This window comes from Hibiscus syriacus, unplaced genomic scaffold, assembly GCF_006381635.1.
Source record: "Hibiscus syriacus cultivar Baekdansim isolate YM2019G1 unplaced genomic scaffold, ASM638163v2 tig00110733_pilon, whole genome shotgun sequence".
Lineage (NCBI taxonomy): Eukaryota > Viridiplantae > Streptophyta > Magnoliopsida > Malvales > Malvaceae > Hibiscus > Hibiscus syriacus.
In genome coordinates, this window is record NW_024062845.1 from 2,024,337 (window position 1) to 2,089,673 (window position 65,337).

The 65,337-nt window shown below is 33.7% G+C and overlaps 1 protein-coding gene and 1 pseudogene across 1 annotated transcript; both read right to left on the bottom strand.

Annotated features, from left to right (window-relative positions):
* Positions 1–21,581: 21,581 nt before the first annotated feature.
* LOC120139299 (putative pentatricopeptide repeat-containing protein At3g47840) lies at positions 21,582–23,814 on the bottom strand. The gene has a single exon (XM_039154574.1). The coding sequence runs from the start codon at positions 23,795–23,797 to the stop codon at positions 21,689–21,691; it is 2,109 nt and encodes a 702-aa protein (XP_039010505.1). The 5' UTR covers positions 23,798–23,814; the 3' UTR covers positions 21,582–21,688.
* Positions 23,815–25,371: 1,557 nt separating this feature from the next.
* LOC120139257 lies at positions 25,372–30,554 on the bottom strand (annotated as a pseudogene).
* Between the last annotated feature and the right edge of the window lie 34,783 nt (positions 30,555–65,337).

Consider the following 65,337-nt stretch of genomic DNA (forward strand, 5'->3'; position numbering starts at 1 on the left):
CTTACGTTGGAGGGCTCTAAACCCTCAAAAAAAGCTTGCCTTACCAATTCCTAGCTTACCATTTGGACCCTGCAAGGGGTTTTATTGGCTATGCTGTAAACATGATTATGAGCTTCCTTTATCCTTTCACATTCAGCCAGACTATAGAGATTTGAATCAATTAAATTGGATTAAATACTTTAATTCAATTACCATTTCAAGAACAATTACATGAATACATTGATACTTACTGGTCGCTTTCGATTTTCTTCAATATTGATACGCTAGGGCTCCATTTGAAGGTCATCAAACTTTAAAACCTAACCCCTCTTTTTAAAGACTTTTTAAAAATTAAGGTTTCGATAATATACCCATCGACCACAAGAAGGGAAAAATTACCCAATCTGGAAATCAATACCATAATATCGATAAATTTACATGAATAACTGATCGTAACTGTTATGAATGATGGTATTCATCAGAGAGGAAGAGAAGAGAATTGCCTTTAGGGTTTGTTAATTTGGGGTTTGCTATGTTACATATAAATAATGAAGGAAGAAAAACCGCGTTATTTAAAAGTATTGACACAAAATAAAAAAGTGTCGCTACATGTTGTAGACCTATTCTCATATAAAACCGATATATCTATACCGTTTATATTAAAAAATTACCTATTACATTATAATTATGGGTTTCGATGTTTTTGGGATCGACATTTTTTGAAAATGTATCGACACTTTGTGTGTTCACCCTTTTTGGCATCCATTTGGACATAAAGTATCAACACAATATTAAAATGTGTCGATACATGTTGTAGACCTATTCTCTCATAAAACTGGTATATTTATACCAGTTATATTACAAAATTACCTATTACATTATAATTATGGGTTTTGATGTTTTTGGGATCGACACTTTTAATAAATGTATCGACACTTTTAATAAATCTATATAAACACATAAATTGTTAATCAATCAATGTATAAAAAACTGATTAACTGGAAAAACATATTGCATAAATGCAACTTACCGGATTATAAATCATTTTTCCGCTGAATCATCAACCAAAAGTGTATTTAGCTCGTTAAAATCAGGACACACGTTCCAAACATCATTGAGATCTTTACAATAGGTAACATTATCGTATGTTTTGCATTTTGCTTGATCCTACTCACAAACAGTCGAACATAAATATGTAGGAATCATAGACAAAGAAAAGTCAGCAAACTGTAATGACATTCATCTTACCCAAACGAATAGAAAATGCTCAGAAAATAAAGGTAGTTTCTCAAGTACACGGTCGACGTTATGCCTGAGATTGTAATCAAGTTTGAATGTTAACATTCAATTGTTTATTAATAATTTTGGCTACAGTAATTCAATTGCTCAAGAGTTCTAACCTCATCTTGGAAGACCAAATGGCAACAACAAAATTGTCTACACAAAATTGCATAAATTCAAATAATCATGTTCTGATGACAACATCTACAACATGAAGAAAATGAGATTAAAGTTCTACGCTTATATGTTAAAATAATGGATACAAAAGAACATAATTAAAACCTGCAGGCAGTCTTGGGATGTAGGCAAGGACACCATTGAGATCAAAAATTAAAGGTTTTCTTGAAGGCGGCGTTGCAGACACGATATACTTGTTTGGATCATCATCATCATCATCATCATCATCATCATCATCTCGTCGTCGTCGTCGTCATCTTCATCGTCATCTTCATCTTTATTGACCGCTTGGTTGTCCAGATCTAAATTATTTCATCGTCATCGTCATCTTGAATTGGGCTATTTCTAGCAACCCATTGTATTGTAGTATCTAAATTATTTTCATCTGAATCCCCTTTATTCTCGACACCTAGACCCTCCGCAATAGTTTCCGGATATATATATATATATTTCCTTCCCCATGACATGAGTATTAATTCCTATTATATTAGTCTTATTAGGCTCATGCTATAAGGAAGTATTGTTGTAGAAGACTCTAACTAGGTTGGGGTAATATTTTGGTTCTACACCATGGAATTCAAGCCAACCCCAAGATGTAAATGTGAATTTAAAATTAAATGCATATTTATCATCAAACAAGAAACCCAGGTCAATGATACGTTCGGGACGAATCTTCCTTACTTTAAAACTTGTTTGCCATCTTTGTTTCTCGATATCGGATCTAAAGTTCAGAGTTTCGAAGGGCCTGATTTCCTCAAAAGAAACGTTTGTTTGAGAAGGAGGTTATGATTAAGAAGAACTGGTTGAGAAGAGCTTTGAGAAAGACCGCGCTTCTGAGGCTGACGTTTTGGAGCCATTTTGGGTGTGGATGCTATTAAAATGGAACACAAACACATTAAGGAAAAAACTCCAATATAGAAATCAATCAAACCCATAAAATATTGATAAATTTACCTGAATATCTGATCGTCACTGTTATGATAACACTAGTATTCATCGGAGAGGAAGAGTTCTCTTTTGCCTTTAGGTTTAGGGTTTGTCGATTTGGAGTTTATATCGATTATAATATATAAATAATGAAGGGGGAAAACACGCGATATTTAAATTAGTATCGACACAAAATTAAAAAGTGTCGATACATGTTGTAAACCTATTCTCTCATAAAACCGTTATATTTATACCGATTACATTGAAAATTTACCTATAACATTATACTTATGGCTTTCGATGTTTCTGGGATCGATACTTTTTATAAATGTATCGACACTTTATGGTTGCACCCTTTTTGGCATTCATTCTTGACCAAAAGTATCGACACAAAATAAAAAAAGTGTCGATACATGTTGTAGACCTATTCTCTCGTAAAACCGGTAAATTTATACCAGTTACATTGAAAAATTACCTATTACATTATACATATGGGTTTCGATGTTTCTGGGATCGATACTTTTTATAAATATATCGACACTTTATGGTTGCACCCTTTCTGGCAATCATTCTAGACCAAAAGTATCGACACAAAATTAAAAAGTGTCGATACATGTTGTAGACCTATTTCTCATAAAACCGGTATATTTATACCGGTTACATTGAAAATTTACCTATTACATTATACTTATGGGTTTCGATGTTTCTGGGATTGATACTTTTTATAAATGTATCGACACTTTATGGTTGCACCCTTTTTGCATTCATTCTGGACCAAAAGTATCGACACAAAATTAACAAGTGTCGATATATGTTGTAGACCTATTCTCTCATAAAACCGGTAAATTTATACCGGTTACATTGAAAAATTACCTATTACATTATATTTATGGGTTTCGATGTTTCTGGGATCGATACTTTTTATAAATGGATCGTCACTTTATGGTTGCACCCTTTTTGGGATTCATTCTGGACCAAAAGTAACGACACAAAATTAAAAAGTGTCGATACATGTTGTAGACCTATTCTCTCATAAAACCGGTAAATTTATACCGGTTACATTGAAAAACTATCTATTACATTATACTTATGGGTTTCGATGTTTCTGGGATCGATACTTTTTATAAATGTATCGACACTTTATGGTTGCACCCTTTTTGGCATTCATTCTGGACCAAAAGTATCGAGACAAAATTAAAAAGTGTTGATACATGTTGTAGATCTATTCTCTTATAAAACCGATATATTTATACCGGTTACATTGAAAAGTTACCTATTACAATATACTTATGGGTTTCGATGTTACTGGGATCGATAATTTTTATATATGGATCGACACATATGCTTACTTATTTTTTGGAAACTTTACGTTTGGGAATGATACTAGATAAAATGTTGGAAACAAATCAGTGTTTATTAATTTTTTAGTAAAAAGTCTAGTTTTACCAACTACATTGTAAATTTACCTTTTACAACAATCTTCATATATCGTACGTATCAACATGACTCTTAATGTGTATAAGAAACATGTACAACAATCTATTGCTAACTTTTCTCATCTCATACTTAATTACATTCACATACAAAATTATAAATCGTATACAAAATTATAAATCTTATACAACATTAACCATACATTTACATCATTGCATCATTTTGTTATTCTTGTGTCTCATGCCAGCTTTTGTTATCTTCTGTCTTCGTTGATTTTGATTGTGGCTTACGAGATCGTTTAATATTCACGATCGATCCCACTCTCCAATAACCTATATTCAAATTGTCAGAACGTTAAGTATTGTAAACCACAACATTCAATCTACGACTTTTAACAATTTTACCACAAACAAATTTTTAATTCCACTTACAAAATCACCAGTTGCCTATGTAGAACTAATCGATTCCATCCACATCATCACATACATGCCGCAATCATATCTGTTACAAAATTTGAAAACCACACATGTCAATTATGAATCCTGCATAAATTAAGCTTTCTATTTATGATAACATCTCATACCCATTCAATTGCTTATTCTTCTTATGCTCCACAAATTTGAAATTTTTCAAGGGGAACTTTCCTAGAGATCCACAGTATTCTACTCAAATGTGTTTCTTATTATAAACATCTAATATTTTAATCTGCATTAAAAGAATATGAAGTTATGATCTAAAACAATTATGCATTATAATTTACATAATGTCCTTTCATACATACATACATACATACATACATACATACATACATACATACATACATACATACATACATACATACATACATACATACATACATACATACATACATACATACATACATACCAATCTCTTAGCATCCTTCACTCTCTGTTTAGCTGCTTCAGATGTAAACATACTATCATATATTGTTGCAACACGATCTACCATATCCAACACCAACAGATACCAATGTGAATTATGGTAGTTTATTGTGATCATGATCTGCAACAAATTTCACACCCAATTCCGTTTGGAATATCCGCTTTTTCAACCTACAATTTTGCATACAAATTTTTGTCAAAACAACATGATAACGATCAAATTAAGTTTTCTTTTATTCAACTTACCTTCTGCTTCTTCTTCTGGGGTGCAGGACATTCTGAATCCAAATCTGCATATATAACACTCTTCGGTGTATAGATCACATCAACATCCTTCCTCCTCATTTCCTCAATCTTTTATTCTTCCTCATCCCTCTTTTCTTTTTCATATTTTTTCAGTTCATCGTATTTTTCTCTACATAGCTCTTCATCTCTTTTATTTCACCCTTCAATTTCCCCCTTCATCCAAGTATTGATCAACCACCCCCTTCACCCCCATAAGTTCACTCCTCAATTTCACAACCTCCTTCACCACTCCATCAATTTTTTCACCCGTCACCATCTTAATATCACCCTTTAACACCTCAACTTCTTTCACCACTTCACCCCTCAACACATCTACTTCTTTCACCACTCCATCTATTTTTCCTTCCACTTCCCCCTTATGCCTCTCAAGTGTATCTTCGACTCTCTCAAGTTTCTCTTTGACTCTTTATTGTCTTTGCATGATATCAAATTGGATTGTTTTGATATCAGCCAATTCAGACATCAAAATGTCGAAGTTACTCTGTTTTCCCTCACCGTCATCCCCCTCACCGTCATCCCCCAATACAACCATCTCTTCTTTCTTCTCCACTGCCTCCTCTACCTCCTTGCCAATAACCTTCAAAATTAAATTACAATATTAAGACATTGATTATATTCTTAATATTATTTAATTACATTTATTACCCTTTCTTGCTTCCTCGGTCTATCCAACTTCAACTTCGCCATCACTCTAACCACCTCTTCCTTCCCTCATGCACGGATGTGTGCCACTCCGGTTCTTTCATAAGCCGACACTGCCTCACAGCCCGACCAAAAATCGAACAGTGCAACCTGCATTTATAATTAAATTTATAATTTTATATAATAACTATACTATCATTTTATATAAAAAAAAAGTTCTTCAACTCATTTACCTCTAAGATTGCTTATGCACCCTTTGAGGTATCTCTGACTGCCCTTTTTAAAGGTGATTATTGATTCAATCAATCTCGAATGGACATATTCAGCCCAATTGAATTCACCCTTCAAGCCTTTATCACAAATGAGCTTCATATAGTCCTTATTCGTTGACGTATCACCCGTTGGACAAAGAAAGATATCGACAAGGTACAATAGAACTCTGGCCTTCAGTTCATCCCCCCGTAAGATCCACTTTTGATTTTCTCTTCAAGTTCAGCATATGTCACCTTCTACTTCAAACCATATTTGGAGGCAAGTGTTTTCCAGTTCTTACTCTTACAGACTTCTACAACACTTTTGCCTTCATTTTCTACCCCCAATACGGCTGCAGCACATGGGATCCGAGAGGAAATGAAAAATCACCATACTTAGCAATACTTGTTTAACATCAAATTGCGCCATCAAGGATCAACACAATTCCCTCCGAATAGGTCGATCCCTTACTCTTACCAACGATCCAAACCATATTTCTCCCAACACATTCAACTGACCCTTCTCCTTAGGTGTTTAATTAATGAATTCACCCTTTTAATGTTGCACATTGTCGACACTTCCTACATTTTTTAACAATATATAATGTTATAGTTCTTATATATTTTGTATCAACGTATTTACAAGTGTAATGAATACCTTATTTTCATATGCTTTCCTCCGTTTGTATTCTTTACTATCATTCCTTGACTGTGTGATGTAAGGTTCCTTTTCAGCATCAATCATCGAATTCCATTTCGACCTCACATCTTTTGTCACCTAATATTAAGAATAAACATTTCTTAATCAATACATTGACACTAAATAATACTCAATGTCAATTTAATTTTACATACCGAACCGCTCTTTGTGCCATCTTCCTTCATCCATTTGCATTCGGCCATACTGTCAACATTTAAAATTTGTAATCAATTTAAAGTTCTTAAATACTTTAATCAAATTACCATTTCAACCATAATAACAAAAAGACATTGTACTTACTAGAAGTACATATATCCACCCTTTGGTTACTTTCGAGTCTCGGCCTCAATTTCAAAGTCATCTGCGCCACCAACAATTTTTCCACCCATTGACTCCATTTTTCCTTCATAAATCAATTTATGCAAATCAAATCAAATACTTGTTACATACACTTTATTCAATATACAAATATAGATAACTACTCTTGTGGTAAAACAGTTTTCTTTAAAAGAATTTGAATGATCACTACAAAATGTATTGGCACATTTATACAACTTATAATATCATTTTCTACCTATAATATTTAATAAAAGTATCGACATTTATATTTTACCTTGAATATCACTTTCTACCTATAATCGGTCCCAAATGCTTTTTTACTATAAAACCCCAAACAACAGATAAAAACCCTATTTTCGATTACTGTAATAATAAAAAAACTAGGGTTTCGACAACATACTTTTCGACTCGACTATAGCAACAAACAAACAAACAAACTTCGCTTTAAAAACGCCTTCTGAAATGTAGCAACAATTACGCTTCGATTTCAAAAACTCGTCTGTTTTATCTATTTTCAGAGGATATTTAGCTATGGCCTTTATTTTTTCATTGGATATGTTATTTATATTTAATCGATACAACTACCAAAGTGTCGATACTTTTATGTCAGGTGTCGATACTTTCGATAGGATAATTACCTATTTCTTTGAAAGTATCGATAATTTATTACATGTACTTATGAAAGTATCGACACTTTCAATATATCCGGTAGCGCTTTACCGGTTTTATCATTTCGATACCAGTTTTATCATATTTTTACATGTTATATCATTGTGGATCGATAAATTTTTATAAAGTATCGACACTTTATAGGCGTTAAAACTACTTCTCTTTTAAATTCACAAAGTGTCGATACTTATATTAAAGTATCGACACTTTAAATATATCCGGTAGCGCTTTATCGGTTTTATCATTTCGATACCGATTTTGTCATATTTTTATCTGTTATATCGTTGTGGATCGATACATTTTTATAAAATATCGACACTTTATAGGTGCTAAAACTACTTCTCTTTTAAATTCACAAAGTGTCGATCCTTATATTAAAGTATCGACACGTTCAATATATCCGGTAGGGCTTTACCGATATTGTCTTTTCGTGACCGGTTTTATCATATTTTTACCTGTTATATTGATATAAATCGATACATTTTTAATTTGGATCGACACAAAACGATAAATTAAGTTTGCCTGTTGCCAAATTTTTTAATATTTCTTCATGACTTAGACCTACTACATTATTATTACTCAACATTTCCGATAACGCTAAACTAAATTTATTAAATATCTTTTAATATATCTGATAACGTCGTATATTAATCTACAGATAGTTCCAACAAACCATGATGGTACAAAAAGAAGTCAAGCCAAACATTATTCTTTCTGCCACAACAAGACAAGAAGGAATAATAAAGCTATGATGACTCTGAATTCCAGCATCAAATAGTGTTTTCATATCAATGCAAAAGGAAAAACTTTAGATCAAATGATAGAGTAGCCTTTTGTCATTTCAAACTTTTATGTATTGTTTTTTTAAATATTGTATATCATTAGTCATTTTCATTAGCCGGAAACAATTATAAAAAGATGGTGGAGCTCGGCAAAAATGCCAGAATAATGCATGTGGTTAATATTTTTTCCCCAACTAATGCCCTTTGCCTATTATTTCCCCAAATGGGGTGAAATATACAGTGCTTAATGTGGTTCTTTGGATATCTCGACGTTTTTAGGGTTAATTTTTCTATGATTGCTTTCTCGGCGTCTTTCGGGTTATGAAACTATGGGAATGCTCGGCGTCTTCAAGCAATTGGCCTGTGGGATATCTCGGCGTCTTCTGCATGCTACAAGGAATGCCAAGGTAGATCTCTCGGCGTCTTCACCTGTCGTCTGGCGGAATCTCTGCATTACTCTCTGAATCGTGCATGCATTCTGGGGGCTGAACGTCTTCATCTCTGCATGCATGCAGAGTTGATTTAACAGTTGAATATAATAATAGGAGTGCTCGGCGTCTTTAGTTAATAGGGTTACAGGGGCGTTCGATTTCCCGGCGTCTTAAGCTATATATGGAGAATATTTGGTTGCAGGTGGTCGTGATATCTCGGCGTCTTCTTCTTCCGAGATTCGTTCTACATGCGCCTGTCTTCTTTGTGTCCGAAGCGTGAGATTCGTCTGAAGCGTGAGACTAATAATTTACTCGAAGTCTTCAATTACTTGTTATAAAATAGGGGTGGGTATTGTATTTCATTGCATGCAGTTGGTTTTAACTTACAGAAGCAAGTGAGGGATTTTTTTTTGCATTAGATTCAATTGAAGCTGCTGCTTGAAGTGATATTGGAGATTTTTGTTGGTTCGGTAATTTTTCGAGCTTTGGTTTAACGTCGTTCAAAAACACGTAAGTTCTTTCTCGTTTCCCATGCGAACTCTGTTTTTTTTTGTGTTGAAAGAATGCTCATATATGTTAGGAGAATGATACATTTAAATTTTGTTCATGAGACCATAGTAATGTAATTTAGAGTACTAATGATAATTTAAAATTAGAAAATGTAAGTTTGATGATTAGGTATACAGAAAATTTAAGTTTGAGTATTATTGTTAATTTAAATTTTCGTGTAATTTTTAGTTGTATTTTTATATAATAATTATTAGAATTTTATTTTGATTTAGTGGGAAAAAAATTCCCATTATGTAATCCTGATATTTTTACCGTAATAATAATGTATTTAAGTATTATTTTTATAAAACAATTGTTAACATAATTTATATTTTATTTATAGTTTTGTAAATAATTAATTTTCATTACATTATTAATGTAATTTATTCTGAATATCTATATTTTTACGTGTAGAGAAATGAGCAACAAATTTTTCACGATTGTCCATTACAATGGACATATGATGGAAAATGAGGTCGGAGTTATTTTTCAGTCTGAAACACCTATAAATATGATGTTTAAAAGGGACATCACATTTGCAGAGATCAAGGAGAGGATAGAAAGAAAATACGTGTTAAAGTTGATGGTTTGAGGTACAGATTTATGGTATGTCCCAATCCGGTCAGGTATGCTGCAGTACCACTTGAAGAAGACGATGATATTATAACTATGGTTGAATTACATGACTCAACAAATATTCCAATTATTGAGTTATTTGTTGAGTTGTGTAATATATCTAATGTGCCTGGGTCATCAATAAATGCGGTTGAAACTTCATCTCAAATGGGTTTCGAGAGTCATTTCGATAACCCAACATATAGGTCGATGAACAGCTTTGTGGCGATGTTGGAAAGCGCAAATGAAGTTGGTGGAACATCTGGAGCCGCAGAGTATGATGCTGAAAACCGCTGGGAAGAAATACTTGAAGATTCCAGTGAAGATGAAGAAACTGAGGAACCTCTTTTGGCTGAGGATGATGCCATGTTCCATGGTGATGAAGCTGATATCAATATTGATGAATATTCGACATCGTATCAACCTACCCCTCACATGCAGGAGATTGATTATGAAGCAATGAGGGCACCTGAATTCCCGGAGATGCCACATTTAACTTCAGGCTATATGATTGAATTGTCCGATAACTCTGGTGAATTAGCAGTTGGGAAGCAATACAGAGGAAAAAAAGAAGCTACACTAGCGATTAAAGAGTATTGCATAAGAGGCCATGTAGATTGCAAGACTGCAGAGTCCAACCAGAAAACTTTGTACGCAAAGTGTGTTAAATATGGGCCCGAGTGTAAATGGTTGATCAGAGTGTCCAAAATACAGAGGCAAGATGCTTGGGTCATCACAAGGTACAATGGTCCACACACATGTTTGCAAAACTCTATCGAACAAGACCACCGACTACTGGACTCCGATGTAATTTGTCAATATGTGAAGGTTTTGGTTGAACAAAATCCAAGGATCCCTTGCTCGGTGTTAGCTGCATCTATTCGAGACCAGTTCGGATACAATGTAAAATACAAACCCGTGTGGCATGCGAAGGAGAAGGCAAGGAGGTTGATATATGGCGATTGGGATACATCATACAATGAGTTACCTGATTTGTTACGAGCTATGAAACAATTCATACCTGGAACCATCGTGAAGTCTCAGACCATGCCTGCATACGACCGAGAAGATCAACTAGTTCAAGAGAAGAGAATATTCCATAGACTCTTATGGGCATTCAAGTCTTGCATAGAAGGTTTTCCATTTTGCAAACGTATGGTCCAAATAGATGGTACGTGGTTATACGGTCAATACAGACATATATTATTGATAGCAGTTGCGCAGGATGGTCAACGAAATATATTCCCAATTGCATTCGCCATCGTTGAAGGAGAGACAACAGAGGCTTGGGACTTCTTTCTCAATAATCTACGTAAGTATGTCGTCCGAGAAGAAGGAGTTTCCTTGATATCCGATCGAGGAACTGGCCTTTGGCAGCAATTGAACGACCAGGAAGTCGTTGGACACCTCCGCACTCATATCCCGCATATTGTATCCGTCATATTGGTAAGAATGTATTGAGAAGTTTCATAACGGCCGTATTCGTAGGGAGATAGTCAGCATGGGTAAGTTATTTTCAGCATTTGTACTCATTTATGTGTTTGTTTATAAATTGACTTTAACACAATATCTATTTTGAAACAGGATATGAACTACGCCAACCAAATTTGACAAGAGATTGGAGGATTTGAAGGCCATAGATGAGCGTGTTTGGAAATGGGCGTCGAAAATCGAGCGGGAAAAGTGGTCGCAAGCATACGATTGTGGTCGGAGATACAAACACATGACTACAAACCTTGCTGAGGCCATTAATTCAGTACTAAAAGGTACACGACATCTCCCAATAGCGAGTGTGGTGAAAGAGACATACTTTAGGTTGGCTAAAGTTTGGTCTGATAAAGGGAAAGAGATCGAGTGTCTGATAAATCGAGGTAAAATCTGGGCTCCGGCGGTGGTAGAAGCAATGGAAGCAAATGAGCGTATGGCAACCTCAATGTTTGTTCATGACTTCGATCGAATTGGACATACTTTTGTTGTCATCGCATGCATACGTCGCAACGAAGGAGCAGATCGAGAATCATTTACTGTTAATTTACGACAAAGATGGTGTGATTGTGGCCGCTTTCAGGCGTGGAGATATCCGTGTGCTCATGCAGTCGCTGCATGTATGCATACTGGAATCAATTCATACACTTATGTTGATGAGTGCTTTCACCTACAGAGGATATTAAATATATACAACCATGAGTTCAGACCGATCCCAAATGAATCTTATTGGGACAATCGCGATCATGATGAATGGTTGCCAAATCCATACTTCGTAGAAGTCCAACGGGTCGACCGGAATCTACTCGTATTCATACCAGTATGGATATACATATTAGAGAGAAAGGCCAACCGAAGAGGTGTGGATTATGTAGAGGTGAAGGGCATTCAAAAAGAAATTGTCCAAACCTTCCACAGTATAGACCTCAGCAGTAATCTTATTATTTTATAAATTTTTATATTATATGCGATTCAATTACTCGAGTACATATTTAATAATAATTATTTAAATTTAATTATTTAACTTTAATGATTTAATATAATTATTAACTTTAATGATTTAATAATAATACTTTAATGATTTAACTTAATGATTTAATAATAATTACTTTAATGATTTAACTTTAATGATTTAATAATAATTACTTTAATGATTTAATGATTTAACTTTAATGATTTAATAATAATGATTTAATGATTCAACTTTAATGATTTAATAATAATTACTTTAATGATTTAACTTTAATGATTTAATAATAATTACTTTAATGATTTAACTTTAATGATTTAATAATAATTACTTTAATGATTTAATGATTTAACTTTAATGATTTAATAATATAATGATTTAATAATAATTACTTTAATGATTTAACTTTAATGATTTAATAATAATACTTTAATGATTTAACTTTAATGATTTAATAATAATTACTTTAATGATTTAATGATTTAACTTTAATGATTTAATAATAATGATTTAATGATTTAACTTTAATGATTTAATAATAATTACTTTAATGATTTAACTTTAATGATTTAATAATAATTACTTTAATGATTTAACTTTAATGATTTAATAATAATTACTTTAATGATTTAATGATTTAACTTTAATGATTTAATAATAATTATTTAACTTTAATGATTTAATAATAATTACTTTAATGATTTAACTTTAATGATTTAATAATAATTACTTTAATGATTTAATGATTTAACTTTAATGATTTAATAATAACGATTTAATGATTTAACTTTAATGATTTAATAATAATTACTTTAATGATTTAACTTTAATGATTTAATAATAATTACTTTAATGATTTAATTTAATGATTTAATAATAATTACTTTAATGATTTAATGATTTAACTTTAATGATTTAATAATAATGATTAATGATTTAATAATAATTACTTTAATGATTTAACTTTAATGATTTAATAATAATTACTTTAATGATTTAACTTTAATGATTTAATAATAATTACTTTAATGATTTAATGATTTAACTTTAATGATTTAATAATAATGATTTAATGATTTAACTTTAATGATTTAATAATAATTACTTTAATGATTTAACTTTAATGATTTAATAATAATTACTTTAATGATTTGATGATTTAACTTTAATGATTTAATAATAATTACTTTAATGATTTAACTTTAATGATTTAATAATAATTACTTGACTTTAATGATTTATATTTACTGATATAATAATAAATATATTCGATTCAATTACTTTAATTTGATACAAATAATTAAAATAAGGATTACAACTCTTGTCGGTGTCGGGGTGTTGTTGAGTAATGTCGAGGCCCACGTCGGTTTCGTTGTTGTCGTTGCACTTGTTCAGGAGTTTGTTCAGCATAACCAACCTGCTCATTCATCGAGGGCATAGGTTCTGGTGTTGTAAATACATGCCCACCACCACTATGCTCTCCCATCTGAGGACAAACACTCGTACTTGTGATCATAGATGTCATCTGATCAAAATCATTTGTTGCCCCAAACATAGGAGGGAACATGAGTGATTGATGAGGAACATGCTGAGGAGTGTAGGGCGTACACCAGAATCACCAACCATTTGACTACTTGATCTGTGTGATCAAAAGATTCTGGTGGGATATTATCCATTGTCTCTTGTTCTGCTCCACGGTGAGAAGAACTCCCACTCCCACTCCCCCAGTCCTTCTTGGTTTCTCGGGTTTACCGAATTTTTGGTATACTCTATAAATTGTCGCCTTTCTCTGATCGTTGTCAAGAACGGCTTTCCATGTTCCCAAAAATAATTCAGGTAATCCGAACTCTTGAAGTCAAAGTCATCCGGTTGTATGGGAGTGAGCGTTGGCAAGTATGAACCCCTGTTGTTCCAATGATTGATATGGTTGCATGCCTCACCAACCAATCCTCACCGACCCTACCCCCCATTTAATCGATGGAGAGCATCATGATTCTCTGGAATGACTGGAATATGTTGGTGGAAGCCGAACTGCCTCAACACTCTATCGGCAAATTGGAACTCCACAAACATGAAATGGATCAATGGTGTAACAGCACACCAATATTCACAACCCTCCCAGACATGTTGCGGTACGCACGACATAATTTCTTGATCATGGTACGGCCTCCAAATAAACTATAAAATAAAATTATATATTATTTAATTAAATAATTATAAAATCAACAAATTAATAAATAACAATATATAATATAAACATAATAAAAAATAATTCACTTATTAATTTTATATATACCTCAACTTTGCATTTGATGTCAATCTTAAACCTAAACTCTTTCACGTTGTTGTGCGCCAACCCCGTTCTTTCTATTTTATGCCTCCATCTGTATACCAATCAAATAAAATTTTGTAATTATTTTTCATTTACAAAATATTTTTTATTTAATTAAAGATAAAATATTTTAAAATCAATAAAATTACCTTCCGGCAAGAGGAAAGTCAACTGCAGTTCGGCTAATCGGTGTTAACCATGATTCTGTACCCCCCACGAACACGTTCAATCCGCATTTCAGTCGTGTACGCATCATTAACAATTAATGATGCCTTGCACATCTCGCGATACAAAATGCCAATATTGCTGATCCCCAACTATATTGACGGGTCATAAAGAAGTTCTCCAAAAACGGAAGATATTGTATATGGACAAGATTACTGGATTTATCTGGCATCAAGATTCCGCCGATCAAATGTAATATATGCTCGAGTTGCATATATAATGTCTCGCTCACTACATTGTGGATCGAGCTTAAACTCATTTGCCAACCAGGATAATCTCAGCCGTGACCCTTTTGCTACATCTTTGTCTGGTACCTTCCCAAGGTAACGCTCACATATTGCAAACATGTCATGATCTGTATTTCCAACCACTGCCATTTCCATTTGTAGGAACCCCTAGTTGTAAAGCCACATCCTCCAAAGTGATCGTACATTCACCACATGGAAGATGAAAAGTATGAGTTTCTGGTCTCCACCTTTCAATTAATGCACTTATCAAACCGGGATCAACCGAAATTCTCTTACAAAGCAACATCATAAAAACCCACTGTTTTCAAATTATCAACAATACGTTGATCTGGCATCTCACAGTTGATAAGTCGAGGACGAAGGACTCGTTGTTCTCATCCTGCAATTTAGTAGTCATTGTAATTAGAATTAATACACCGTTCTCAAATAAAAAAAAATAAGTCGATCATATTACCAGTTCTCCCAAATTACTCGAATGTGTCGACCATCTAGCCTCAAAAGAACATTTTCTTCGGCCATGTTTCAACAAATCTAGACAAAAAAAAATTAAATATTACACTCAATTATTACATTGTTTTATTCAAATAATCAATTGCATGTTCTACTTTAATAAAAATAAACATCAAATATAAATGATCCCTAATTACTATTTGCTTCTCAACATTTTCAAACTTTGCAATTAATCACTAAATTTATAAATTCTTTCAAATTTAACCAATTAAGCATATAATACTAAATTCAAGCATAGTATACCAACTTTTTATAATTTACTCTAATTTCTTAAATTCCTCAAATTTTTCAAAACGATCCCTAATTACTATTTGGTTCTCAACATTTTCAAAGTTAGCAATTTAATCCATAAATTTTAATTCTTCTAATTTAAACCAATTAAGCATACTAATACTAAATTCCAGCATAGTATAGCAACTTTTAATAATTACTCTTATTCCTTAATTCCTTAAATTTTACAAAATGGTCCCTAAAACTTTACAATGTTCCAAAATGGTCCCAACCTTATTTCAAATTATGTAACAACATATAATTATTATTTCAGAGTGTAACACACAATAACATTAATAAACTTATGAAACTAAAATTATGAGATCAATATGAAACCCTAAACCTTTAAAACAAGAATCAAATGAGATATAGGCTTGAGTTTAAATTACCTCAGGCTATGCTTTGTGATCTTACTGCTGATCAATCTCCCTCTCAAACTCTCACTGCTTCTGTAATTGTGAATTGCCTCAGCCCCAAACTCTCACATTGCCTCAGCCTCAGCCCGAGCATCTCTTATAAACACATTCGTAACTCATCCATATTTATTTGTTAAGAAGACGCCGAGCTATCCAGCTTTCCATGCAAAGACGCCGAGAAATCCTTACCTAAATGTAAAGAAGACGCCGAGAAATCCAACAGTTGCATGCCCCCCACATGCAGACGTGCAGGACCCCCACATGCAGACGTGCAGCCTTGCAGGACCCACGACCCGTGATTTCTCCTTGCAGAACCCGTGCTCTCTCCTTGCAGAACCCGTGATTCTCACGTCCAGTCCCATGCACAGCACTGAAGACGCCGAGAGTTCCTATGAAGAATCCAACTGAAGACGCCGAGAGATCATGCACAGCTCCCACGCTTCCACATCTGCTGAAGACGCCGGGATATCCAAGTTGAAGACGACGACAGCCTAAAGACGCCGAGCTTTCCATATTTCCTATAGCAATCACCCCATTTGGGGAAATAATAATTAAAGTGCATTATTTGGGGAATTAAACATCCCCGTATGCATTATTCCAGCAAAATAGCCGGTGGAGCTCTGTATAAAAACGCTCTAATTTTATGTTGACGGGCACGACATTATTTCCTTATTCAAAAGAATAAAATTCTCTAAATCAAAATTTCAGCTTTCTCATTTTTTATTATTTTTATATTAAAATTATAATTTTATATTAAAATTTTAATTTTAATCAAAATTATAAATTTTATCATTTTCAAAACATTCAATTTCAACACCCGATCCTCAAATCCATACAGGACTATCTGGTATATATACTCAAGTTAAGAAACATATGGGTGTTATTGGATGATTCACATGTGAGTGAATATTTGATTAATGATTGATTTAGGATGATAAACAACATAGGAATGATCAGTGAAGATAGATTTTTGAGAAAGTGATGAAATATATTAAAATATCATAGTTAGGATTTATTTACACCTAGTATAAAATTAAGAGTTTTATAATATTTTAAGACTGTTAAATGAAGAGAAATAAAAGGTTGAAATTGAATGCTCAAAAGTGATGTAACCTGATTTTGTTGACGTGAACTGTTATTTGTTGAAATGAAGGCCTCATATTATTAACATGATATTTTAATATATTTCATCACTTTCCCAAAAATCTTATTATCTTCACTAATCGTTCCTCTGTTGTTTATCATCCTAAATCAATCATTAGTCAAATATTCACTCACATGTGAATCATTACTCGAACATCTTAGCCACCAAGAACACCCATATGTTTCTTAACTTGAGTATACAATGCACTTTCCATAAATAGTGTCGAAGTTCAGAAGCAAAAGTGATAGTACTAGTGAAATGAAAACAAAATATAATCAATAAGAGAAGGAATTACCTCACTTTTATGATATAATAATAATAATAATGAAAATAGAACGAATATGACGGGTGATCAAAACGTAACGTTATGCATGAGTTTTAAATAAAAAATAGTTTAGTGAGCAATTTTAACAGTGTGCTCATGCAAAAGTAGCTTGACAGTAAACTTTAAGCAATAGCTAATGGCCTACTTTCGAGTCTCTGGTGCGGTTGTGGATCAACCTCAATGGGCACCTCCCTTACTCTTCAATGCTATTGAAATTGATAGTGTGAGGGTCCCCTCATCCAAAAACATCTGCTCTCTACACTTCGGCAATGCCCCTGTCTCAATTGGACCCATCCGCAACACTGACGGCTTCTTCACCAGCTTCGGACCAAATGGCCAAAACTAAATTGCAAACGTAGCTTGACAGTCAACTTTAGGCAACAGCTAAAGGCATACTTTTAAGGAGGCGTTTGGATGAAAGATTTTAGGATTTTTGGTAGGAATATTTTTTTACTGATTAAGGAAACTCATATTTGGTTGGGTATTTTTTTCCAAGTGAGGGTAATATTTGTTTTTCAACAGTAAATATTCCTCGGAATGTTATTCCCCACATCGGTTAAGTATTCTTTTATTTTGTTTCTGCGATATCTTCTTCTCTCAAGTGTTGTTGTTTTTGCCTTCGCGCTCTCTCTCTTTGTTCTTGAACTCCCCGACGCAGATTGGAGGAATATCTGATTCTCAAAAAATTTACCCTTTGCTCTTCTTACTCACTTCATCTATTTTCAGGTTGTTCCTTTTCCTTCAACCTTTGTTTATCTTTATTCCTTTTTGATTTGGGTGTTTGTGTTTTTTTGGTTTCATGTTGAATCCATGTTTTTTTTGGATTCCTGGGTGAAAGCCAGATATCCTAACCACTGGACGACAATGGAGTTGTAATTTGTTTGAAATAATGCATTACTTAAAGTAGCAATGAAAGCAGCCTCAATTTCAAATGCACATCTGTAAGTTGGTCTCAGTCTCAGCTTCCTCTTCCGTTGTTCCACATGGAAAATTTTCAACCTATGGTAAAACCCCCTGAATTACGTACACCATTTTTATATTTCTGCAATGATTTCTTTCTTATTAAATACTACTATTTTGAGGACTGCAGTAGTTTATTGGGGATTAAAAATGGGCAAATTTTTATCACTACCATTTGATTAATGGTGATACTTGGATGAACTTCCATCTTCGAGAAGTCATCCGTACTGCAGTTCATGCTATAAGTTATACTTCTGCAGTTCATTCATATTGTATGAATGGTTCCCTTTCTCTCCAAGAGTTGGCTAAATAGTGTTCGTTTATTGCTTTGATGATACCTTCGGGATTGGTTTCTTGTCAAGTGTGGGATAAAAGATGCTAGTCAAAGTTGATCTGCATCGGACAAACTCTTACCGCTCTTTGTTGCAGAAGGTAGGGAACGAGATTGTATACGTTAATTTCAATAGTTCAAACATTTGATAGAAACAGCTTGGCAGACTCGAAGAATTCTGTTACGCTTACGAACCGATCAAGCGGAAAGATTTGTTACTTCTTTGGGCATTGTTTTCTTGATGGGAAGCTTTGGAGCAGGGAGTGAATATACTATGTTCATTTATCTGTAATGATGCATGCTCTACTGCCTGTAAAATATTAGCCAAGACAATGAAAATAGATCAGTATGAAGTATGAACCTGCTGTCTGAAGAAGAATCTGCAAAGTTAAAGGGTAATTCTTTTTACAGTTATGATATTTATGCTTGTATAATGTAAAATGCCAATATATATATATATATATATATATATATATATATTAGTTGTAGTATTTTTTTAGAAAAAGTTATGAGAATTCATTTGACAAAATGTAAATTTCCATTGCCGGGAATTGAGGGCTAAGGGTTGGAATGTTAATGCTGGAATTAGGATGGACATGGAGATGGAGAGTTGGGTTTTAGAGTGTAACAGATTGTTGTATACAATCAACTAGCATCGAGTCCGGTGAAGAAGAGTTCGACATTGCTTGGTCACCAGACAGAAGTTCTTTGGAACATCTTCGATTCACTGCTGTTTCGGGAATCATCTATTCGTAGAAGTTATCTGCCTCTTGAATTTGACTGTTGATTCCTTATGCTGCAATGCTGTGTTATATATGTCAGTACCTCATTCATATTGTATGAACGGTTCCCTTGTCCCCAAGAGCTGGCTAAATAGTGTTCATTTATTGCTTTGTAATGTCAAGTATGGATAAAAAGATGCTGTTCATGCTACCTTTAATGTCATTTCCCAGTGACAAACTTTTCAACTTGTTTTTCAGACTGTTTGTGTCTCTCTGCATCTCTTCTCAATAATGGACTAATGACACAGGATTTCCATTATGTTTCGACTATTCGTTTTTGCCGGAAAACGTCAGTTTTTATATTATCTGAACAAACTCAAACTTCTCGTTATTGAAACAGGTAAGGCAATGGATTGTCGATGCTATTTTCAATAGTCGAGATATTCGACGGAAACAATTTTGCTAAGCTTTTAACCGCTTTTTCTGAACCGATCTAGCTGAAAGATCCATCGCGCTGTACTGTTGTCCAGACGATGTTGGAATGGGAGGTTGCTAATGAAGAACATATTATGTGTTTTCACTTATTCAGGCATTGTTTTCTGGATGTAAAACTTTAGGACAAAGTGAGTTTCCTTTGTTATGTTCATGCAACACATGTATACGTGTTTAAAATTTGATCAACGTATTTTAACTATGCTCTACATTAAATCAAAGTTAATATTTAATATTCAAGCTAACAGAATGACCTAATTGAAATGGTGTTGATAGTTTTAAGACACAATTAAAATATTTTAAAATCTGGAGATGAATTTAAAATATAAGACATAGTTTCAGGACTTCATGGTTTATAGAAAACGATATAAGAACCAAAGATGTATGGTTATTTCATCTGTTAACTTTGTCTTCATTCATGATGGAAATAAGTAACCTCCTTGAACGCATTAGCCTCCAAAAATCGAAGCTTTTTGTCATCAACACACTACCCGAGTGTGAAAATCTTCAAAAAAATATCATACACAATAATATTTTTAATATATTTTTACCATAAATTATATAATATTAATTAAAATTAAAATAATACATAATATATTTAAATACTCAAGTAATATATTATCAACAGATAGAATTTTTATATAAATTATTTTTATTTTTAAATATTTAGAATTTTACTTGTTAACAATATAGAACAAGGACAATTTAGTAAAATATACATTCCAGTAATCTTTTATTCCTTCAACCAAACACGGTAATCTTACATTCCTACCAAACCAACCAAACACAGTAATGTAACATTCCCAATAATCTTATTCTCTGTTAATTTTTTATTTCCACTAGTAATCTTACATTCTGTGAACCAAACGCACCCTAAGTTCACAACTCCTGATGCCTTGAACCTTTTAGCTTCTTTAGTGACTTGGACTGAAATCTGTCCTACATGAAGATGAAAAATGACATCTTTTTTTTTTCTAACAACAAAATTATTCAGGAATCCTGGAATTTTTACACATTGTTCCATGAAATCCATAAGCATCATTAACCAAATCCTTGAATTTGTACTAGAATATTCCACATCCATAATATGCTGGATGTCCTATCTATTGATGGAAGAATCCTCACGTAAGCCTTGCAAAAATCTAGTACTAATGGTTGTAAGATGTCGTTAACAATCGATTCGAACCTTGCTTCTGTTAAATTCAACTTTCAATTAGGAGAAAGAGGACCAAACCTGCATGAAAAAAAAATGAAATTGAATCTTCATTTCAGGCTTAATCCTCTTGCTCTAGAAGAGAACCTAACTCCTGGACAGAAAAATCCACCCTCGATGCTAGAAGATCCAACATGCCATATATTTCTTCACCCTCTGGGTAAGATCGTTCACCGGCAACAAATGCAGAAACCCGATCTTTAATCTTAATCCAGGACCATCCTGGTTCCTTGATGACCCCCCTTGACCTCATCATCTTCCTAACATCTGCTGCTTCTCTCCATTTTCCTTTGGCAGAATATATATTAGCAAGGGTGATATGAGTCCCTGCACAATCTGGATCCATTTCAAGAAGCTTTTCTGCAGTGCGTCGTCCACGTTCAACATCACCATGGACCCTACAGGCTCTAAGAAGGGTTGACCAAACCACATCATCTCTATGAAACGGCATGCTTTCAATCATTTGCTCTGCTTCTGTCAGTCGCCCAGCTCGGCAGAGTAGATCAATCATACAGCCATAGTGTTCCTTGGAAGGACTTATTTGGTACTCACTACTCATTAAATTGAAGTAATAGAAACCGAGATCAGCTAGTCCAGCGTGACTACAAGAAGTAAGAAGGCCAATGAAGGTCACCGAGTCTGGTTTCAGACCAACCTTAGAAAGCATCTCGAACAAATCAATAGTTTCACGAAAGTATCCATGTTCAGCATATCCATTAATCATGGCTGTCCATGACACGATATTATAATTCTCACCTTCGTTAAAGACTTTTTCAGCATCTTTAATACACCCACATTTTGAGTACATATTAACTAAGGCACTCTGTATCATTTCTTCTTGTTCTAACCCAATGGAAAGAACATGAGCATGAAGCTGCCTCCCTTGCTCTAGAATAGCCATATTTCCACAGACACTCAGCACACTAGAAAAAGCAAACTGGGTTGGCTTTGGCCCTTCCTTTCTCATCCACGACAAATACTCGAAAGCTTCTTCCCCATAACCTCCTTGAGAATACACTGAAATTATAGTGCTCCAAGAAATGATATCCCTTCTTGTCATTTCATGAAACACCATTGCAGCAGAAGATATCTGCCCACATTTCGAATACATGGTCATGAGCGAATTAGCCACCGATAAAGCATCTGCAAGACCGATACGGAAAACAAGGGAATGCAATTGCTCACCCCAACTAATTCTCACAAGACCAGAACAACCGGAGATGACAGCAGCGAAAGTAAACTCATTTGGACTCACGCCTGCTTCTCCCATCCTTATAAATGCCTCAAGGGCATTCTTATCTTCTCCCATCTGAATATAAGTTGTTATAATAGATGTCCATGAAACCACATCCCGTGTATTCATTTTTTCAAACAAACACAAACCATAATCTAATTTTCCACATTTGTTATACATAGTAGAAAGAGAATTAGCCACATATAAAGTACCATTAAAACCTCTCTTTGTAGTATGAGCATGAATCTCCCTGCCAAAATTCAAAGCACCTAAAGAAGCACAAGCCTTCAAAACAATAGCTAAAGTATAAGAATCGTACTCCACTCCATATTTTTTCATTTCAGACAAGTAAGCCAAACCCTTCTTATAATATCCACCGTGAACAAGCCCTGTAATAATTGCGGTCCATGAAACCACGTTTTTTATAGGCATCTCATCAAACACTTTGATTCCTAGCTCAATTTTTCCAAACTTTGAGTACATATCTAAAAGGGCACTGCCGACGAAAACTGAGTTAAAAAAACCAGATTTAACTAAATAGCCATGCAGTGATTCTCCATAATTAAAATTAAATTCCAGCGCGCAAGCTTTAAGTGCAATACTAAGACAGAAGGGGTCCATGGAAAGCCCAGGTGAGACCCACATTTTGGAGAACAAGAGCAATGCTTCAGTTGAGTTCGTGGCAGTGACGTAACCAGAAATCATGGTAGTCCATGAAATTTCGTCTCTGTGAGGCATTCGATCGAACATTTGACGAGCTTCTTGGAGATGACCCGTTTTGACCAAGCATTTTAGATCAGAATTGAGTTGGAGCATGCTTATAGGAGCGGGAAAATGGTTTTTGAGTGAAATAACAATGTCTTTGTTCCCGACAAAAGCGATGTTTGAAACCGTGCATAGCTTTCTTAGATTGTGAACCCTAATGGTTAATATCATGTTTCAGTTGGAAGAAGTGGCAAAGCATTCATGACCAAACACAGTTTGAACTGATGTCTGATGCACATTTGGACCAAACACGGAACTCGGCCCATTTGTTAGGGCGGATCCTACCATTTAGATATTTCAATGGGCCGAACCTCATCGGACTTGGATCGAGCCATATGTCATTATCAATGATTAAATATATTTAATTAAATTGGATTTAGAATTAAATTAATAAATTGTATAAATATTGAAGATAAATGTATAATTATATTAAAATTTTAACATGTTTTGGTATTTATCTGTATATCTTTTGGTAATTATACGAATTGTATTTGTTGATACAACCAAATATGTTCATATTTACCTTTTCTTTGAAAGTTTTTGTTGGTTTTAAACATTTTGCTTGTATGATCCTGATATGATCTTAAGTAACTAGTTTTTGTGTTAATTGTCAGGGTAAAGTATACAAATGGACTCCTGACTATAGGCGTTGCTTTCTGAAGTTCCCTAACTACTAAATGTATAAAATGGTCCATTGACTATAAGACATTGCTTTGTTGAGTCTCATGGCTATTAAATATTACAAAATGATCACTGACTATTCATATATTTCAAATTAGTCTTTTTTCATTAAAAAATAGTGGTCGCATGATTACATGTTGACTGAGATATGATAAAATCTTATCCTAGAATCGTTTGAGCTATATTTTGTGGATCGATTCTCTTCTTACTTTATGTCATCGAGTCACTGCTTGAAATATTATATCGTCAATCTATTGCTTGAAATCAATGGTGGTACCAATACACATCATCAAAATATATTTTATATATTCCAGTCAACAGGTTAATGTCCAATTCAGAAGGTCGTCAATTTGTTAATGAAAAATGATGAATTTAGAACATATGAATAGCTAGATGATCATTTTGTAACTTTTAATAGTTGGGGTACTCAACAGAACAAAGTCATAATTAGGTGATATTTTGTAATTTTTAATAGTCAATGAACTCAACAAAGCAGTGCCTATAATCGGGGCATTTGTACACTTTACCCTAATTGTTATAGAAAAGTGTCTTTATTACATATTTAGATTTAAATTATTATTATAGCCTTTCATTATAATTTTGAATATTTCCTCCTTTTAATAAAATTAATAATTTCTATGGAAGATACTATTTTTTAAGCAATGAGCACTTAACCAGGACTTAGTTATGCCTTAAGAGATTGATGAATGTGATGAACAACTTCTTTTGATTGAAATGAAACGCAACGAACATAGATGGCTCTATTTTTCAATAAACCTTTCAATAAACCATTCTATCATATAGTATGACGTTGTATATGATGAAACAAAGCTTGAGGCTCTTGTGTTTTCTTTCCCTTCCAAGCTAACACTGAGCCTCCTTAAACAACTTGCTTTAAAACGTGAAACAAAAATTACAATACCCAAAGCATAGCTCTACTCTCCTGGAGGAACAAAACATTCATCACTCAGAGAGCAAACCATTTTCCAAAATCACAAACTTGAAGAAGACAATTACAGTTTTCAACATTCAAAATGTAGCATATAATCGTATTCGCTTCTTTTTCAGCTGCCAATGCGCTTGCCCCTGTTTCTACGATGCCATCGACCCTTTCTCATGGGTTTTGCCCTCTTCCACCGCTGCACATTCCTCACCCTAGTGACTATCTTACGGATCTGGTCCAGTTTGCGAGATTGTTGAGCAATCACATTAGCTGTGGAGGAGCTCTCACTCAAAACTACCTCGTATCCATCCCCTAAAGAGTCCATTTCAGCTAGAAGTTGCAAAACACGTGTATATTTTGTAGTACACGGTGTTGAACACTTGGTCCCTCTGATAAGTGCTGAAACGGGGTCTTTCCGCGATTTCCCGAATTTCGCCAAGACTATCTGCTTTCGGAGGACGACCTTCGCGTCCCGGATGTGAGCGTCAAGCCAGTTGTTCAAGAAAGAGCTGGTATTGTTCATATGAGGTGGATAACCTGCTCGTCCATGCAACAAAGATCAAGGCTTTGTTAATTGACTATTTGGTTTAAGTTTCACAAATATTAGTACCATTGGTCAGGATATGAGTGGACTGTGGCGAAATCCCAGGGATCCGATTATTTGCAATGAAATCTGTTCCAATATCCAAGCTGGGATTGAGCCTCTTCTTCTGAGGAGTTGATTGTCATAAAATCCTTCTAGACCAGCTTCCAGCAAGTGATTTCTGTCAATGGACTTCACATGAGAAGCCATTTCCATTATCCAAGCCTATCAAACAAAGCATCAAACACCAATTGCAAATGAGGAACATTTAGGATGATATCAGATCTAGCTATGGAAGATTGTTGAAACCTGAATGGTCCTTCCGGATGGATCAGATGTGCATCTAGGCTCATTCATAAGCTCCCAGGCCATTATTGTAGGGTCATCTTTGTAGTGAATTCCAGTAAAGCTATTGTATCTGTTGAGAGCAGTCTGCAAAGGAAAATATATATTCATAATTCATAAAAAAGAGGAAAATATAAATCATTTTGAGAGCTTACCTTGACATGATTCTTATAGTAGCCCTTAACAACAGGATTTCTGAAGAAATCATATCATCAGATGTAAGGTACTGGCCTTGGCTTCTTGCCCAGTTCACGTATTGTTTCTTCCCTCCAAAGCTTTCATAGTTATTAGTTAAACTGAGGATGAGCTTGATTCTGTACTTTCTTGCCTCAGCTATCACAAAATCCAATCCCTTAGAAACCATTCCAAAATGATCAGCTTTTAGAAAAACTAGATTATATTGAAGGAATTCTGCACAAAAGCCTATCAAATGCCTGCACAAAAGCAGATGACGGTGTTAAAGCAGTTTGTCTTCTTACAAGTACAGAACTAAAAAGGGAAATAAATCCACAGTAGCGGTCAGTGTCCCTGTCTAAGGTTAATCTCGTTGGTGGTTGAAAAGGAAAGCATTGGATACTTAATCTTATATATATATTTTTTTTTGATAATTTAGTTTTTATTACCCAAAGAGCAAACGATTGCTTCAAAAAACAATCAGTGTTCGGTGTACAAAGATCGTCCTAAATCAAAAAATGGCAAACAAACAAAATCAAATTATACCCCATTGATTACAAAGAGTAATATTAACAGTGTCTAATCTATTAATAGGCCTTCCCCTTAGATGAAATCCAACAATTTCCTTGATAACACTGAACATATCTTCAACAGTTGATGCTTGACCTTGAAAAGGCCTCTTGTTCCATTCTTTCCAGATGGTGTAGATTAAAGCATTCGAAGAAATTTTCATTAAAGAAGTGAAGGGTTTTACCCTTCCAAGTTGCAGCAGCCTAATCATAGAGAGCTTCCCATGAAGTGTGCCTAAACCAAATACTATTGATGGAAAAGAGAGCAGACCATAATACAGTAGCAATCGACACTCAAAAAATAAATGATTTCTAGTTTTCATGCCAACACCATAGAATATGCAGTGACAGTCATTAACAATCCACATTCACTGGAGCCTTTCTTTTGTAGAGAGTCTGTCAAGGAATGTCATCCAAGAAATAGGGATGGCAAAAAAACCCGAACCCGACGGTAAAAATCGAAAACTGAATTAAACGGGGACGGGGGAAAACCGTTTATGCTAAACGGGGACGGGGATGGAGAAAAACCGTTTATGTTAAACGGGGACGGGGACGGGTTTAGTAATCCCCGCCCCGATTACCCGACTCGATAAATATTAAAAATAATAATTATATATATATATATATATAAATAACTAATATTAATAAATTAAATTTTAATTAATATATATATATATATAATATTTATATATTTAATTTAAATATATATACCTGACCCGATACCCGGCCCGATACCCGTTTAAATAACTATTTATGCTAAACGGGGATACTCGTTTCCCTGCGGTTTTCCCCGATTACCCGATGGGGATCCCTGTTTAAATCCTCGCGGTTTTTAAGCGGGGACGGGTATGGTTTTTTAAATGGGGACGAGGACGGGGGACAATACCCGGCCCGAACCCGGCCCATTGCCATCCCTACCAAGAAATGAGGTTGTGTTTTGGGGTGAGAAGAGGAAACCACAGAAAAGAGTGCCAATGAACTTTAGGGGTCTTTATCCTAATCTCATTCCATAAATCACTAACTTTATTGGAGTCAGAATGCAAAATAAAGGAAGCTTCATTCCTTAATTTCAGAATTTGTTTTATGGTCCAGCTCATATTATTTTTGACAACAACAGACCAGAAATCATTTGCATTAAGATATACATTCCTAGCCAAGCCACCCACAAAGAACCGTCACTAGCCAAAATATTCTTAATTAGGATCATCATGCAAGCTTTGTTCCACGTTTTCAAATCTTTCAGTCCAAGACCTCTCTCAGATTTTGGATGACAGATTTTCTTCCAACTCACTCTGGCGCCAGCAGCAGGTTTATCAGTCCCTTTCCAAAAGAATCTAGAACATAATTGATCAATCTTTTTAATGACTGAGAAGGGAAGGAAAATTTGCCTGCACTAATAATTAGTAATGCTAAATAAAACTGCTCGAACCAGCTCTAGTCTGCCAACATAACTTAAAGCCCTACCAGACCACTGATGCAGTCGAGCTTTAATGATGTCAATAAGGGCAAAGCAATCTTTTTCTGTAATTTTCTTTTTAACCAAGGGAATGCCCAGATATCTTATTGGTAGACTGCCAAGTTTGAAATTAGTGATCAATTTCAATTTTTCAAGAATGGAATAAGCAACACCAGTTGAAAATAGTTCACATTTGGAAGCATTTAATTTGAGACCATACATTTCATAAAAAACATCAAGAATAGAAGTGGCCCCTATGACAGATTTCCACAGTGCCTTTGCAAAAGATAAGAAGATCATCAGCGAAAGAGAGGTGAGTAAGACCAATGCGTTTGCATTTGGGATGGTAACTTATCAAACCTTTTGAAGCAGCCAGGTTCAAGAGTTTTGATAGAACATTCATTGAAAGGACAAATGAAAGGGGAAGGTGGATCCCCTTGCCTAACTCCCCTTGCTCCTTTAAAATATCCAATCAGACTCCCATTTAAAGAGATAGAAAAACTTGTGGTTGAATAGCAAGTTTCAATCCAAGAAATAAAGATAGGAGGAAGATCAATAGCCTTTAGTACAGTAGATGTGAAATCCCAATTAAGGGAGTCAAAGGCTTTGTGAAGATTTTTTCAGAGAACAACAAGGAGATAAATTCTTTCTATTATAGCCTCTCACTATTTCCTGTGCCAGAAGGGTGTTATCAACAATGGATCTTCCCTTAACAAATGCAGTTTGATTAAGGGTTATAAGATCAGGGATTAAGCTAGAGAGTCTATTTACCAAGATTTTGGAAATACTTTGTAGATCACAGAGCAACAAGAAATTGGTCTGAAGTCTTTGACCTTACTAGGATTAGGAATCTTAGGGATCAAAGCTATTGTAGTAGCATTGAAAGCAAGAAGTAAGAAAGAATACTGAAAGAATTGTTTGATGGCAGTAGTGATATCATCCTCAATGATAGCCCAAGACTTTTTAAAGGAAAGAGGAGAATAACCATTAGGGCCAGGGGCTCTGTCATTCCCTTGACTAAAGAAACCTTCTTTGATTTCATCCTTAGTGATATCCTTGCTAAGATTAGCAGCTAGATTAGCAGGCAATGAAGATTGAAGAATTTTAAGTAAGTTTGGATCAGGAATTTTGACCAATGGGTCAGAAGTGCCCCGCAGATTAGTGAAGAATTTGATCACCGCAGAGGACATATCATCAAAATTTTCTAATATGTTCCCTTGGTCATCAATCAACAGTCTAATGGTTTCTCTTTTATTTTTTAGGGCAACAGTTGAGTGGAAGAATTTAGTACATTTGTCTCCTTCTTTGAGCCACTGAACCTTAACTTTTTGCTTTAAGAACATAGTTTCAGCATCCTCGAGAAATTTTAGCTCTTTTTGAAGAGGGATTTCCAAATCGTAATCAGATTCACCATTAAGAGTTTTGAGCTGTTGTTTAATCAGCTTTTTTAAGCTTAACCATAGTAGAGAGATCACTGTAGAAGGAGTTATTAAGGGCTCTAAGGTGAGATTTAAGGCTCTTAAGTTTAGAGAAAAGAATATGTATAGGGTTTCCTTTAGTAGGGATAATCCAAGATTGTTCAACAATTTTCAAAAAATTTGGGTGCAGAGCCCAGCAATTTAAAAACTTGGGTTTGGGTCTATTAGCTTGCATCTTTATGAATCCAAAGAAGAGCCATGCAGTGATCAGATATGCCAGGCAAGAAACTCAACATGGGAAGAATGAAAGGAATTGATCCAAATTTGATTAATAAGGACCCTATCGAGCTTTCTGGCTAAGAAAAATTTTGTTGTTTATTGCTCCAAGAAAAGTTGGGCCAAAATAGGGATGGTCAAAAAGATCAATATCAGAAAGGACTTCCTAAACATATCTCATATCAGAGGAAGAAGAAGGACATAGCAGATCAAAATCAGAAGATTCATTAGAGTTCAAGATAATGTTGAAATCACCCCCTATGATCCAAGGAAAATGGCCTAAGTTTCTATCCAAGTCTCATAACTACTGCCAAAGAAGTCTTCTTTCTCTACCATCATTTCTGCCATACACAACAGTAATAATGAAAGGAAAACCAGAATGAAGGCCTTTAATGGTTAAACACTGACTAGAAACATGGCAGAAGGTAAAGTCAATACCCTTTCTCCATAAGATCCAGATATGCCCATTAATAGCAAAGTCATAGTTGGTAAAGGCATTCCAATTAACAAATTTCTTTGGAGAATATTCAAAGATTTTTCATCTTTTACTCTTATTTAAAGCAGACAGAGAACATCTACTTTATCATATTAGCTCTTCTAATTACACTAACTTGTTTATGAGGACAATTGAGTCCTCTAATGTCCCAAAAAGCACAAATCATTGAGAGAAAAAGACAGGGGTTCCTCTACTACCATCAACCTCAATATTTTTTGCTTTAACTAGCTTGTCTTTCTTTTTCTGCTTCAACTCATTAACAATATTTGCTACTTCTAAGGAAGCTGACCTAATTTTTCTTTGTTAGCATTCAGGAGCATTAGAAGATTCATCCACAACACTTAAAACATCAAATATATTATGAGATTCAATAGTGATGGTTTAGATTTGATTGGTCTACCCCTACCACGCTTAGAGTTTGGAGGCTGAGAAGAATGTAAGTTTTCAGAAGGAGCATCAATTATTTTAGTATGATCAAGACCTTTTCCTTCATTAGGAACACAAATAACAACAACTGAATTATTTAAGTTGTCAACATGACCCTTACTATTGTTTCAATTATCTCATTCACAATGATAACAGGGGCTTTAGAGGAATCATCAACTTAGGTAGGAAGATTATGTTCAGACTCTTGCAAGAGTTCAATGCCCCCAACAGTAGGTTCAGTCAATTGAGAAGAACTAGGAACTTTCTTCTTTTTCCAAACTAGCTGTTTAACAAGTACTTGATTTTTCAGAGAATTGCAGTTCTTGTCACTATGACCAAAGACACTACCTTTTCTATAGCTAGAGGGAAGCCAAGGAACCTCAACCACTACTGAGATTGATTTACCATCCTTAAGGTTCACATCAACAAATTTAGGGATAACTTGATTTACCCCTATCTCAATACAAACTTTAGCATATTCTAGATGTGATTTAGCAGCAGTAATCGAGTCCATAGAAAGTGGAGTTCCTATGGCACTACCTATATAACTCAGTCCAGTTCTAGAAAAGTTCAAGTGGAACGTTGAATAAATGAACCCAAACTGGAATTCGAGATAAATCAAATTGCAATCTTTCCATGTTGGGCTGCCATTTTCTATGGATTAAGGGTTTATAGGATATGCTAGGGTCTATTTTCCAGTACCCAATCCCTATTTGATTCAGAATCAAAGGAAAAAATAAAGTGTAAGCACCAATATTTTATCCCAAAAAAATCATAAAATAAAGTCTAACTAACTTTTGATTTTCCAATCGCATCAGAGGTTGCATTGGCCTACCAAGTGTACTATTTTGTTGTCATCAAAGTGGTCCACTAAATGTGTTAGGACTTAGCACACACATGGTCTTTGGCCTCTTGTTTCTCCTTTGAGCCCCTGAGTGAGTAGTTTTCACTATTGAGTCAAACTTCCATATTTCAACCACTTCGACATTATTATACCCCACTTTTCATTTCGTGGTCTCAAAATTCAAAGCTTTATTATATTTAAAGCTTTGGTACCTCCAAAATTACAACTTTGGTTGGCGCCGTTGATCATTTTGAAAGCTGTGAGCATTTATTTCTTAATCGACCCTACTCACCTAACCAACTTGTTGTCCAATTGTTGCCACCACAGCTCCCACTTGCCATTGCCGCCCACTGCAACCACAGGATAAGATGCACATAGGAAATCACCAAGCACACCACAAGTTGCTATTTTTATATGTAAATATTTAAAAATTCGGGTATAAAACCCGAATGAATGTAAGAATGAGGGGGACCATTGGAGCAAGCAGGAAATTCACAACAGGGGGTTTTCAACGAAGCAAAGCAGGAATGATTTTAGGGGGTCGAAAATCCTGAAAAGAATAGACTGTACTCATCTTCAACGAAAAAGATTCAGAGGTTATCTATTTTTTTATATATGTTCGAATGCATATTCTTTTTCTAATCTTTTACTTCTAATCTAGTAAGTAATTACATTTTATTTCGAATATAAGCACATTATAGACAGTTTTTTTCTCGAAAAGATACTATATTTTTCTAAAATATCTCGAAAGAAAATCGAAGTAACTTTCTCATTAACCAACTAACCAACAAATGACAAGAAATAAGGAGGGTTTCGAAGTTACCTAGGGTTCAATTTCCATCATCGGGTCATTCGATCTTTACGTGATTGCTACCGTCGGTTTCGTAGGAAGTTAGAGTTAGAGAAAGGAGGTGGGATTTAGCCAACAGCGTAAGGTGGTGGTGTAGAGAGATTCAAACTCTCGGTTGGGAGAAAAGAAAAAGTTTGAGTGAGATTTACCTTATTGATGCATGGTGGAGTGCTGGGGGTGAGTCGAGACCTTTAGGCTCTCGTCGATGGTCATGGAAGAGGAAAAGAGTCGAAGAAGAAGGGAGAGTGAGGTTGAGATAGTGCGGCAGGAGATGTGTTAGGGAAAATTAAATCTTTAATAACTAAGCCAATGAGTGGATTTTATTTTATTATCTTTAATTCTTAATACTTATTATATATGTGTCATCAAATGCAATCTGTATAAAATTTTTAATTCATTAATTATACATTTAATAATCAAATCTAATACCAATATTAGAATTTCTGTACGAATATGTTAAATATTTATTCTTGCATTAGTTGTAAATTTAAACCGTAATATTATTATCTGTAAATATTCAATATCTTTTGATATCATATTTTATTTTGAGGAATTTAGTCTCATGAAACACTTGGAATATAAAATATTAATTTTCCCACCTTTTGAGGTATTATGTTGTAATTTAGTTTAAATCTCCTATTTATGCTTCTCTTTGTCCCTTAAAAGAACCACTGTGTTCTAATGCCAACAAAACCATAAATTACTTGTCACGCATGCATGAAAACTATTGTATAATCTTTAGCATAGTGCAGATGAATTTGGCTCCATTAATTAACCAATAATTGTATAAAAACATTAAATGACAACAAGATTAATATAATAGGGTTAAAATTGAAAAGAGAAGAGTGATGATGGGTGTGTGACATTCAGGATGAGCGGCTGTGAGGTCTGTGACCCTCCTCCGTGTTTTGGGATAAAGGGTTATTGTGTGTGAAGTATTAGTTTGACCCTTTGTATTTTGGTCCTCAAATTGAGATATTCGAAAGTCTGATTTGGTCATTGAGTTTGGGCGTGTTTTATCTTAATCCCTAAATTTAGTTTTTTGATTTGTTTTTTTACATTTGTTTTTTTCGAAATCTATATTTTAATCTTGTATGTGTTTTGTTTAGTTCAAATCATGTATATATGTATATATTATGTTACTTTCTAACCTTACATATCCATGTGTATATTTGTTGGTTATTATAAAATGCTTATTTATTAATTAAATTCAAATATATTTTTTTTAAAAGAAACAGATGAGACAACTTTTCGAAGGATTACTAATATCTAGATTTCTTTTCAATTAAAAAATTTTCTAATAATTAATTCGAAGCAAGTTAATTAATGTTCAATAAATAGATCATATTTAACTTAATATTGATTCAGGATTTCCACCATTCGACAACGTGTAAGCGACACAGTACCAATTTGGGCGTTGTGGGGGTGCTAATCTTCCACGCGTAATCTCGAACCGTTTTAACTAATCTTTGTAAACGCAGACTAGTTTTTTTGTCTTAAAAAATGATTTTTCTTAAAATGTTTTTAAAAGACGTTTAGGTATTCGACCTACCTAACCCAAAGGTTGATGGCGACTCTATAATTTTATCCAAAATCACCATTTTCCAAATTAAAAAGTCGTAACAGTTTTTTAAACAATTAAAAGATTTCCCTGCCGAAAAACGGTTACGACAGCTTGGCGACTCCACTGGGAATTTTTTAGAGGGTCAGGCTGTAAGTTGCTTACACATTGTCGTTTGGTAGAAATTATGAGTTCGAGTCTTTAGTTAACTTATGATCCTTTATTGAAGTTTTAATTGCTTCATTTTTATTGTCTTACTAACATTTTATCTTTGTTTTCAGATTTGTCCAAAGTTTTGTCGAATGGTGTCATTTTTTTTGAGTCAAAGGGTTGAATGTTCCTCCTCACACGTCACGAGCATTTGCATAACATAAGCTCTATACCCGAGCCGAACCTTTCTAAGTGGGGGCGAAAGCGACGCCTTCGTGAGAATTTATTCTCCGTGCAGGCCTAGCAAGTAACCTTCGGGATTCATATAACTTATGTTTTCATGAGAATTTATTCTCCGCATAGACATAAGGGAATGTATCCTCTTGAACTCGATCCGTTTAAGCCTATAATGGGTGAGGATTGAGGGTTTGGCAGCCCAAGGGGGCACTAACATCAAGGACATTCGAGTACCTTTTTCTGTTAGAAACGGAACGCATATAGTGAACCGTAGAACTATCACCTTAGGTATAGAATCGAACTTATGTCTGTCAGTAGGTACCCAAAATAAGTATACACAAAGGAGGAGTGTTTCTGAACCTTTACATATTTTCCTTTTTGAATAACAACATGCAAACTAGACATCATGCAGTTAGGATTAATTTTGAAAAATCATTTTTGGTAGATATCATGTTGGGTACGATTTACTAAAGCATGATTGGTAGTCAGCATGTGAGGGTAGGTTTTATTTACTTATTATTTTGTTTATATTGCGTAATAACCCATTTTGGTTTTATGTTTATTTATTTTGGATTTATTGCATTGCATCTTCATGTCATCCAAATGTGTTAATTCGTAAGTGATTGACTAATAAGAAGGGTGGTCATTGAGGCAAGATATTCTTAACATGTAGTCAAAATCGGGAGATCCAAAGATGTTCAATGATTATGAAATTACGATGAATGAAGAAATTTGAAACTGATTGAAGAACAATTCATGAAGAAAAATTCGATGATTGAAGAAATCTTAAACAGATTGAAGACAGATCTGAAGAAAGATATCTGATGAATGAAGAAATCTAAAGCTGATTGAAGACTTCCTTTAAACAGTAAAGGTCGAGATGTTAACTCAGAAGATAGATACAGTCTAAAGACATGAAAACCACTTCGCATTGGAGGTAAAATGGAGATCCCAAGATTCAATTTAAGAACATCCGATGTTATCAAATGATAAATACATCGACAACTGCGGGGTGCAATGTTTGATTTCATGAAGAGTATGGTTCAAAGAAACGAAGAAATGAAGAATCACAATTGTATTTTGATACATGGTGTAATAAAATCTTGTTGTCTAAATGAAGATTGTTGTAGTGGTCACTTTTGGAATTACCTTTTGCATTTGCATCCATATTTTCGTATTGCTTTAATTTAGCATTTTTACATGCTCGATCATGAAACATGAGAGTAACTCGTGAAAGATACTGTTACGAAGCACGGAAAGTAAACTGAAGTTACCCAAGACGTGTTTTGGAAAGAGAGAGCAATGAATGAAATATTAGCACGAGTAGTAAGATTAAGAGAATTCAAGAACTCATAGGACCCAACACGAATGATTGATAAGCAAGGAAGTTCCAAGTTGAATTCAGGGAACAATGTCCAAGTTGATGGGCATGATGGTTACTGTAATATAGGGAGAATCATCAGAGGACCCTACTACAAGAAAAGATGAAGACTTCGAATGATAATTTGAATGATAGTGGTGCAGCAATGCGATGGCAGAAAATGATCAAGAACCTGTTAGGGGATATGGTAATTCAAGCCAACTCCAAAATCAAGTATGATTCCAGAAAATGCTACAGATCATACTGGGAAAAGCAGAAGTTAAGGGTGAAACTTCTAATATGAAAGTGGAGCGGACTCAAAAGAGGGGCATAGAAGAGGACCAAAATGATCAAGAAAGCTAAGAATGATCATCTCTCATGATTAGAGGTTCTAACCCTTTACAATCTTCCATTCAAGGCAATCAAGTTCTATCTATAAAGCCATCACCAAATAATCTCTCATCAGGGGGATTACATGAGAAGAAAATGCTCACAGTCGGATTGGTTACACCGAAATGTATCCAGTCACAGTGGCCCCCGAATGAGAAGTGGACCTATAAGGTGATTCCTTGGATAAACCAGAATAGAAACCCCAGATTATTCATTCAAGGTTCCTAGCAACTTTGAGGATTCTTTAGAGCAAGCAATTCAAAGGTGTAAAGTAAAAAGAAAGGGGTTGTTGCTTCAACAGAGATTAATATAGTCATTCCTATAAAGAACACAGGGCACAAGAGTATGAGAAAGGAAATCAAAGCAAAAGGGCTTCCATGAATGTAGTACGAGACTGGCCCGTGGGTTTAAGAATGAATGGGGCAGATGAAGCCTTGAAGATATCTCAAACACCTATATCAGATTTCCTGAAGGCAAGTGGGGTTTTTGGCAGTTTAGGAGGTATGACGAATGTTACGCCAATTACATCTGCAATATGTGTTCAGAATCCATCCAAAAATATCATCACCAAGGAAAATCGCTTTGGATCTAAATTTGGGCCTAATTTCCAATCAGGGAAGGAAAAACTGATGAATAACAAGAAATTGAGATTTTACGAAGAAGCTGCTCGGGAGAAAGTAGAAATTTGTGCATCTGAGGGTACATCAAAAGGAGTCATGACAAGTAAAATGGTCGAGAAATGGGGAGCAAATGAGGATAAAGATCCTGGTCCGACCACATACCCAACATTCTAAGAGTAATGGACAGTTATATAAATAAGTGGAAGTTGTTATCTTCTACAGTTGCATTTCATTTTCAGCATCTTATTTGAATATGTTTTTTGTTTCTTTCTCTTCCTTTTGTGTAATAAATAAATTTGTGTTGCTTTTATGGTTATGAGCAAGGAATCAAATTTTAATCTTGAAGTTTTTGAGTATCAAGTAAATTAAATATTCTTTTATTTTCTAAAGAATCATAGATCTTTGGCAAGTGGTAAAATTAGACCTTTCATATCCCATACAATGCCAGAAATACAATTACTTGATCTATTTTGACCCTTACCAAATCCTGACACTATATTTATCTGAGACTCTGAAGTAATGTCTCTACCTGTTTTTGAGATACCAAATCCATATGTTTAACTTCTTGGGTAGAGTTGATTGGTTTATAACATTCCACCATACACGATTTTAAAAGTCACACATTTGTCATTCCAGATACAAAACCATCATACCTGTGAAACCAACAGACCTCAAAAAAACCAAACTTTCAATTATCCGTGAATCTTCTTGCAAGAAGAAACGAGATGGGGCATCATGGACTAACTTGTTGAAGAGAATTTCGAGTAATTGGGGCATTCTCGAAGCAAAAAAAAAAGAATAAAAAGAAGAGGGATAATATATCATGCATTAATTACATTGTTTTCATGTAAATAAAAGTTAATCATGAATATTCATCCCTTGGGGATACTTTTTTTTACATTGACTTCTGTGTATGAAATGATGAACGGCATTCTTTCATTTATCCATTCGTAAAAGGAGAAAAAATATCTTTAGTTGTCCCCATTTGAGCCTGAATGAGTTTTCTTCTGATTCAACCCTAACCAAGGATCACCCTCCACATTGGGGGGCAAGGTGAAGGATATCTGCTCACATGAATAAAAATTGTCAATCCAATTTTATTACAAAGGCAAATCTCCATGAAATAAAGAGAGTTCTGAACCACAAGGCAGGTCAAATATGAGGTGCTTGAAGATCAAATCCAGTCAAGAATAACGAATGCAAGAGTAAAAGGAGGTACTCAAACAATTGAAGTCTTATACTCATCCATTAGAAAAAAAAGGAAAAAAAAAAGGGAAAAAAAAAGAAAAAAAGGAAAAAAAGTAAAAAAAGGAAAAAAGGAAAAAAGAAAATAAAGAAAATAAAAGAAAGAAAAAAGAAATAAATGAAAATGAAATGAATCAGATGGATGATTCATTGAACCTCAAGTTTTAAGGATGGTCAAGTTCAAAGATTCATATTCAACAAGAAAACAAGAAATGCTGGAAATATAACAAAATTGACAGTCTAAAGGGATCCAGAAAAAGAAATGATGAAATACAAGTAGCAAAGCAGATCCAAGTCAAGCAAGGCAAGATTGAAGGCATATAATGAATTGATCCTTGGTTCAATTATCCTTAAACACTTGTTTGGGCATTTTTATCCATTTCTTTCATAACCATGAGCCCTGGCCTACGTTACGTCCCTGTAAAGTCCATTCTAATCATACATTGATTTCTAAGTAAAATAGACTATCTTCTTCAGATTTTATTCCGCTTCTCAAGATTAATGTTTATTTACAAAAATTAGTTTAAAAATCTTTAATGCATGATATTATAAAAGGGGGTTCAAGATATAAATTTTGAATAATGTCTTGAAACCAAATGAGGATTCGAGTTGAAAACCTGAAAAGGCGGCTCGAATATTGAATGGTGCAACAACGACATAAGAGACGATCTTAAATTCTTGATGAAGAACCACACATCCCAAAAATGTTCCTGAGAGTCTGGAACCAAGAAGTATCTCTACGAGATGAGCATAACAATCATTTCTTCAAGATTATTGGACACTCAAAAGGACATATATGCTGGACAAACCTGAGAGACCTTACTTTACCATGATTAACCTACACATTAAATTAGTCAATAATTTTGACATTTGCTATAGGACTATGATTTTTGAATGATTTAAAATAGTAGTTGATTTATTTGATATCATTAAACTCATTGTTTATTATTTTATTCAATTGTGAACCTAGAAGAAGCAATACTTTACAAAATTCTTTCACTTTTTGATAAATAAAGGAGGAAAAACATTTTCAAACAGGACAGTCTTAAATTGAAAAATGTCCTTGAAGCAAGCTGATGTCTATTCTACCTCTATTGGAAGAAAAAAAGAATGAGCGATGCCAAAATGAGGAATCACTTTACATTCTTGAAAGAAAGTGGTCCAAAAGATCAGGAAGGCTGGAGGAGAGAACTTGTAACACTTTCTTTTTAACATTATCAGCAACATGACAAGAAGACAATGATTGTCTCGTTCGAAAAAAAGAGCATAAGAATGCGACCAGTCAAGCAGAAGATGACCACCTTACTCAGAAGAAGCACATATCTCAGTCATTTCTATTAGAAAGATTGATCACTTCTTAAGTTTGTGATAATATGAAGATAATCCCTCGAAGTTACTTGATAACATTGTTGTTTAGTAACACCAGAATGAAAGCATTCAAGATAAACAAATTTGGGCACGAATAGAGCCACAATGATCCACAAATAGGGGCATTATCAAAGTTGTACCTCGTGGGAATCATGAGATTCAAATTCAATGGACATCGAGAATGAATCTTTTGACTTGAAGGATGGGGCTTTTCGAATGCCCATTTTAGACAGAAATGATCCATGTGGGGCATATTGAAGGTCACACTAGCATGAAAAGGTTGGGATATTTTGAAGGTCCATTTTAACCAGAAATAGAATGTTGGGGCATTTTAAAAGTCCATTTCAGACAAAAAATGATTCATGTGGGGGCATTTTGAATACATTTTGAACGTTCATATCAGCAAATGTTGGGGCATGCTGAAGGCCCATATCATCATGTGTCAAGATCATTGATTTGAGCAAATATTTCCAATGAGATAAAGATATGAAGAATGAAAATGATAAATCAGTGACATGGAGCTAATTATACATAATTGCTTTGTTCATCAGGAAGTTGTATTATTCTGGTGATTTGATGCTGGCAGTTAAAGTATCTCACTTGCGGTCTCACTGAGCTTTATTCTTAGGTGAGGTCCTACAAAAGCTCCAAACACTATGCAAAGAGCATCACTGATTGAGAAATCTGAGCTGAAGCTACATGAAATGATGAATTTATTGTCAAATGCTTTACGAACCAGTGATTATGGTGTTGAACCAATGTTGCAATCATATGGTGTTTCTATTTGTGGACTCCAGATGAAGTTTTTCTTTTTCAACCCCAAGGTTAGAAGTGAGATGATAAAGATTTCTTTCCACGAAAGAGGTGATAAATCTTAACAGCAAGAGACTAGTGGTATCAACTAAGGTGAAATATGGGTTGTTGTTAAAAACGAGCCTCAGTTGATGTTTGATTAGATGCAGTGACATGAAATTTGGATAGGTCTTCCTGATGTCGAGTTTCAAGAGCCAAATCAGAATTGACACAACTCTCCCTTTGATCTTTACAGAGTTTGGCATAGGCATACGTATAGTCTCTGAAAATAGGGTAACACAATAATATTTCTGATCGTAGCAAGAAATTGAGAACGAAAATGTTTTCTCTGAAATGAAGACAGAAAACGAAGACGACAAGAAGAGAGAACAAGATTTTCAAAAATGCAAGTTGGAAATTATGAGTTGCTATGAATTTGAGTAGACTTTGGGAATAAGTGATCAAGTAGAAGAAGACCGAGATGACCATTTTGAAGTTAAATGAAGGTTGCAACAACATTTTTTGCATTCATAAGAACATCATTTGCATATAAAAAAGTCATGTATTACACCTACATGAATTTTCATCTTTGCATCAAACATTCATTCAAAATAGTTGCATTCAGCTATATTTTTGTAGATCTTTCAGGAAAAAATGAGAGTAAAAGACAACAAGACATCCTCAGCAAGAGGGAGCAATCATCTTCAGATTCAACATTTTCAGACAATTTTGTCTTGCTTGAGACAGTCTCATTTAATACAGAGGATTCATCTCACTCAAGATTGTTTTTCCTTGAAATAGATTTTATCTCGTTCAAGATTGTTTTCCTTGAAATAGAAGATTTTATCTCGCTCAAGATTGTTTTTCTTGAAACATAAGATTTTATCTCACTCAAGATTGTTTTTCCTTGAAATAGAAGATTTTATCTCATTCAAGATTGTTTTCCTTGAAACAGAAGATTTTATCTCATTCAAGATTGTTTTTCCTTGAAACAGAAGATTTTATCTCATTCAAGATTGTTTTTCCTTGAAACAGAAGATTTTATCTCACTCAAGATTGTTTTTCCTTGAAACAGAAGATTTTATCTCGCTTTAGATAGTTTCCCTCGAAACAAAAGATTTTATCTCGCTTGAGATAGTTTCCCTTGAAACAAATTTTGTCTCTCTTGAGACAGTTTCCCTTGAAACAAATTTTGTCTCCCTTGAGATGGTTTTTCTTAAAACCAAATTTGTCTCACTTAAGACAAGCTTCTCTTAAAACAAGTTTCTTATTAATTTTCATCTAGTGTTAAATTTCTGACAGGAATTCAAAGAGCCAACAAAGATTTCGTTTCACGATTTCAGCAAATAATTAATCCATATTTTTCACCATTGAAAGAAATGGATCTCAACAAAGATTCGAGAACCTTTGGGTCAATCAATACCTTCGGTACTTCAAACACAATTATTACTGACACATGATAATCTTTTGCAGGTCTGAAAATTTTCAAAGAGAAGATAAACAGATCAAAATTTCCAGTACAGAGTTCATAATGAGAAGAATTCATCCGACAGAGGGAGAAGGAGTTCATAATGAGAAGAGCTTGTTCGACCTATCACTTGATTCACGGCATTTCGAATCAGTGACACCTCACTTGAGGGATTAATATTTCCAATTGAGAGTTCACAATGAGAAGAACTCATCCGACAGAGGAGAAGAAGTTCATAATGAGAAGAGCTTGTTCGACCTATCACTCGATTCACGGCATTTCGAATCAGTGACACCTCACTTGAGGGATTGACATTTCCAATTGAGAGTTCATAATGAGAAGAACTCATCTGATAGAGGGAGAAGAAGTTCATAATGATAAGAGCTTGTTTGACCTATCACTCGATTCACGGTATTTCGAAACCAGTGAAGCCTCGCTTGAGGGATCAACATTTCCAATGAAAAGTTCATAATGAGAAGAACTCGTCCTAAAGGAGAATGTTCATAATGAGAAGAACTTGTTCCTTTCAAATTCACCACAGAAGGAGGTGAACCAACATTTCCAGAAGAGTTCATAATGAGAAGAACTCGTCCTAAAAGAGAAAGTTCATAATGAGAAGAACGTGTTCCTTCCAAGTCCCGCAGAATGAGGTGACTCAAGATTTTCAATAGAGGGTTCATAATGAGAATGACTTGTCCAATGAGGGAGAATAAGTTCATAATAAGAAGAACTTGTTCAACCTTAGTTCAAGATTTCCAGTTGAGAGTTCATAATGAGAAGAACTCAACCAACGAGGGAGGATGAGTTCATAATGAGAATAATTGACATTCCCAGTGAGGAGTTCGCAGCATGACAATAAGAGACAAGGATAAAATTGGTGCTTTATATCTTTTCTCTATTCCCGTTTTATAGTAATGAGCAAAGAGGGGCAGCTGTAAGCACCAATATTTTATCCCAAAAAAATCATAAAATAAGTTCATGCACCTAACTAACTTTTGATTTTCCAATCGCATCAGAGGTTGCATTGGCCTACCAAGTGTACTATTTTTGTTGTCATCAAAGTGGTCCACTAAATGATGTTAGGACTTAGCACACACATGGTCTTTGGCCTCTTGTTTCTCCTTTGGGCCCCTTAGTGAGTAGTTTTCACTACTGAGTCAAACTTCCATATTTCAACCACTTCGACATTATTATACCCCACTTTTCATTTCGTGGTCTCAAAATTCAAAGCTTTATTATATTTAAAGCTTTGGTACCTCCAAAATTACAACTTTGGTTGGCACCGGTTGGATCATTTTGAAAGCTGTGAGCAACATTTATTTCTTTAATCGACCCTACTCACCTAACCAACTTGTTGTCCAATTGTTGCCACCACAGCTCCCACTTGCCATTGCCGCCCACTGCTACAACCACATGATAAGATGCACATCAGGAAATCACCAAGCACACCACAAGTTGCTATTTTTATATGTAAATATATTTAAAAATTCGGGTATAAAAACCCGAATGAATGTAAGAATGAGGGGGGAACCATTGGAGCAAGCAGGAAATTCACGAACAGGGGGTTTTCAACGAAGCAAAGCAGGAATGATTTTAGGGGGTTGAAAATCCTGAAAAGAATAGACTGTACACTCATCTTCAACGAATAAAAGATTTCAGAGGTTATTATTTTTTTATATATATTGTTCGAATGCATATTCTTTTTTCTAATCTTTTTACTTCTAATCTAGTAAGTAATTACATTTTTATTTCGAATATAAAGCACATTATAGACTGTTTTTTTCTCGAAAAGATACTATAATAATTTTTCTAAAATATCTCGAAAGAAAATCGAAGTAACTTTCTCATTAACCAACTAACCAACAAAATGACAAGAAAAATAAGGAGGGTTTCGAAGTTACCTCTAGGGTTCAATTTCCATCATCGGGTCACCCCTTCGATCTCTTTACGTGATTGCTACCGTCGGTTTCGTAGGAAGTTAGAGTTAGAGAAAGGAGGTGGGATTTTAGCCAACATCGTAAGGTGGTCGGTGTAGAGAGATTCAAACTCTCGGTTGGAGAAAAAAAGAAAAAGTTTGAGTGAGATTTACCTTATTGATGCATGGTGGAGTGCTGGGGTGTGAGTCGAGACCTTTAGGCTCTCGTCGATGGTCATGGAAGAGGAAAAAGAGTCGAAGAAGAAGGGAGAGTGAGAGGTTGAGATAGTGCGGCTAATAGGAGATCAAGTGGGGTTAGGGAAAATTAAATCTTTAATAACTAAGCCAATGAGTGGATTTTTATTTTATTATCTTTAATTATCTTAATACTTTATTATAATATATGTGTCATCAAATGCAATTTCTGTATAAATATATTTTAATTATTGATTAATTTTATACATTTAATAATCAAATCTAATACCAATCTATTAGAATTTCTGTACGAATATATGTTAATATATTTTATTCTTGCATTAGTTGTAAATTTAAACCGTAAATATTATTTATCTGTAAATATTCAATATCTTTTGATATCATATATTTATTTTGAGGAATTTTAGTCTCATGAAACACTTGGAATAGAAAATATTTAATTTTCCCACCTTTTGAGGTATTATGTTGTAATTTAGTTTAAATCTCCTATTTTATGCTTCTCTTTGTCCCTTAAAAGAACCCACTGCTATTCTAATGCCCCAACAAAACCATAAATTACTTGTCACGCATGCAGCATGAAAACTATATTGTATAATCTTTAGCATAGTGCAGATGAATTTGGCTCCATTAATTAACCAATAATTGTATAAAACAAACATTAAATGACAAACAAGATTAATATAATAGGGTTAAAATTGAAAAGCGAAGAAAGAGTGATGATGGGTGTGTGACATTCACGGGACATGAGCGGCTGTGAGGTCTGTGACCCTCCTCCGTGTTTTGGGATAAAGGGTTATTTGTGTGTGAAGTCTATTAGTTTTGACCCTTTGTATTTTGGTCCTCAAATTGAGATATTCGAAAGTCTGATTTGGTCATTGAGTTTTGGGCGTGTTTCATCTTAATCCCTAAATTTAGTTATTTTGATTTGTTATTTTTGTACATTTGTTTTTTTTTCGAAATCTATATTTTAATCTTGTATGTGTTTTGTTTAGTTCAAATCATGTATATATGTATATATATTATGTTACTTTCTAACCTTACATATCCATGTGTATATTTGTTGGTTATTATAAAATGCTTATTTATTAATTAAATTCAAATATATTTTCTTTTATAAAAGAAATAGATGAGACAACTTTTCCGAAGGATTACTAATATCTAGATTTCTTTTCAAATTAAAAAATTTTCTCCAATTAATTAATTCGAAGCAAGTTAATTAATGTTCAATAAATAGATCATATTTTAACTTAATATTTGATTCAGGATTTCCACCATTACGACAACGTGCCAGCGACACAGTACAAATTTTGGGCGTTGTGGGGGTGCTAATCCTTCCACACGCGTAATCGACTCCGAACCCGTTTTAATCTAATCTTTGATAAACGCAGACTAGTTTTTTTTGTTTTAAAAAATGATTTTTCTTAAAATTATTTTTAAAAGACGCTTTTAGGTATTCGACCTACCTAACCCAAAGGTTGATGGCGACTCTATCCAATTTTATCCAAAATCACCATTTTCCAAAATTAAAAAGTCGTAACAGTTTTTTAAACAATTAAAAGATTGTCCCTGCCGAAAAACGGTTACGACATAAAGGTTATTCCCCGCAAAACTAACCTGGTCATTACTGCCTCCAAGAGCCCTCTTCCATATATTACCAACGATGCGTTGTATTGTAGCAAAGTTAGGGGCAACGCCGCGGAATTGACCAACTATCGAGAGTTTCCACTCGTAAATCCCAGCATCGAGGACCTCAGGAGGAGGATAAACAGAGATAGCCCCATCTTGAACCCTAGGTGGATGATATTCCAAATCGTGTCCCTCGTAGGAACCAAAAAGTTTTCTCCAATCCATTGAAATGCTCAGAAGGAAGAGAACAATCAGAAAAAATATCGAAGACAGAGGAAAGAGGAAAATAAGGCAATTGGAAAACACCGCGAAGGAAGACTTGAACGCCGGTAGCACAACCAAGGATTTCAGGATTCATTAGCCTTGCTAATGTGCACCCAGAGAGAAACCTTATCGTGCTTCATTAGTCGTGAAGGCCTACGTAATCTTATTTCAGCTGTCCCTTAAGGCTTGCTTAATCACATGATCATTAATTAAGTTGCTCATTGTCGGCATGTAAACATCTGAGAAATAAGTGGGGTTGAAAGAAAAAGGGAAAAAAATACTGGATTACAGGATATGAAAAAACTATATTTTTATGCTTTTTCTTCGTCTTCTTTTAACTGTAAACTAATCCAACAAACCAGGACCGTACACCCAATATCTCGAGAATATATAGGGTTGAACAATACTTCATTCAAATTAAAAAAATTAATCTTTTCGATTTGACTCGTACATAAATTAAATTTGTGTCGAGTTATAAAATAATAATTGAATAACTTGAAAAGTAATTTGAATAATTTGAAACTTTTAGTAATTATAAAATTAATTTTCAAGTTTGAATTGAGTTCTTCAATTTTGTATGATGTATGTATATCACAATAGAAAAATATAAAGAAATATAAATATATTGTACGTGATTATAAAAAAACATTTAAGTTGTAATCCAAAAGTATTGTAATATTATAAATATTTACAGTTATATTTAAGCAAAAATTAAATAACACGATTCAACTCGACTCAACTCAATTTTTTAAACTCGACTCGATACAAAAATATTTCAAATAAAAATTTAAATTATAAAATAAAAATCATCAAATTAAATAACTCAAAAAATTTAAATTGGATTCAACTCGATTAAACACTAACAAAGAATGTAAAAAAGACTATCAAGCCGTTTAGAGCTCAAATCCAAGTGAGAGACACCAGTGGTTTCTCTTGGACGGAAAACGTACAAAACTTGATCATGTCTGCATTTAACCACCACGCGGCATTTGATGAGGGCATGTGAATGTCGTTGTCTTTTACATGGCCCACCCACCACCCATATCGTTTTAGGTTAAGGGTCTCTCCATATATCATCATTTAATACTGCATGTGCCAACGCTCCATCAATCACTGCACTTATCTACATTCTTCTAAACATCTCTTTGTTTGTAACTTTTGCCTAAACCAGTCTTAGCTTAGCCTAAATCAAAAGTGTTTGATGTTATTATTAACATATATGGGAAGAAACAAGGCAACAGACATTAGAGAAATTGACTGCATCTTTGTCTAGGTTATGCTATATAAAAATTTGTATTATTAATCACGAAATATTTCATCTTAGTGGTTAAAGAAATTATAGTGATTCTTAAAAGTTACAAGTTCAAGAACCAGTAGCTACTATTTTGTAATTAGGGACGAACACATGATCTTTAGTTAGGAGAAGCGAGCTTGAACTTATAAAATTTTAAGTGGACGAAAACATATTTTCAATAGAAAACACATAGAAAAATATAAAATATATAATAATTTTAGACTTTTAGGGGGTGACCGCCCCATTCCCCCTAAGTCCATCCCTATTTATTATCACATTAGTTTAAGAAAAAATTTGAATCATTAAAGCATATATCATTCATGTAAACCAAAAGTATGCTGATATTTTTATAATTTTGCAGGATCAGTTAAATCATCTCAATTCAATTAAATAAAAAAATTTGCTAATTCATGTGGACACATAAAAATTAATAGATTCTTTAAGCTAAATTTTCCATATGATTTTTGCTCTCAAGGTAAACTAATCGTTCAACCATCGCAAGTTAAGATAAAAAGGTAATTTTTGCCTACATAATTTATCACTTTCGTCCCTATCGTATTTTACATCAATATAGACCTCGAAATGACATCATTCTATACTCTACCCCTAACTTAAAAACCTAATAAAGCAGAAATAATAGTGACTAAGTTAAAACAAAATAAAATAGTAAGATAAAATAAGATAATGGATGTTCAATTATTTAAAAGGATCGAGACCAAATCCCTGATAAAAATTAGATGAATTGTCCTACAAGTTTAAATAAAGGAACATTTACTTTTCCTTTTATTCTTGATTTAATTTAAGCATATTGATTTTTTAAGTTGTCTAGTAGAGTAGTTATTTATTTTTAAAAGATCGGAATAGAACATCTAGTTACCTTAAGACAGACTTTTCTTAATATTTTAAAAAAAATAAATACTACCTTTAATCCAATTATGAAATCGGTCGAGTTATGCTTTTGAGTCTTTCATATGTATTCGAAATATCTAGATCTAAATGCACAAACAAAATTAAATTTTAGAATCAAATATAATATTACAATCTATCTAGTTATGAATATAGCTAAAGTAGGCATAGATAAACTATTTTAGGGCTAAATATATTAGACAAAGTGAACAAATATTTTGACAAATGTAATTAATCATGCTAGATGATAAAGTTTTGGACTTTAATGGAAAAAATATATACACAATAAAAAGCAAAGACCAAAAATAAGTATCACAAATATAAGTGCTTAATTAAAATAAGATCATAAATAAACATAAGGACCAAAATGCAAGATAACAAAATAAGACATTTAATGTGATAAAAAAATATGAAACATGCATATATATCTATCTATATATATATATATATATATATATATATTCATGGGACTAAAATAAAATAAATAGAAAATCAAGTGCAATAATCAAAGGACTAAAGTTAAAGTTCTGAAAAATAAAGGACGAAAATAAAAAACATAAAATTAAAGTAATGAAATTAGAGGACTGAAATTACATAAATAAAAATAATGGGTAAAAAATTAAATGTGCATAAAATTTAAATAATCAAAAAAAATAAAAGAGCAATAAAAATAAAATGTTAGTGTTAATTTTTAATATTTAACCCGGACCGTAAATAATGTGAGTCGTACCTCGGGGCGGGTCATCGCAAGGTCGTACTATGGTTCGAACATAAAATAAATAAATAACAAGTTAGTGATTAGTGGTTAGATGTTAATAGAGTCCAGACCATAATAATGTCGATCGTACCTCAGATCGGGTCACCACAAAGTCGAATCAAATATCAACAATAAATAAATGTTAGTGGTTAATATACAATAAAATAAAAGTTAAACGTAGCAGAAATATTGGCCAAATTAAAAGTTAATAAAATCAACATGTATATTCGAAATAATAAAAAAAGTGACCATAGTTCAAAAGGGCGTTGAAATATAGGGAATCTAAGTGTGATTAACCCCTACAATTAGTGAGCAAAACATGAATAGCTGCCTCTTTCACTCATTCTTTCTCCCTATTTTCGTGCAGCTGAGAAGGCTAAAAACCAAGCCTCAACGCCGGCCACCAAGCCTTGGTGACCACCTCGCTCCCACACAAACGGCGTCAACCCGACCGGTGAAGACATAAACGGCACCAAAAGCCCTCAACTTTCGCTCACTACTCACAAATCCAAGCCCCGAAAATGAAGCCCCAAACATTGACCTCTTGGCCTCTTAGAACCGACAGCCAGTCAAAATCCTGTTGAGGAAACCAGATCAAAAAGTGAAACGGTTTTTCCCCTTTTGGTTTGGTTTCGAAAACAATAATATGGGTTCACTAATTCTCTCCTTTTTTGACCAAAAAAATGAAAATGACAGCCCAAAACCTCAATGACGCCACCTCCGGTGGTGGTAACTCGGCCGACTGGCAAGAACTCACCCCCTATGGACCAGCTTGCTTGAACAAAAGAAGGAAATAAAGAAAGAAATGAACTACCTTCTTGTTCTACAATTTCTTTGAGGAGAAAAGCTAAAAAACTACTTTTTACAATGAAAGTTGGGGTTTTTATAACCCCAACAATGCTAAAAAATAAAATAACAATATTACATTTTTAAATTAATATTTAATTTTTAATTATAAAGTAATATTATATAAAAAAAATAAAAACAAAAAATGGTGTTTACAGCTGCCTCTCTTTGCTCATTGTTGTGGAATAATAATGGAGCAAAGATTTAAAGAACCATTTTTTTGGACTGAACTATTCAAATACGTGAGCTATAAGTTCTTCTCGTTATGGACTTTTCTCTTGCTTCGGGCGAGTTCTTATGATGAATTTTTTCATTGGAAATGATGATCCATGTTCTTTTGTGATGAAGTCGAACATAATGTTGATGCTTGATGTATCTCATTCTGGGATAGAGTCGAGCAAATGACTGAACAAATTCTTCTCATTATGAACTTCTTCTCCATTTTCGGATGAATTATTCTCATTATGAACCATTCCATTGGAAATGTTGATCCACCTCCTCCTGTGATGGATTTGAGCAAAAGGTCGAACAAGTTCTTCTCATTATGAACTTATTTTCCCTTTTCGGATGAGTTTTTCTCATTATGAACTCTCCACTAGAAATGTTGATCCATCTCCTTCTGTGATGGAATCGTCGAGTCTTCACTGCAAATGATGTCATCTTTGCTTCGTTCTCTTGGCAGAGTCTCCATCTCCAGTTCTTCAAGCTTGATCTCACACCAGGGTTTTTCCTTGATCCTCCACCTATTCGTTCTCTCATCTTACAATCTAATGAATTGCCTCTATGAGTATTTGAAAATCTTCTCACCTGGCTCGCTCCAACCTCACAAATGACGAACTTGAGAAGAATACATATACCATTAATTATCACATCTAGGAGTTTATTATTATTTTTCTTTTTCCTTTTGACTTCTTTCATTTTTTTGCATTTCTCATTTTTAGCATTTTTTGTTTTTCTTTTCTTTTTTCTTTCTTTCTTTTTAATTTTTATTTTCGTTTAACACCACATGAAAATATTTTGCCTGAAGGTCTTACAGATGGCTCAAAGGACTTATCGTCTTGCTCGAAAGGCTTATAGATGATCCCAAGGATTTAGGCATCATGCTCAAAAGACTTACTAATGGCCTAAGTAAGAAACTTTGGAAATCGTTTTCTTACTTTTCAAAAATCAATTTTCATAAAAGATTTAAATGAGAAACTTTGGAAATCATTTTCTTATTTTTTGAAAATCATGTGAAAACATCATGCCCGAAGGTCTTATGTATGGGTCGAACGACTTACTAAGTAAGAAACTTTGGAAATTATTATTTTTATTTAAAAAAATCAATTTTCAAAAAGATTTAAATGAGAAGCTTTGGAAATCGCTTTCTCATTTTTCGAAAATCATGTGAAAACATCCTACCCGAAGGTCTTATGGATGGCCCGGAGGACTTCTCATCTTGCTAAAAGGCTTATAGATGACTCGAAGGATTTAGCATCATGCTCGAAAGACTTACTAATGACCCGAATGACTTACTAAGTAAGAAACTTTGGAAATCATTTTCTTACTTTTCAAAAATCAATTTTCAAAAAAGATTTAAACGAGAAACTTTGGAAATTGCTTTCTCATTTTTTAAAAATCATGCAAAAACATCATGCCCGAAGGTCTTATGGATGGCCTGAAGGACTTAAGTAGAAAAAAATCAATATTCAGAAAAGATTTAAATGAGAAACTTAGAAAACCGCTTTCTCATTTTTCGAAAATAATGTGAAAATGGATGGCCTGAAGAACTTATCATCCTGCTTTTGAAAATCAAACTTGGCTTTTAAAAACTTTTACAATTATCATCAAGAAACCCCTAAAAATTAAGCTTATCTTCTTTAAAAATTCATTTGAAGAATAAGCCCTTTAAAATTAGGCTTAGCTTCTTTCAAAATCCATCTGAATAAATCAAGAAACCCCTAAAAATTAGGCTTAGCTTATTTGAAAACTCATTTATAAATCATCAAGAGACTTCTAAAAATCAGACTTTGTTTCTTTTAAAATTCTTTGGAAAACATCAAGAAACCCCTGAAAATCAGGTTTAACTTATTTGAAAACTCATTTAAAAATCACCAAGAAACTTCTGAAAATTTGTTTCTTTGAATTAAAAACATCAAGAAACCTCTGAAAATCAGGCTTATCTTTTTTGAAAACTAATTTAAAAACCATCAAGAAACTTATGAAAATCAGACTTAGTTTCTTTGAAAACTCATTTAAAAAAACATCAAGAAACTTCTGAAAATCAGCTTAGTTTCTTTCAAAATTTATTTAAAAATCATCAAGAAACTTCCAAACTTCTTTCAAAAATTGGACTTAGCTTCTTTCAAAAATTCATTTGAAAATATCAAGAAACCCCTGAAAATCAGACTTAGTTTCTAAAAAAACATGTTAGCCGGGTAACATGCCTACTTCAAAAATGATGATTGTTTTATGTATTGGTTCCTCAATTCTTGAGGTTCTGCTACTCTTAATGTAATTCCCTCCATTTGAGGCTTGAATTCTAATTTTTCTTTTATTTCTCTTATTTTCTTGGAAAATTTGTAAGAATTATGTACAAATGTATGACAATATGAATGCACTTAAATATATCTAAATGTAATGCATGACTTTCTTGTATGAAAAAATATTGATTATTATTCTTCTCACATCAAAGTAGAGACCTCAGTCTTCTTTCACTTGAGCATCTTTGCATGAAACCTGCCTCAATAACGATGTAGCAACTTGCCAGCTCAGGTTTGCAATCTTTGAGGATCAACTTGATCATCTTGTTGTCTTTGTTTTTTGTCTTCATTTCGGAGGAAATGTTTTCTCTCTCGAATTCTTATTATGACTAGGTATATGGCCTTAACGCCACTTTTATCTCTGACTCGATCGCTCAATCAAATTTTTTTCTCAGACGGTTCTTCCAACTGAAGCATGAATGGTTAATTTCTCAAGGTAAGCTCTTTTTGTTTTCATATTCTTCCCTTGGCACTCCAAACGGCGAGGCTCCTTCACTATGTCTGTTTGATTTGAATCTTATGATCCCCGCGAGGTATAGTTTTGGTAATGCCCAATGTGGGTACTCATGGCTCTCTTTGTGCCAAAATATCTTAATCTCGAATGGTCTCATTCTGGTGTCACTAAAGTAATGTTATCAAATAGCTTGAGGGCTTCTCTTCATGATGCCACATACACTTAAGAAGTGAGTAGTTCTTCTAACAGAAATATCTTGAATTTTTTCTATGAGCTGGGATATTGTTCATTTCGAATAAGGCGATCATTTGATTCTTGACGGGTTGCTGATAACTTCACAAGGAAGTGTTACAAGTTCTATCCCCCAGTCTTTCTGATCTCTCGAACTATTTGCTTTCAAGATTGTGGAATTGTAACATCCTAAACTATGGGTTAATGATTAAATTGTAAAATTTCAGAATTTGGTGATTAAAGTGGAAAAGTTGAAAGGTTCGATGATTTATTTGAAAGTATTTACTGAAAGTTTTTAGTAAATATTAAAGGAGTCAAAGGGCAAACGAGTCATTGAACAAGGAAAATAATTAAAAAAATAATTAATAGGTATTATAATACCCTTGTGAAGCATGATTGAAGAGATAAGTTTCCAGGCAATTCTCTTCTTCATCTTCTTCTCTTCTCCACGTGAAAGCTCAAGCAAAAGGTAAGATTTCTTTGTTGTTGATTATTAGCTGAAATTTAGGTTGGGTTATGATCAATAGATGATAATTAAGCTTAAGGAAAGCTTAATTTGTTCTAAAATAATAAGATGAAAGGTATATGAGAGATTAAAGATTTTGAGTTCTTGAATGAATTCTTGGAATAGAGTTCATAATTAGAAGTGGAAGTCAAATTTGACTTGTCATAAGTGAAATTAAGAAGTATGAAGTGTTAGAATTAAATTTAGAACATGTGGAAATTTTGGTATGATTCTTAATTTTGAGAATCATAATGAGATATGGAAGATAAAGATGGTTTATATGGATATAAGTTGGTTTAAGTAATGGTAGTTGAGTTTAATGGTATGATAGGGGCTTAAAATAGAAGAATTGAGTGAAGAGTTGATGATTTTCGGGTTTAAACAGTAAAATTCTGGGTTTTACAGATTGTGCAGAGGGAACATATACCCCCTGGGGGAGTATCGATTCCCCCTAAATGAAAAATGGAATTTTGGTTTATTAAACTAGCTTAAGTTATTAACATCGAGTTTAAGGTTTAGGCTTCTGATAATTGTTTTAAAAATTATATTTATATAGATATTGAGCCTAATCAAGTTTCGGAACAATCAAAGAATTAGGATCGAATCAAAGCAAGGCTAATTAAGGTGAGTGCATACTAGTTGTAAATGATGTGTATGGAAATAAGACTTGCGATGAGTCTAATTCCAATATTGGATGGAATAAATATTTGAATGTTAAGTATGTGTTTGATATGATTATTATGTATGCATGAATACATGAATAGATTCATAGATGTTATATGCTATTTGGTGTGATAAGCTATGGGAAAATGAACTAATGGAAAATATGAAATTAGTGTATAAGAAATATGATATAGTGATCATGTAAAAAAAAAAGGATAAAAACTATATGTCATTAATGCGTAGAATATATGAAATTATAATACAAGCTATGTGGTATTGACATAAGTAATTATAGGATTGTGTAAGATAAGACACGTGAATTCAATAAAAGTGATTATGTAAAACTATGAGATAAGTATAAGGCATTGATATACGGACTAGATAAAAATATATACATGAATATAGGTACAAGTTTATATGTTATTTTATGTGCTATGTGAAGTATATATGAACATATGTGAATAAGATATCATATACATGTTTACATGAATCCATGAGAAATGATATATGTTACATGATATAAACCTATGTGATACATGTTATATGAAATGATACATATGTTTACACATACATGTGATATGTGACAGAAGAAAGGTATATGTGATCACAAGAGAAATGACATGAGTACATGAACATATGAAACATAAGAATAATGCCCATAGTATATAATACGAGAGCTATAGGTATAGTTGGCATGCCAAGAGTCGAGGGTTATAGTGGTCCTTCGGGATAATACAGTGGTCATTCGGGACAAATTTCATATGCCACTTAGTGGGACTTATATGAGCTGTGGTGACAGCATTAGTGCACAACCTCAATGTACTCACATACCTTCAGTTCTCAACAGTGTACATGGGCCTATAAAAGATATCAAAAGTATTTACATTATTATATTATATCATGCTATTATTGTTTACACTGAATTCTTTGTGTACATGAGCTAATAAAGATATGATAATCACTACAATATATGTTATGTATATGTTTTTGGTGATATGAAATGTTTCACAGGAATTATATGATGTTTTATGGTACACAGAAAAGATAAGTACAAGATCATGATAATGATGTTGTTGTGGATAATGCTGGTATAGATGCATGTATGCATTTTGTAATATGAAATGTTTATGGTGTTATTATATGTTTTATATGCCTCCCTAAGTCAACGACTTAGCATGTGATTATTTCACGCGTAGGTTCCAAGAAGAGGAAGAATGTTAAAAGTTAAGCAAGACATGTCAGTTTCTCCTTTCCAAAGATCAGATCAGAAAAGAAGTTAATAGTATGTATTTTATAATACTCATAATGGTTGGCATGTAAACAAATATTTGAATCCGATATGTTTTAATCGGTTTTGTAAATTCATATGATTGAGGTTTGTAATGTTTTAAATGTGTATATATAAATGATGATTTTATACAGATGTAAACTTAGATTTTTTTAATGAAGTTATACGTATTTTACGGAAGTACTGTAGAGTACTGTAACAGGGTATCGGTTCCCTGTAGCAGGGTATCGGTTCCCTGTAGCAGGGGAATCGGTTCCCCTATGACAATCTGGAAACTTTTAACATTCGGTACTGTAGCAGGGTACTGTTCACGATACTCTTCTTTATTGTTCACGGTACTGTTCATATCGTATTTTACTGTTCTTAAATACGTTTTTACCTCAAAATTTTATAACAAACACAATTCAACAATATATGATCGTATTTTCTTAATATAAGTTCAAATTTCTGTTATTTTGAAAGAATAAAGTTTTTGAAATGTTAATGTGACATCTCGGACTCGTATCCGAGTTGGATACAGGTTGGGGTATTACAAGAATGCTTCATTATTCTGGCATCGTTTATTCTTTTTCTCCAATAGAGGCAAAATGAGTCTCACCAGTTTCAAGGACCTTTTTTAATTGAGATTATCCTGTTTGAAATTTTATTTCTCTTTTATTTTATTTTATAAATCAAAGAACAAAAGAATTTTGTAAAGTATTGCCTCTTAATTCAGGCTTACAATTGAAACAAATAATAAGCATAAGTTCACATAATATAAAAAAATCAATTGTTCTTTAAATTTTCACTGTTATACTCCTTTGACAAGTGTCAGGGCAAGTGGGTTAAGTTCAAGTTGGCTTCCTATTTTCTAAGTTTCCAGCCATCGAGATATCCTCATTTGTTTATATTCCCATGTGAACCTTGTGACATGGCCCTCTTTCTCGGCTTGACATATTAAGTGCATGCAGACAGAATAAAGAAACTAGAACATTCAATTGCTAGACTTTTTGGAACACTTTCATTTCAATTCTCTGAAATCTTTCATTTTTTCAAGTTTTACAAGCTCCTTTAGTAGAGGGAGTGTTGAAAATATCAGTCCAAATATAAAATTCCTGAGTGCTTGTGTGAGGTTGACTGTAATAGGTGTTCTTCGACACCCTTACTCTATTTTACTGAAACCCCTTATTTAGTAAATTTGATTTAATTTTCCATTGTTTGGCTAGCTGAATTCAGCTTTATTTCGAAAGGCTTGGCATTCAGGTATGTATAGGAGCAGACGAAATAGGGCATATTGCATAGGAGGTTGCAAAGAAGATTGGGTTATACTTCTATTGATAACATTCGATGATGATTCTAATCTATTCAGATGGAATAGTCGAGTAGATGAATTTAGTTTGGGTCAGCTGTTTGGGAATTGAACTCTAAAGATGAGATTTCCTTACCTTCAACAACACCCAAACTATAACAGGTTCTCCTCGATGAGCTTAAGAAATTGAATCTACATACGCATGAACATAATTATAATATGTATATAATAAGGCTTGAGCTATTCCTCTAAAGTAATTGGTTAAATGCCTCGTCTTTATGAATAGATTCAGCTAGTCTGATAATATATATATATATATACATATTATAATTACGTTCATGGGTATGTAGATTCAATTTCTTAAGCTCATCGAGGAGAACTTGTTATAGTTTGGGTGTTGTTGAAGGTCAGGAAATCTCATCTTTAGAGTTCAATTCCCAAACAGCTGATCCAAATTAAATTCATCTACTTGACTATTCCATCTGAATAGATTAGAATCATCATCGAACGTTATCAATAGAAGTATAACCCAATCTTCTTTGCAACCTTCTATGCAATATGCCCCATTCCGTATGCTTCTATACATACCTGAATTCCAAGCCTTTCGATTATCTCTTCATGCGAGGAGAAGTCTATCTTGGTCCCTGCAAAAGAAAGGTATGTTATTCTGCTGTATCTTATAGAGTAAGATCAAGGGCTCTTATTTTATAGGTTCAGTCTTGTCACTTTGTCAAAGATTTATAACTCTTATTTAAAGAACCTTTATTCAATTAATATTTAGAGAATTTCAAGATTAAAACTTGTTCATTTCTCATAGTTTGAAAATAGTAGTGTTTTTTTCAATTAAAACCTTAAAACTTCTTAACATTAGAGAAAGAGAGAAAACATATTAAAAACATGTTGCTTTCATGAATACTGCAGCTAAGCTCCATAGAGGGCGAGCAACAAAGTTGTGTAATCTCATATCGCCTCATGTTATCCATTTGATGTTATAGGGTGCCTTCTTTAATTGAATGTTGCATTTAGTGCTTTGGTCCCTTAATCGGGTCCGCCATCTATTGCTCAACCAACTCTGAGTTAATATTCCATTACTGATGAGCATCTCTATTTCTTTCATCAATAGACCGCAATTCCCTGTAGAATGCCCAGGTGATCCCATGTGGTAATCATAAACGTTATATTTGTCATAGCTATGACTAGAAGGGCTTGACATTACTTTCATTGGTCTCAGAGTGATATGTTGACCTTTAACAATATGAGGGAACAATTTTGATATGGGTGTTTGGAACACCTCCACAACATTCCTAGCTTAAGGAATCTTCTTTGGTCGATCTGAGCGACTAGCTGTATTTTTTGTTTTACTATTATAAGACTCAGGGCTTGATATTCATTCACCTCATCATCTTTTGATTTTTGAATGGTTGATCTTTTGGAGACATACTTCATATTCTTTTTGGTGATTACATACTCTACTTGCTCCTCACTTGACACATGATCTTCAAAATCATTTATTGATTCTGCAAGCAACAACTCAAAGAAAAGGTCTGGAAGGGTGTTATGGAATATAGTGACATTTCCTTTTCCACATCAGAGGTTGAACTTGAGCTGCCATGCTTCTCCATCTCAATGCGTATTCTCCAAAGCTCTCAGTAGCTTTCTTATTCAATTTCTAGAGATCTTGATGATTTAGAGCCAAGTCTTTGATATATTTAGATTGCTCTAGTAAGGCATTGGCTAAATCAATCCATGACTTAATTTTATCTTTGCTCAAGCGGTTATACCATAAGACAACTGGTCTGTAAGACTGTTAAGAAAGCAACACATCAATAAATCATCGACATTCAAGTAACCTTCTATCTTTCTACAAAACATTTTCAGATGGATTAAAGGACAACTGGTACCATTATATTTTTCAAACTTAGGTACCCTAAACTCGTGGGGAATGAACAAGATGGGGAATAAACTTAGCTCTATCGCGTCTAGGTTTTTATTAAAGACCTCACCAACATTCTTTGCCTTGACCAACCCTTCTAACTGTTTAATTTTTCCTTTGAAATGCTCTGTTAATGCGAGATTCATCCATTTATCCAAATAGGATGCCCTGGGGTGTCAACCAACCTTGGTGTGTCAATTCGATGATATTTACATCTTTCAGCAGACACTCTTTCTTTGTTGACGACCCTTGTAGCCAATATTTTAGTCATTTGACCCAACACTTCTTCTTGAGAAACTAATTCTTGATTTCCCATACTCTGTTGTAGTGAGGCCATCTGGTCTCGTATTTGATCTCGTAAATCACCTTGGGACTGCTCAGTTGCTTCTAACCTAATATCCATAACAAAAGTAAAGGAGAATGTGAAGGATAATGTGAATGGGTGATGTTGGTATTATTATCATGTAACCTTCCATGAATTATTTTGATATTTTTATAAGAAATGCATAAAACATTTAAATAAATAAATGCAATGCATGCATACAAAAAGGTGTCAATCCAGAGTAACCATCTTAAATGATTTTCATTGAACACAAATGGTTTCAATACATAGAATAGCCAATACTATAGATAATGAATATCTTTAGCTACTAACTTTTCTATCTCATTCAGGAGCCAGGTCATATTCCAAGCATGATCTGGTGCTGAGCCATCCATATGCTTTAAATATCTTGCAAAGAAAGTTAAGTCGACAACTGTTAGCCACATTGATTGCTTGAGTAATCGCCTCATTCACCGCATTGTCTTTTTTCTCCACCTTACATTTCAACCTTTGAAGTTGCAGGCAATATTGACCATTTTCTTTTGTAAGAGACTCGATGCAGTTACGAAGTTCTCATGCAACATTTCTATAATCATGTACCAGCTCTGTCAATATTTTATTATCGGCTCTACTAGCTTCTAGTTCAACATTTTTCTTGCAATTGTGATTTTGAAATGAAGCTTCTGCGTCGATAAAGACTATTCTCAACGTTTCGTTCTTTGTTTGCTACATCCCTAACTCTTATAATGTTGCTTTGCATTTATTTTATGTAATCTAAAGATCAGAGAACACCTCTTAGCTCGTCTTTCGTACATTTTACAATTCCTTTTCCATTGTTTGATGTCACTCTTCAATTTAGAGGCTTCTTTTTCCCACGCTTCCAGAGTATTGCCTAAACCAACACTTTGAAAGGCTTAACTGATTCTTTGAAAAACATTTTGCATGGCTTCCAATTCTCTGTTCAAAATGTTCTTTTTGTTTTGTAATTGACGTATTTGAGCTTCGTATTTCAACAAAAACTCTACATTTTGGATACCCTTACTAATGCTTTTGTCCTTATACTCTATTGGCTTCACCTCGACTAGACATTTGACAACTGAACCCGATTAACCCACATTCTCGAATTCCAATACTCCATGTTCTAGTAGTCAATAAATTTGACACTTAAAGGAAACACATGTCGATATAATGCCTTTGAGCTCTTACGTGATATTCACAGTTGGCATTGGCATCATACCACTCCAGGTATGGAGGTTACAAAGGCTTCACATACTGTGGGGTCACTTATCGTGCTTCTAATTACTTACTGTATAAATCTCCATACACGATATGAGTAAGATCAAATTCAGAATCACTACATACCAACTTCCAGTCATCAATGAGGTGAGTCTTTGTTGAGCGAACATTAGTTTTTGCAACTGGTTTCAAACGTTGAACTGTTGTAGTTGGATTCTTGTTATCCTTTATTTTCACATTCCCAGATACTTTGGTGGCGTCAAGACCTTTAGAGAACACAAATTTGCCCTATTTGAAACTCAACAACCCTGCCTGAATAAGGTCTCTGACTTTACCTTTCAAGGCATCCCAATCTTCTGTTGTATGCCCCGAGCTCCCAATATGATAACTACATGGTATTAGAATTATATCCCTTTGGATATGGAGGCTTCTTCAGTTTAGACTAAAATGGAGTCAGAAGGTTCATCTCTACTAACATAGGGAGTAGATCCTCATATACCAACAAGTTTGGATCATGTGGCTTCTCTTCATCCATCTTTCATTGAAATTTTACAGTTTTCACTGTTTCCTTTGTACTTCCCAACAACTTGTTGATACGGACAATGACTGTGCATGGTTTCTCCATTTTACTTGGATAACTTATTCAAAAGTAGCCTCTAGTGTTATAATTATTCTTGTTAAGTTTTTTCTCCTTTTGCGTAGAAGCCTCTTTTCCTTTGGCCACCACAACTATTCTATCCATCATCTTGTACTTTTGCTCCCTTATTTTTTTTCAGTTCACTTTGCTCTTCATTATAATGCAATCTTTGGACGTATGACTCTCTACTCTTTTCGAAACTTTTTTCAGATGTCATTTTCTAGTTGTATCGTAGTCTACCTAATCTTGAAACCCCTTGTCCATTTTGTAAACATTTTAATTGGTGACCACTCAGAATCAAAACCCTTTTGCGTATGTCATGACCATATGATGCAAGAAAAAGAAAGACAGAAACAAAGCAAGTTATGACATATAACAACAGGTTAGGTGTAAAGGTAAATGCAAATGCAAAGATACAAATACAACGACAGAATTGATCCCAAAGATAAATGTTCTTTGAATGATTCTTGAAAAACTGGTAATGTCTCGGTACAATGGGGAAGTGAAAATCAAAGATTACAACTTGTGCGAGTAATTGGATAACAAGTCACTTTTGTCAGACTTTGGCACTTTAAAATTTTTAGTTTCTTCTTCCTCTCCATCGTTTCGATTCACAAATTTTTATTATTCTCTTCAATGTTGAACCTTCTTAGATTCTTTTTGTCTCTTTAGTAGATAGAATGTCTTTAAATCCTTGTAACTTCTGCTTAGTACACAAAAAATCTTTGAAATTCTATTTAACCCATCGAAAGGCATTACTACGGGCATTGCTTTTTAAGAACCTTCTAAATGACCGATTATTTCAGGGATAAACACCTTTGAACGATATGTTATGCTCATGCAAAAATACAAAAAAAAGCACAAGATAAGACAAAATGATATCAAGTTAGTGGAAACAAGACAAAAAGAATCAAGTTAATTAAAATGATTATTCAAAGAAATGTAAGCTTAGCAAAATAATTAAATACGACTCAAAGCTGAGACTGAAAAATAAAGCATACAAAGGAAATCAAGAGTCCTAACCACATACGTTCTAGTTCTCTTAGGCTACCCATATGGCTCTAACGGGTAGGTTTACTAAATTCTCTAAATGAGGCTAGGTTCTACAAAAAGGGTTCCCAAGCCATCTTTACAACCTGCTAAGGTTGACTCCGATTCTGGCCCATTATAGACATGTGAATCGAATTCTGCTTAGGGGATCACACCACTAAAAGCGTATCTCATAATTAATATCCGGATAGGCAACTTAGGAGGCTTTTCAGGGGTAACTTGTCAGATCCATACGAGAAAGCCCATTGCTCTCCATGAGGTGTGACGTTTCCCCTACTTAGGTAAACTGGGATTGAACTCGGGTTTAGAGCTATGATATGCAACAATCCTAAATAAATTCACAGAAGTGTAAGCATTAACCATAGAGAAATATTTTTCTTTTTCTTTGAAATAACACAATGAATTGTAAATTAAATAAGATTGAACTCATAATTTCCAGAATCCTAAATATAGGTTAACCAACTCATGGCTCGACTCTTAAGTTGTTTAAAACAAATATCCCAGTGGAGTCGCCAAGTTGTCGACACTGTTTTTCGCCCGAGTGGGGAAAACTTGGTATGACATAGGGGTTTTTCTTTGAAAAGATTTTGAAATGTGAGGAGTCGCCACCAATCATTTCAAGGTGTGATCGAGACACCATAAAAATCGGGTGATTTTAATAAAACATTTTGTTTCTATCCAAATACCAAGTTTAGCGTTTACAAAAACCATAAAATAGGTTCGGGAGTCAGTTACGCGTGGAGAAGGATTAGTACCCCCACAGTGCCCAAAAATTGGTACCTAGTTGATTTCCCAATATTTAGAATCAAAAATTTTGAGTTCGAACTTTATCTAATCTAAAAATCATTACGATGCAAAGTTGAAAAATATATTCATTTATTAAAGTCAATAGCATTTGCCCCTAGCATGAATGCATGAGATCAGCTATTGTGCCTAATAACCGGACATTGCCTCGATATTTATAAATCATGATGCGACCTTGAAAAGGATGTCGACCTATTTTGGGAATCACCAGTAGTCACCCTCTGAGCATACTTACGGGAAATATACTATTGACTCCCTGATAAGTGAACATTGCGTTAGGTTTTAAAATAAGATGCAATCAAACAAATTATTATTAATCCTAATTAAACTAAAGGTAGATTAAGGCTTTCTCTATCTCAAAGTGTCAAATTATGAAAATTAAAGAACCTGGAGGCATAAACCTAAAAATGTAGGCTATAATATTAATCCTACTTGATTTTTAACCAGTTATTAAATCGAATAATCTATATGGTCCCTTGAGAATTTAGGCGAGGGTCAACTCAGATTACTCCTTAAATCAAAGAGACTAAATTGAAATCTAATCTAAAGTGGAGGATCTAATATTAACTTAAATTAATTTTAATAATTATTGCAATTCGAATAATTAATTTGGAAACTCAAGCATAAGCGATGACAAAATAAAAAATTCTTCTAAATTAAAAGTTTAAGGACCAAATTTAAAGGAGTCTAAATTTAAGAACTAGACCTAAAATCTAAGTAATTTAGATTAGTACTAAAATATTCAAAATATAAATCAAAAGGTTTAAATTAGAACCTAACATTCTAAGACAAGATTAAAGAAATTGAAATTAAAGATAAAATTTAAAATAAAATAATAAAAAAATAACCAGTGTCAAAATAGAATTAATAAAAGAAGAAATAATAGTGAATAAGTTAAAACAAAATAAAACACTAAGATAAAATAAGATAAGGGATGTTTAATTATTTAAAAGGGTCGAGATCAAATCCCTAATAAAAATTAGATAAATTGTCTCGACAAGTTTAAATAAAGGAACATTTCATTTTCCTTTTATTCTTGATTTAATTTAAGCATACTCAATTTTTTAAGTTGTCTAGTAAATAGTTATTTATTTTAAAATATCATAATAGAACATCTAGTTACCTTAAGACGGTCTTTTTTTAGTATTTTAAAATAAATAAATATTACCTTTAATCCAATTATGAAATCGGTCAAGTTATGCTTATGAGGCTTTCTTATATATTCGAAATATCTAGATCTAAATGCACAAACAAAATTAAATTTTAGAATTAAATATAATATTACAATCTATCTAAATGTTAATATAGCTAAAGTAGGCATGGATAAACATATTTTAGAGCTTAAGTATATTAGACAGTGAATAAATATTTTGACAAATGTAATTAATCGTACTAGATGATAAAGGTTTAGACTTTAATGACAAAAATATATACATAAAAAAAAAGACCAAAAATAAGTATCACAAATATAAGTGCTTAAATAAAATAAGATCATAAATAAACATATGGAGCAAAATGCAAAATATATAAAATAAGGCATTCATTATGATAAAAAAAAATGAAACATATATATATATATATATATTCATGGGACTAAAATAAAATAAAAAAATAAAGTACAATAATCAAAGGACTAAAGTTAAAATTCTAAAAAATAAAGGATAGAAATAAAAAATAAAAATTAAAGTAATAAAATTAGATGACTGAAATTAAATAAATAAAAAATAAAGGGTAAAAAATCAAATGTGCATAAAATTTAAATAATCAAAAAATAAAAGAGCAATAAAAATAAAATATAAGTGTTAATTTTTAATATTTAACCTGAACCTTAAATAATATGAGTAGTACATCGGGATGGGTCGCCGCAAGGCGTACTATGATTCGAACATAAAATAAATAAATAAACAACAAATTAACGGTTAATGGTTAGACGTTAGTGGTTAGATGTTAATAGAATGCAGATCATAATAATGTAGATCGTATTCCGGATCAGATCATCACAAGGTTAAATCAAATATCATCAATAAATAAATGTTAGTGGTTAATATACAATAAAATAAAAGTTAATAGTTAATTCAAAATAAATAACGTAGCAGAAATAATGATTAAATTAAAAATTAGTAAAATCAATATATATATATTCGAAATAATAAAAAGGGACTAGAGTGCAAAAGGGCGTTGAAATATGGGGAATGAAAGTGTGATTAACCCTACAACTAGTGACCAAAACATAAATAGACGCCGAAACTAGAAGGACTAGAATCGATTTTCCCCAAAACTTTTATAAAACCTAAAACTAATCTCCTAGATTCACCATTCAGCCGCCTCTCTCACTCATTCTTTCTCCCTATTTTCGGGCAGCCGAGAAGGCTAAAAGAACAAGCCTCAACACCGGCCACGAAGCCTTGGTGACCACCTCGCTCCCTCACGATCGACGTAAACCCGACCGGTGAAGACCTAAACAGCGCCAAAAGCCCTTCAACTTTCATTCACCACTCACATATCCAAGCCCCGAAAACGAAGCCCCAAATGTGACCTCTTGGCCTCTTAAAACCAACGGCCAGTCAAAATCCCGATGAGGAAACTGAACCGAAAAATGAAAAGGTTTCTCCCCTTTTGGTTTTCTTTCGAAAACAATAATATGGGTTCACTAATTCTCTCCTTTTGTTTGACCAAAACAAATGAAAATGGCAGCCCAAAAC

Excerpts from the sequence above, each read along its gene's own strand:
- LOC120139299 (XM_039154574.1), bottom strand. The coding sequence starts at position 23,797 with ATGATATTAACCATTAGGGTTCACAATCTAAGAAAGCTATGCACGGTT.